Source organism: Neopsephotus bourkii, unplaced genomic scaffold (assembly GCF_033783945.1).
Source record: "Neopsephotus bourkii isolate Nb327-2 ecotype Australia unplaced genomic scaffold, CSIRO-AGI_Nbou_v1 NB_1825, whole genome shotgun sequence".
Lineage (NCBI taxonomy): Eukaryota > Metazoa > Chordata > Aves > Psittaciformes > Psittacidae > Neopsephotus > Neopsephotus bourkii.
Genome location: NW_026902298.1, coordinates 7,198,109 through 7,249,469, shown reverse-complemented (window position 1 = coordinate 7,249,469; position 51,361 = coordinate 7,198,109). Strand labels below are relative to the sequence as shown.

The window sequence follows — 51,361 nt, the reverse complement described above, 5'->3', positions numbered from 1 at the left end:
GAAGCTCTTGCAGCAGGTGGATTTTGCTTTCAGTTTTGGATGAGAATGACACTAAAAATGTCAAGCAGGGACCCAAAGGGCAAGCTCAGCTTGGCGATGAGTTCAGTAGGGAGTGATTCCAAGCTATAGCACAATGTAAATGGGAAGATCTGGTTGGCAGTAAATAGAAGGTCTTGCCATCTTCTCCTGGCAGTCCCATCATGCAAGAACTCATTAAGACAACGCAGAATTTAGGGGGCCTGAGCACTGGGTTTATCAAGTGCCAGCTCACCACTTAGCACCAAGTTCATGTACTTTTTCATCAGCACAATGAAGTGTGAAAGGCTGCTGGGATACATCTGGAGAAAGTAGATGATAGATGTACCAAATGGTAAGCATGGTAGGGACAAGACACATGAGGCACAAGACAAAGATAGATCCAGGCAAGAAGGGACTAATATCACTTCTCTTATTAGTGCAAACATTCATCTTCAAAGGTCTCTAACCTGTTTCTAGCTTGCCATTTTGGATTTATTTCTCATCTTTTTTACCTTCATATCTCTTTCCACATCTCTTCCCTTCATATTAACAAACATCTATATGGCCATTTGCTTTCACAAATGGCCCAGTGATGTAGGAAATTTGGACTTAGTTACCTTCTCCACAAGTCTTCTTACAAAAGTAGATGACCATTTAGAGGCGACCGACTATTGATGACCATCAATAGATGTTGCAACTTCTTTCTCTATAATGGACATGGCATTTTCCCAGCTCCCAAAAGGACTATGAAAATCAGTGCATGAGGAAGACACATAGGATGATGAGGCACTGCTGTTTTAGAGTTACAGAAGCTTCATCTGTAGAGCTCTTACATTAAACCCCCTCGTATTAACAAACCAAAGTCTATAGTCTAGATACAAAAAGAGTTGCAGTCTTCTGGATACCCCATCATCGGAATTGTTCAGGTTAGGTTGAATGAAGCTTTGAGCAACCTGATCTAGTGAAAAATGTCTCTGCCCATGGCAGAGGGGCTGTACTGGATGATTTCTAAAGATGATCCAACCAACCCAAACATTTCTATGACCAGAGACAACCCCTGATTGCCTTGCCATAGATTTTATTTAAAGCCCATGCAACCTTGCCCTGTCCCCAGGGTAGTTCTACCAGTGGGAAACATGTTAAGAGCTATTTTTTGTAGAGACGACTGTGATTATATTGCTGTCAACAGGTTGAGGCACTACAGCGAGAAGAATGCAGGACACGCCCTGGTTCATGCATCTAAACAGTGACAACACACTCATGGAAGGCAATAAAACAGTCTGTATAAATAAGGCAGAATGACTCAGCCTTGCTTTCAATAATGTCTCAGGTCTCATTTACAAACTTGCTCTCAAAAGAGGATTCCCTTCCCAGGAATCTCCTATTCCATAAGAATTACAGTCCTGAAGACACAGCAGCATGTAGAACCAAAGCTGGGTTTCTGTTTCTTGCTGCAACAAATAGGTGAGTGGAGAAGAGCCACTTGAGCTGAATGAAGGCAATATAAAAGGACTGCAATTGATGCTGATTGAAGCCTGAAAGGCATTGTAATACAAGAATAGGGAACATGGCTTTTGTGCTGCTCTTTCGAAGAGCCAATTACTTGGATTTGTTGCCATTATTTCAGTTACTCATGGTATACTTTCAATAAGTTCATAAGAAATCAGCTGTGATCTCTGCCGCACATAAGACATTGGGTGTACATGTAAGAAATAACAGTAGACTTTTATAGGGAAAGACAGCTCACACAGAAACAGCCCAATTGCACAAATCCAGGCATTATACTTGATATCCCACCAGTATTTATATCAAATGAACGTAGACTAGGAAGAAAGGCTGACAAAATACTAGGAGTAACAAAACTGGAGATAGTAGCCCAGAGGTAAACCTCTTCATAAGCTGTTATTAGCAGGACACGAAGGTGACAAGATAACCTACACCAATCCCATTTACAGCTACAATGAAATTGTGTAGGGATTTTCAGATTTTGTACTGTAGCAAGGGTTCAAAATGCCTTCAGTCACCAAATGCTTTTAAAGATAGGTAGTTAAAATGAGGAGCTCATGCTCAGGATAGAGAGAATTAAACAGATTAAAGGAACAAAAAGGAAGTGAGATTTTTCATGAAACCCAGTCCCTTGGTTCATTGGAGGGCGCATTTTAGAGGGATGGTCAAACTGTAAATCACAGTCCCAAGAACACAGCATTTGAGTCAGGGAAAAGCTTCCTCAGTACTTTTTCTATGTTATTATGCACTACTAAAGTTCATATCATGCCAGAGAGTGCAGAAGTCAGGATGTGGTACCAGCCTTCTGCTGCCTTAACATCCTCTGGATAAAATCATAAACTGCTTCTGCTTTGAAGCAGTCCACCTTCAAACTCCAACCACTCCTTTTACCTGTCCAAAAGGGAAAGCAGCACTAGGAGCTTGTTCACAAATAAGCAGTTTGTTGCAGAAGAAATCTAGCAAAGAAGGACATTTTGGTCAGGGAATACTGCAGAGTTTTAGTTACAACCAGGGAGAGGCAATGGGAGAGCCCTTTTCCAACACCAGTTATTTGGTATGTGCATTAGACAGTAACTATTTGCTAACTTGCGTGTAACCCTACCTACAAGTCTTCCTGCACAGTAAATGAAATTCGCGTACCTGGCTTAGGTTTGTAGCCTATAGATACTGCCCTAAAATGCAAGCTTCATGCAGCACCTTTGAGGCTCAGAGTTGGACTCCACATACCCATTGCTTCTCTTTCATCCTTCATGCAACATAGAGACCACTAACTGAAAGTGAAGGCTTTCTGAGCACTCCAAAGGATTAAAAAGCAAGGATATAAACCAAATAAAACTGGAACTTTTTAATATTTTATTTTATAAAACTAAAATAAATGTAGGGGACAACTCATCAGAATAAACATGAATTCTGCAGGTTTAAACCTGCCAGCATATAGCTGGGACAGCCCATGCTGTTGCAAAACCACTCAAGCAAGCTTGTGTTAAGACAGCTGTAAAAGAAGTTACACTTTGGAATGTGTTTGTCCACTATAATCCAGGCTGCTATTTTGAAGTCTTTTGTCTCACTTGTGTTGATAGTAGCTTTTTACTGTAAGTGATAAACCAAAAATACTAATTTGTAATGTATAAGGTTGGCAATTGAGGAAGGAATAAATCATGATGGAGTGACTACGCTAGTGGACAAGGAAGGAGTTAAGGATGTCTCTTATCTGGACTTCTGTGAGGCCTTTGCCATGGTCCTCTACAACAACCTTCTCTCTAGGTCATGTTGTACCTCTAGGTATATTTTACTTCTATTATCCCATATTATCTCTAGGTCTAAATTGGAGAGATGTGGATTTGAGGGATGGACTATTTGGTGGATGAAGAGTTGGCTGGATGGTTGCATGGTGGTCGAAGGCTGAGTTTTATCCCACTGGCTCTCAGCATGCGACAGCTTCTGATGGAGGTATGTTTGGGTTTCAAAGTTGGTAACAGCAATGAAAAGAAGTGGTGAGTTAATAAAAAAAAAGGATTAGAAAGTGCCCTGAGAACCTTTCTTTCATTTCCACACACCCACAGCTTGCAACTTTATTCGTAGTGTTATGAAGCTTACATCATCACCCCATACATTGAGCAAATAATGTGTGCTGCAATATCAAACTTTAAACTCATGTCCCACAGCTGATACTTAAAGCTATCATAATGAGTATTTTTATTACATGCCTGCTTTGCTTTGCTCATTGGTGCATGGCTGATGAATCAAAAGCGTTTCTGATTCAGCAGGTTGGAGCTTCATAAGGGGGTGTTGAAACAGGGCATCAGAAATCTCAGCAGGCCCTGAGAGAAAGTAAGATACAACATTCCAAAACCAGTTGGCTCTGCTCACCCATAACCGGAATAATACAGGGAATCTTAGCTGGAAATAGCTTATTTTTATGGCATACCTCTCTGGTTTTAGATAAGCTCCTACTGTGGTGTGATAGCTAAGAGTGTGCATTCCCCAAATGGGAAGGAAAAAACACACAAAACAAAGTGGCGCTGATATATTCATATGTATTATTATTGTGGTTTTATCTGATGTTGTGTATAGCTCTAATTCCCACTTCAACAAATGTTAAAAAATGAAGGCAAATACTTTTTCAGCTCTGTGAGGAGCCACAGCCTGGTAAATCCACTTCTATTGCAACAAGTCATTGTCTTAGGCTATTTAATAATTCAAGAGGAATAGAAGAAGGTTAGATTAATACTTATAATAACCAGAGCTGCCATTATTTTCCTGTCCACATTGGTTAAGTCACTGCATATTCAGTCCACGTATGATAATAAAATAGATGTTGTAGTTAATCCCTATTGAATCTGGTTTTATATCCTCCTTCGGGCATTCACTTTTGAACACTGGGTTGCCTGGACTACTGCTCTGACCTGACACAGGCTCTCTTCTGCTACCTCATGTCTATCTGTTGTTTTAGATAGCCCATAGACACTGATAATTGCAGCCTTAATCTGTTTGTGTAACACTGATACAAGAGTTTGTAAATGGGTAGAAATGCCCATGTAAGCAGTCCCCAGTTACATACCAAATGGTATGTGACACAGTTCTGTGTGCTAAAATGGAATTATGAGTCAGAGTGAAAATTAAGGTCATGTAGATTGTGTATGCAGCAATCCTTGCAGTGTATATAGGCTTTGCATAAGTAGCTTGCTCTTACTCAATGTTCCCCATTCTGTGCTGGTACAAAACTGCATGGATCAGCACACCATTTTTTTGGCATAAGAAGTGGGCAGAGATAAATAAGTAACTCTGAAATACATAACATGTTTTACACTGGGTACTTAAACCAAAGCAGAGTGAAGCTGCTGCCACAAATTAGCACTTAGAAAAATCAATATGAGCAACCCTCTGATAACCACACGGCATAAGAAACAAAGTTCCTGTAGCTGCTTTTCCTTACACGCAGATTTACATGTCTCTTGTGCTCAGCTGACACTTCCCACATGTCTTTTAATACAGTAATTGCTGATGCTGCTGTTCTCCTGTCAAGTCTGATAGAGACCAGCAAGCATGACCCTATATGTGAAAGAGCGCAGCATACAGGGATGGTTTCCATAGCAAGCTAGGCTTATAAAACGCATTTAAGATTAATCCATACTGGAGTTTGAACTGGTGATTTTGGATATTCATGTTAGATTTCTTGGGTATTGTATGTAATAAAACCAAACCAAATAAAAAAAACCAAAAAGCTTCTTCAGAGCATATGTTACTCGATTCAGTTTAGTAGCCAATTGAATCACAGAATCCCAGGATAGTTTGGTTTGGAAGGGACCTTAAAGCTAATCCATTTCCAACCCTCTGGCATGGGCATGGACACCTTCCACTAGACCAGGTCCACTAGACCAAGTCCTGTCCAACCTGGCCTTGAACACTGCCAAGGATGGGGCAGCCACAGCTTCTTTGTGCCAGGGCCTCACCACCCTCACAGGGAAGAATTTCTTCCTAATAGCCAACCTTAATCTCCCCTCTGTCAAGATTATTTCACTTGATTCTCGTTTTTCCTCAGGTATTCTCAACCCTTAAAGGCATGCCATCTCTCTGACGAGATCTAAATACCCTTAAGTGACCAAGGATCTAAATGAAGAAATCCTTCACAACTCATCAAAAAAGAGTATTGAAGCAAAGTGACATAATTCATATTCTGACACAAAGCTGCCACAGCAGAAATCTCCAATCCATGAGATGAGGAATATACAGGCACACATTCCTCTGTGTCTAACTGGAAGCAGCAGAAGTTCATAAGGCTGGTTACCAGCTGTAAATGTTCTGCTGATTAAGACTTCAGAAAGACCCAGGTACTGCTGTAAGTTAATAACCTTTTTGGTTCTGTCATGAGGAAAAGTCATCTCTGATTATTTCTCCCTCCCAAATGCGGTTTTGCAGGCTGAATATTTCTCCATATGAAAATCAGAGATTTCAAGCATACAGGAATCTTAAGTACTGGCTCTTTTTTCCCCTTTAGTTTAGCACTACTTGTTGGTTTCCTTGCCATGCAAAAACCCAGTGGTGAAAGTAAGTTTTAGTTTGCAAGAGCCAAACAAATTCATTTACTTTTTAGGACTGTTTAGATAGTTTTCCAAGTTCTCACTAAAGGGTTGAGGAAATAAAAGCTTCCCGCACTTGCAGCTCTTAAAAGAGAGCATATCGCTTTATCTTTAGTTCTGATTGTAGTTACATACATTAAACACAGACATTACACTGTTTTCATGGAAGTGCATTTAGCAATTCCCCTGTACACATTTTCAGTACAATAGCACTGCCATCCTAAAGGAGTGCCTGCATTGCATGGTGTAGCATGTTAACATAGAATCACCCCACTGGCCTCCTTCCCACTTTATCCCCTGGGTGCAGGCAACCAATTAAAGAGCCCATTCCTGGTTCTTGGAGACGCTGCAAGGCAAAGTTGGCGCATTCAGCACCAAACACATCATTGAGAAACAGGGGATTAGCTCGTTGGCTTCATTCACACTCTAACTTGTGCCTGCAGAGCCTAACTTGTACCTGCAGAGCCTAATTTGTACCTGCAGAGCCTAACTTGTAGCTGACTCTACCAGCACTGTGTAACAGAGGACATCGTACACCATAATAGATGCTTCCATTTAGCTTTTGCATTTTAAAAGTTGCCACTTCATATTGCACTGTTCATCCTCTCATGTATTCAAGGCCTGCTGTTACTTTATTCTCTGTGCAGTAATGAGTGGAGAAGTAGGGAAAGGAGAGGCACTAGCCTGATTTTAAACTGCTTCTTCCTTGTACCAGAGTCCCACCATGGTGCTTCCCAGACTGCAGTGTGTGCCTGGGGCATATCCTTTGATAGCAATCCATCAAAAAGGATAATGAAGGGCAGCATTTGAACAATCAACTCAGTCCTAGCACCCCATTTTTCAGTCCTTTGTAGAGTTGGAACAAGCACAGCTCAGAAGTACAAGTGAAGGACCCAGGCTGACTAAGATAACAACTTAGCTACCGTATCACTCTTATGAAACCAATTAACAGAGGTTGGAAATTGCTGTTGCAGTTGTTGGTAGCCATTGAATCCAAGATGTAGAAAGCATCTAAATGGGGACTGAATTCCTGCTTCAAATGGATTCTAAGAACCAGACAAGAAATGGCATGAGAGGCCAGTTCTGCCAGTCTTGAATTCCTTCTTAGCCTGTGGTACACCTCCAGTCCACGTGTGGGTGAGAGGTGGGAATTACGGCTTTGAATTGCTTTTGCTAGGGAGACAATAGAATCTTGGTGATTATACTACCATAACAACTGTATAACCACCATATTATGATAGTAAACTGGAGGATCACCTCTTCCAGCTTCATTTTAGAAAGAAAACAAACACGAGCGCTCTCTGAAAAGCACAGTCCTGCCAGGATGTCAAGCATGTTCCAAGTATGCCTATGGGACTAGGCCCCTCAGGGGATATGGCAGACAGGAAAACTGAACATGCCCCACCCTTAGGTGGGTGACAAGATGAACATTGCACAGACTCAGGCAGTTCTGTACATGCACAGGAGCACTGCTCAGCATTTAAAGAGCTTTAGAGTGATAGCAGAATGCACCGACTGAGCCAGCTGTAGGCAACGCCAGAAGAATAGGCATCCGAGTTGGTAAGCTGAAATATAGTCACCTGTATCATCAGACTTCATTGTAGACATTATCTCTATTTCTGGTTGGCTGTTCCTTAATGGATATACATTTTATACATAGATCTAGATATATATATAAATTTCCTTCAAGTCAGGTGACAGACACATTGGCCACCAGTCAAGTATTTAATAGCTTATGCAGTAACACTGAAAGACTTCCAACTGTTTTTGCAGAGATAGGTGGCAAGAGGAATCATAGAATCACAGAATCATAGGATCACAGAATGGGTTCAAAAAGACCTTAAGATCATCCAGTTCCACCCCCTGCCATGGGCAGGGATGCCTCACACTAGACCATGTTATGCTCTGCCCTTATGCATCAGTTCCATAGCCCCATCATAGAAGGCCACCAAATTGGTCAGGCAGGATTTGCCCTTAGTGAAGCCATGTTGGCTGTCATGAATCACCTCATTGTTTTTCATGTGCCTTAGCATGCTTTCCAGGAGAATCTGCTGCAAGATTTTGCCATGCATAGAGGTGAGACTGGCTGATCTGTAGTTTCCCATTATTACTCCTTAGATCAGATTATTGAACCTCAGTATTAGTGCAAATGCAGAAGTGCCTTACCATCTTCTCACCAGGACCTACCCTGACACCCTGAAGTTTGTGAACCACTTTAGAATTCGATAAAGGTAAAGCACCTCAATTGTAATAGCATTTATGAAATAGATAAAGAAATGAATATTCACACAGAGCCTGTTGAACCAGTTAAAGGGACAGAAACATTTTCATTCAAATGAGGTTGCAAAAAGACAGATCAATAAATTACTGTGTTCACATGAGTAGAATGACAAGTAAATGAAACAAATAGTCAGTTTGATTTGTGAGACTGACACCAGAAAGAACCATTTTGTACCAGTCTTGTGTTTAGAGGATTTCAGTGGGACTCAGGATCTAATAGCACTGCTTTCAAGTCTCACCAGTAAAAAAAGTAGGAATCCTTAATATTTATAGTACCTTTACCAAGACCTCTATTTAGAAATGTCTTCAGGTATTTCCAAATACAGCATGCAGTGAAATCCATGCATTAGTAAATATAGTATTATCACTCGAACACTCGTAAAATGTTACTGCTGGTGCTCATAGTTGTGGGTATCACCATTCCAACCACCCTTGGATGTGGGAACACAGAATTGTTCCAGGTACTGGTTAGAAGGGATTTCCAAATTGCATTTAAAGCAGTTTTTTAATAACTCTTTTTTAAAACAGGATCCTTTTCAAGGATGTCTATTATTAGGAAATAACCTCAACAGTGTTACAAGGATCTGCACGTACACACAAGCTAATATAAAAAGAAAGAATAAATGGAGGTGTTCTTAAAAAACAAAAGCAAAAATGAAAAGTCCAAATTCCTCCTGCTTCATGCTTTGCGCTTGATATTATTTGTTACGTAGAAGGCTGTTGTTGTCTGTAGTTCATAACACATGTAAGTTGCTCAACAGGTTGCAGATGGGTCATGTTGTTCATTGTGGTATCTCAATTTAAGATCTTCCATGTTTTCCTCCTTTGGGTGGCTTGTCCACAGAAAGCTGGGTCAGAGAGTTGGAGAAACCAAGTAGGACTATTAAGAGGGTAAGATGATGGAAAGATAAATTCTTTCAGCATTCTGTCAGTAATGCTGTAATAACAGCAGTAGAATAAATACAGTAATAACTAAAACAAATCTTGGCAACTTGATAAAAAATCACACAGCCATTACTATCAAGGAAGAGTTTGTTCTGTAGTTTAAGACTCAAGTTTAATCTTAATCAGCAGAGCTTCCCTGTTCTTAAATATATTTACCACTATACAAAATATAAAATATACACTACCTGTATAATTTGTCAACAGGGTGTTTATGCTTAGCATAAGCAAATATGCTGGTATTTGAAGTTTGGGTTTTTTGTGATAATGTTGAATGTCGGAAACATTCTATTGGACGAGTATACATTGGTCCATACTACCTTTTTGTGCTAATGAATCAAGTTTATTGATTCAAGGGTGTTGACACAGGGCTAGAGCCATTATTCTGATCTATGTTGGGTTAGAAGAGATTCAGTCTATGTGTATTAGGGAACCAAAAGTAAGGGCAATCTTTAAAAGCACTATTCCTTTCCTTTTGTTGTTTTGGTTTTTTTGTTCTTTTTCTTGCGTATGGCACAAAACAAATCTATCATGAACCTCTGGAATCTCTAGCATCAGACTCTGGTGGGAATTGATCTTAGATCTATTTTATAAGCCTAAACCATGTTGCTGATTGATGATTGTTGGGTTCTTTCACATACAGGATCATGCTTGCTGGTCTCTACCAAACTTGTTAGGAGAACAGCAGCGTCAACAGTTACTGTCTGAAAAGATGTATGGGAAGTGTCAACTGAGCACAAGAGACATGTAAATCCTTGTGTAAGGAAAACCAGCATCAGGAACTTTGATTTTATATCATGTGGTGTCACAGGGTTGCTCAGATCGATTAAGTGCTCATTTGTGGCAGCAGCTTCACTCTGCTTTGGTTTATGTGTCCAGTGTAAAGCATGTTATGTATTTCAGAGTTAACCTATCTATCTCTGCACTCTTCTTGTGCCAAAAAGAAATGTTTTGCTGATATAGAGTAACTTGGGGGGGGGGTGTGGGGTTGCCTGTATATAGAAACTCTCCAGATGAAGAAATCTGCAACAATTATTGCATATTTTATCACCACCTACTGAACGTGACTTGTGTAATACTCTACACATATTCCATGCTAGAACATTATTTGTTTGGGTGCTCCTGACTTTCATTTAGACCAAGATAAACAGTTACAAAATGCAATGTGACAGCACAGTAGAAATTATTCCTCCCATTCGTTTCGCGCTGCCTTCCAACAAATACCGATAGTTAGTTCTCTTTCTCAATGGTTCAACCATTGCCACATGTCAGAAACTTTTAAAGAGCTGGTTTAGGCTTGGCTGATTTATTTGCAAGATGCTACATGATTTAAAGAATTAGAATTGCATCATTTACAGTTCTGTGTCAACCAGAAAGACTGCCCATTCTATGCAGGGCTACGTGAGACTGCTATGTGAGATTTCATCTCTCTTTATCCAGCTGTTTTCAGGCTACTGTTACTTCACTGGGAAACAAGGAAGACAAAGCCCAAGTCTTCACACTTGCCATTGTGTTAACAGTCTGAGATTTGTAGTGTGCTAAGAAAAAGAACTGTAAGCTGCAAAGCTTCATCACCACTTTATAGCACTCATCTCCTGTAAACTCCATTCCAGAGTCCTTTAAGAACAAACTTTCCAAAATAAAGTTATTCTATATAAATTAAATGCTCCCTTTTTCCTGATGCAGAGGCCTATCAGATCATCTCTGCTTTGATCAGCTCTTGCCTAGGCTTCCTGCATGCCACCTGCTTGGGAAACAGGGAACACAGCTGTAATTGCACCTCACCCTGTGGAGGAACCTTGGTCAAGGATGGAGTTTGGCTTTCTTATCTTTCTGCCCTTCCTCAAGCTTGCAGCTTCAGCTGAGTTTTCTCAGTCCCTGTCAGAACTGGGAGCTCATCACAACATCCATTGATCTTTGACTCACAGTATGTGAATAGTCTGTGAAGCTCACTGCCACAAGATGGTTGAGACCTAGAATTTCTCAGGCTTCATGCAGGGACTAGTCTTTGCTGTAGACAATATCTGTGCTTATAAAAATGCTAAATTTATAAACATAAAGAAGTTTGGCATAAGGTGGAAAACTCGTGTTTTGGTATTTAGTGTCTGACATGGTTTACTGGTGGACTTGGCAGTCCTGGGGCAAAGGTTGGACTTGATGATCTTAAAGGTCTTTTCCAACATAGTTGATTCTATGATTCTATTGCATAAGAACGAGAGAACCCTAAATCTCAGGTTTATATCAATCAAGTTTATATCAAGATCAATATTCCGTATATGTGAGCTTAGTTTTTTCTGAGTCACCTGCAAAATTGATGTGACCTTATAGGAACATAGCATTCCCTTCTCTTTGCCATTTGTTACAGCTGAGATCTCTCATCTTTTTACTGCATAGCAGATCCTCTCTGAACATCAGATATATTTAGACTTTGGCTCTACAGGGCTAAGATGTAAGTTAGGCTAATTATGTACACAGTGCCATTAGATATAATTTAATTGACAGCAAAACTTGATGTTAATAGTTGCTGTTGTTGTTGTTGTTGTTATTGTTATTATTAACCCCAAAAACTTTTGATGTTTGTTGTTGACTTTAGAAGGAATTCTTTGAACAATGAGATGCCTGAATGACTGGAATATATGCAGGAAACTGAAAGGAACAGTATGTAAAGAGTTGTCAATATGCAAGCTAAATTAACTGGAGATAAATAATGTTTCCTTAATGTGCTGTTTGTGTACTCTGATCTGGTGGTATAACAGTAGATAACAACACTTTTAGTTAAAAATGAGACAGATTGAGCATTTCAAAGGCCAAGGACAACCTGAAGGTTTTGGGCAGTGACGAGACAGTTAAGAGAGACCTCATGGAGAGGTTGGAGCCTGCTGCTGCTTTCCCTATGCTAGTGCACAAGTTGGCCCTATGCCTCGAAGGCAGAAATTACAGTTGAATGAGAGAGGTTTGTTAGCAAATACATTTAATAGCAGCTTTCGGCTGTTCACAGAGGCTCCTTTACAGCATTACATTTTGGTGCTGTACTGACATGAAGCTCCACTTTATGTCATATGCAGGATGTCCTAATGTTAATGACTGATTAAAGAATTACAGGATGCTGACAGTGCTTCAGTTTTCTATGACAGTCACTGGATATTTGCAGCAGAAGAGCTGCCCACAGCCTTCCTGAACTTTCTCTTCTGTCTAATCCCCATTATTGACTCAGCAGTATGGATGTAAGTTAACAGCTTACCTTATCCAGTTCCTAATGCTCTATGAATGTGCTCACCTAATAGTCCTTTCTGGATTTTTGCCATCTCTAACAGATAATCCACTTAAGTTTTTCTATTTATGCATATTTTTATTCAGTTGAAGTAGTCTAGAGCTCTTGTGAGTAATTAGACCTTCTCAAGGCAGATCAGAAAGGACAAGAAGGAATAGGGCTTTTATTCAAGGGTGTGTCAAAGTGTCTGGTGTGAACATGGAAAGGGAGGAAACTATGGAAGGGTGTGTTTGGGTAAGGGGAGCCAACAAGCCAAAAATCACAGGGAGTGGCTTGGAGAGGGACTTTATAACGGGCAGGCTGAGATGGCTCATTCTCAGCCTGGAGACAGTGCTGCAAGACTTAGACCAGTGCGCCTCAGCACCAAGTGCACATCTACCAGTGCAGATGGCTCCACAGACTGGCTCCACCAGAAAGGAGACACGACCCGTTTCAGCCTTTCTGCAGCTTTTCACTTGGGAAGAGATCAGGATGCACAATGGCCATGGGCAAGGACAGGAGCAATGGCTGGTGATTGACAGGAAAGTGTATGATGTCAGCAAGTTTTCCAAGCGACATCCTGGAGGCAGCCGAGTTCTAAGGCACTATGCTGGGCAAGATGCTACGGTAAGGTCTAGGAGGGCAGAGGAAGAAGGTTGGACCATTGTCAGGTTAGGAGGACATGGTGTTTCCATGGCATCTGCCAGTGGAGAGTGATTGTGGTAGCTGGCATTGTGCTTGGGGCATGGATTTTGCCTAAAGCCAGGATCCAGGATTTTTTTCAAAGTTCTCTTGAGTGTTCCAAAGCTCATAATTATGTATATATGGTGAGAATTATACACATATATAGAATTGTGTATATATGGTGATAATTGTGTGTATATGATTAGAATTATCTTCCTCTGTGGATTACTTTATATAGATGATATGCATTGCAGAACATTATGCTGATATCAAATGCTGAAGGATAGGTGTGTTGCAGATGATATTCCTTAAAGTTAATATCTCATAAGATAGGAATCAGGGCCTAAGAGCAGGGGAGAGAAAGGACAGGTTGCAGGACTGAAAGGCTTATGTTTCTGTGGTACAAATCTGTGGTACTGATATTGTGGGTAGGAAATGCTGCTTGGAAGGGTTCTGGCTCCTGTTTCTAAGGTGCAGTATTGATCCTTACAGCTCGACTCAGTTCTAGAATTCCTGGCAAGAGGGGGCTGCATAAAAAATACATGAAACCTTGTAGGATAAGGGGCACAGAATCATAATGGAAATGTTTCACCATTTCTCTGGGTCTGAACTCATTTGCCACTGTGACAAAGGGCTGCTAGGTATGTATAAAAAGCTCATCTGCCCGAAACGTCACCTTGCTCTGATTCCCTCTAGACTAAGATACTCAAAGACAGATTGTCTCTAAACAAGAGACCCCAGAAGAATGTCAGACTGCAGAAATCCTCTGTCTTCCAGGGACTTAATCCTGACCACATGTGCAGAATTTCTTTGTTCATTGATTTTTAGAGGCAAAATCAGCCAGTACCTCATTAGACAATGAGGATTCTGTTAAATCTCCTTTCTGGAGTATGGTCAGTTTCTTTAACATACTTCTGGAAAAATTCCCTGAGAACATGAAGTAAAGAAGAGGTTGGATTTATCTGGAATTTCATCCTTTATTCGCTGGTTTGTGTTTGATTTTGAAACTGGTATTTCAAATGGTTCTTGGACAGGCCCATTTTTGTGTCACTGGTATCACCCCATTCCCCCAAATGTCAATCAGCCTGAAAACTTACAAGGAATTGTAAGAGATACCCAGTTAGTCCTTCTGTGTGGGGAATTTCAACGTATATCTCTCATGGTCCTAATGTAATGAGGATTTTAAAAACATCAACACAAGTATAGCAAAGACTCATTCATTGACACGCTTTCCTGCTCCTGGGTCCCATCCATAGGGCAGGGCTGCTGGCTAGAGGCTTCTAGGGAAGGACCGTGCTGAAACAAGCAGATCAAAGAGCATGCTTTCCTCTGCAAAGGGTTTTTTCATCAAACACTTTCATGTTCATTACTAGCCTCTCCCAGGTACTCTTATGAAATCTGGTTTCTTGAAACTTCTCCAGCTTCCTTGGGCCGAGCTCCAGTTGATGGCAAAGAACTACAGGAGCAACCAAAGGGACAAAAATGGAGATAGGAGACTGAATTACATATTATATTCCTTCTTAACCCTTTCCTTTGTGTCTTTCTCAGGATGCCTTTATTGCATTCCATAATGATAAGTCCTTGGTGGAAAGATACTTGAAATCACTGCTGATTGGGGAACTGGCACCAGATCAACCCAGCTTTGAGTCTAATAAAAAAGTGAGTGTCCTAGAATCCAGCAGTGGGAATGGCTTGGGGTTTGGTATGGGTGGAGAAGGAAAACAAGAGAGCTAGCAGCATGCCTGACACAGTGCCATAGGCATGGGAGCATGCACTGTCCCAGAATCACTAAATCCACACCTGGGTGTGAGGAAGGTGCCCCAGAGCCCCAGATTCCTCTCGGTTCTTCCCACTGCAATGTGTCAGTATCAAACTTGTCAGTAACTTGTTTTCCGGTGTCAAAGCAAAACCAAGATCTGTTGATCTGATGCTGATTTTTATACAGAGAACCCTCTGAGAGAATATCTCCTGCGACTTCCATGTCTACTTTGGGATTCTTGGGTCTGCCGTGTTTCATTTTCAATGTAGTCAGTGCATTAATACTCACTTTTCCCGCAGAAAGCACTTTTAGAGGATTTTCGTGAGCTGCGCTGCTCTGTTGAGAAGATGGGACTTCTGAGGCCAAATTACACCTTTTTCTTCCTGATTTTCCTTCACCTCCTGGTACTGGATGTCGCATCCTGGCTCGTGGTCTGGCACTTTGGAATATCCTTTGTGCCTTTCGTGGTTGGCATGGCGTTCTTCACCACTGCCCAGGTAAACTGCTGACAGCCTTTCAACACTGCAGACCTGTTTGGCTCTCCTGGGTAGATGATAATGAGATGCTGATATCCCAGTTGTTGTTTTACTTCCCCATCTTACATCCTGTTGTCTGGCTGAAGACAAGCATGATCTGCAGCACAGTTTTGGTTGCCTGCAGCAAATCCCATTTTGCTGAGAAGCTGCTTGCCAGGGTTGGTGGGGTGCTGTGAAGCTGGCATTTCATAAGATGGGATGAGCTGATCTCCTCACTTACCCAAGCAAAAGAGGGAATATTTCATGCTCAACTCCACTGTTGAATGTCTGATAGCTCTGGTGCTTGTTGGGTCCTTTAGTAGACAGTTACACTCACTAGTTCTGAATAATAGAAGTGTATGATATGTGTCAGGGTTGGTGGAGGGAAGGAGGAATTAAGGACTTTGTGACCCTTAGATGGGAAACAGTGGAGGCTGAAGGAAGGGAGAAAGCAAGATTTTCTTAGTGGCACTGAATCCTTAGGTTTGTTCAGACATCTATGGACAAAGTGTGAAGTAACTCATCTTTTTAAAACAATCTGTTCTATTTGCCCTGTATCTGCTAAGGCAGACACTCCTCAGAGAGCATTCTTGTATTTCCATAGGAAAAATTGAATGGAATCAAGTTGTGGATTTGTAAATGCTTACATTATGGAGATAGTTACTTGGAAATCATCAATTTGCAATGGGAGCAAAAGACTTCCATGCTGTAACAAAGTAATTACATTACAAATGAATTGTAATGCTATTTTGCTACTTTCCCCTCAGCTGCTACAATAAAATCAGTATCTGGTATCTGAAGAGTTGCACCAGATCATCCTTGAAGTCTCTTCTAACCTAGTATTCTATGATTCCCTGGTGTTCTATGATGCTGAGCAGCTTTAGGACAGTAGCCTGGAAGGACGTTCTCAGCACTGAGCATCTAAGAGAGCAGGTGGGGTTTCTTCCCCAAACCAGGAGGAAGATGCACTCAGACTCTGAAGTTACAGGACTCCCAACACAAATGATTGCAATGCCACCGTGACTATTCTTCCTCAGTGACCCTTTTGTCTTCCAGATCCAGATGGGCTGGTTCCAACATGATCTGGGGCACTGCTCTGTCTTCAGGAAGCCTAAATGGAATCGACTTCTGCAGATTGTGGTGATAAATGTTCTGAAGGTAGTTGCCTCATGTTGGGAATATTCTCTGTGGTTAACATGGACTAAGCAATGAATGGGAGTGTCCCTATATTCAGATAATATTGCTTGTGAGGGAAGTGTAGTGCAGCTGTGAATAAGAGGTGGATAAATAGCAATTGTTGATACTGTTCAAGTCTGAATCCCTGGTCTTCATGTTTTTGTGCAGGGGTTACCAGCCAGCTGGTGGAATCACCTACACAACCAGCACCATGCCAAACCCAACTGCTTCCGCAAAGACCCTGACCTCAACATGCACCCTCTCCTCTTCAGCTTGGGAAAGACACTCTCTGTGGAGGTGAGCATGGGCATGTTTGGAGAAGCAAAGATTTTAATGACAGGAAGCTATAAGTACAGTATAATAACAACGAGGTTGTGCCTTTCTGCATGAACTCATAATTCCCAAGGTGTTCCAAGTCTGAGAGTCTCATTTACTGACTGGTTATTATGATTCTTAGCCACTGTTCCAGTTTAAGCCCAGCTGGTAACTCAGAACCACGCAGCTGTTTGCTTACTCTCCCCTTCCTCTCCCCTTTGGGCAGGATAATGAGGAGAATAGAAAGAATGTAAACCCCAAGGGTTGAGTAAAGAACAGTCCAACACAAAAGTATAATATGAAACTTCTAATAATAATGATAAGGGAAATAACTAGGGGAGAGAATATAAAACTAAAAAGGGAAAGGAAAAAAACAACAAACACAAGTGATGCCCAATGCAATTGCTCACTACCTGCCGACGGATACCCAGCCTGACCCGAACAGTGATCTGCACTTCTGGGTGACTCTCCCCACTTTCTATGCTGGGCACGATGTGCTGTGGTAGGGAATACCCTTTCAGCTAGTTTGGGTCAGGTGTCCTGTCTCTGCTTCCTCCCAGCTTCCCATGCCTCTCCTCAGTGGCAAAGCATGAGACTGAAAACTTCTTGATCGGGGTAAGGATTACTGAGCAATGACTAAAACATTGGTGTGTTATCAGCATTGTTCTCAGACTAAAGTTGAAACACAGCAATATACCAGCAACTAGGATGGAGAAATATAACTGTTATAGCTGAACTCAGAACAGGCACCAGCTCCTGAGAAGCAACGTCTTAAAATCAGTGCTTAAGTTCTCTGTGTTGCTAGAAGAGCAAGGTAAGCACCTTGCAGATAGCAAAAAGAATGAGTCAGTCCACTCACATCAGTGTTAGATGTTGTTAGTGATGCTGTAGATAGTGAGTCAGATGTTCCCTTTGGGTCCTTTGGCTGTGGGAACTGTTTGGCAACTAAATCCTTCAGGACCAGTATAGGTGCTATGCACAAAACACAAGCAGAGGAAATGATGTCTTAATCATAAATTTTATGGCATTGATAAAAATAAAAACTGTGAACAGGCCCTCCCCAGATTCTTATGATTTCTGATTCCATCAGGATAGGCAAAGTCTCTTTTGCTTCTTCATTCCCTGGCAATTCTGTTTACTCTTGGGGTGATGAAACGATGTCTTTGCTAGATAACCAGCCTCTTAAACTAGCATCTCATTATTCTTTAGCTGGTAATAAGCAAAGAAGTTATATTATAGTATTTTTCCTCATGCCTCTCCAAGGCATTTGGAAAATTCCAGTTCTGCTATCTCAGAAAGACTCCTTTGCACAAAATATTTATCCAAAAAAGTTTGCACAAAATATTTATCCATAGAAAACTGTTAGCTGCAAGTAGGAAGGATTTTGTCCATGATCTTCTGAAAGCTCTCTCATGGCTATATATGAGAATGAGCATGAACATCTCTAGTGGCTACGCTAGACTGGGTTTGATGGAAGTGAAAATGTAGGAAACCAGTTCTCATGTCTTCCTGCTTTTTAAAAGAAAAGCACACTGTGGCATGGGGACATGTAGATGGGCAAAGTGGATTTCAGAGCTTTCATTTCATAGAATCATAAAATAGTTAGGTTTGGAAAAGACCTTAAGATAATCCTGTCCCAACCCCCCTGCCATGGGCAGGGACACCTCACACTAAACCATGCCATCCAAGGCTCTGTCCAACCTGGCCTTGAACACTGCCAGGGATGGAGCATTCACAACTTTCCTGGGCAACCCATTCCAGTGCCTCACCACCCTTACAGTAAAGGACTTCTTCCTTATATCCAATCTAAACTTCCCCTGTTTTAAGTTTTAACCCGTTACTCCCTGTCCTATCACTACAGTCCGTAATGAAGAGTCCCTTCCCAGTATCCTTATAGCCCCCCTTCAGATACTGGAAGGCTGCTCTAAGGTCTCCCCTGATCCTTCTCTTCTCCAGGCTGAACAGTTTTGACCGAGTGAAAACATCTTTGAGGTGTTCATGCTTTTATTTTCTCACTAATAGGGAAGATCTGGAAATAGTTTGTTTTGCTTTCTTATTATTTTGTCATTTGAACAATCATAAGCACAAGATGTGCAGATAACATTAAGAATCCTTTTGTATGAATAGTGAAAAGATACACTGGGAAGGAAGAAAGAAAAACATTGTGCTTTTTGTAAATATTTCATCTCTGCTGCTTCATGTACTTGAAGGTAAAGTATTCAAGAAACTAAAAAGGCTGATGTCTCTATAGAGTGCTTGCTGCTTTGACATTGCAGACATTATTGTACAGTCATTAAAGGATGGCATCCAAAAGTTTTCATCGTTTTTGACCACTATCTCCTCTATTACTCCAAAATTTGGAATGTCTGCATCCTATCTCATCTGATACAGTGATTCAGATGTAGCTTTCACAGCAAACACATCCTGCATTCATCACCCTCCAAGATTCCTGTCTTACACTTCATGTTAATAACCTGCTCCTCCCCAAGCACTGAGAGTCTCAGCTCTGCAGTAAATATGTGGCTAGATGGGACTTTCATTACCAGTGAGCATTGTGAGCATGACTTGTAAGCATTTTTTTGTGATTTTGAGCATTTCTGTATCCTGCCATGCGTTTTGGAGCCATCTTAAAAAATGGCTTTGTTCTCACATTGACATAAGATTAATACCTAGATACAGAGGCTGAAATGAAACCTGCTTCTCTCTCTCGATTTGGAGCTTCAGTACCTGCTTTTCAAGAGGGGTTGAAATAGGAATATTCAGAGTTAGTTCTTGATGCATTCATTAGACAGGAATAAGAAACACCTCATGAAGGCTCTCAGGTTTCCAACTGGCCCATTGCAATGTCTTTTCATCTTTCAGCTTGGAAAAAAGAAGAAGAAGTTCATGCCTTACAATTATCAGCATAAGTATTTCATCTGTGAGTATCCTCATTTCCTTGCAGCGCTGCAGAAACTTCACCTAAGTATCATGACTACATCTCCTTCCCAAAACAAAGGCTTTAAAGATATTCCTGTTGAAGTCACAGCTCCCAGAAGTTTTCTTCACACCAAAAAAGATTCAGATGAGGAGTTATTGCCCCTTATGTCTCTCTTAGGATTATGTGGCATTAGGCACCATATAGGGGTAAATCAAGTGTATGGATGAAAGGATTGGGAAAGAAATGAAGTGGTGGCATGAAAAGAGGAAAAGAATATGCTGACATGTGAAACTTAGTGTAAATGAAAGAGAGCACTTTTATTTCCACTGAAAAGAGAATCTTTCTTCTTAGAGAAGAATATTCCAGAAGATTTATGATGCAGTGAATTGATAAATCTCTCTGTATTTTCATTCTTTCCTTCAGTATTGGCCCCACTTGCACTCGTGCCCTTCTTCCAGCTGTCTATATTCTACTTTTCAATCAAGAGGAAAAAGTGGTTGGTAAGCAGTACTTGCAATGTCTAGAGGGAGCATTCAAAAACGGCCTCCACTCTGTGGCTACGTTAAACCTTAACCTCAGGCGATTTGGAGGGTTAAGAGAGAAAAGGCTGATTCTAGGCTTGCTGCAGCAGGAATGTGATCAATGGGACTGGGAAGAATTTTCTAGAAGCTATTTAGCCTTTTAGTAGCTGAATAAAAGTTAACAGAAAACTATCAGACCTAGACACAAAACAAGGCTGTTTGTCTGTGGGTCTTTAGTTACTGAAGGTAATGTGAGTGCTGTGGGATGTTTCAAGGATACAGTCAGCTAGAGACAGAATGATGGTGTGGAGCCTCCCCTTGATAAATGAGAGATCAATATCTAAGAACACTTTTAATACTGGAGTTCAAGTAAAGGGGAGAGGAGGGAGCAGAGAGGGTTCATCAACAAAGCCTTATTTTCATCTTGTTTTGTTGTACAGGACCTCTTCTTGATTGTGACTTTCAACATCCGAGTGTGCCTCATGTATATTCCTTTAATGGGATTTAACAACTTCATGATTTACTACTGGGTGTCCAGGTAACACACAACATACCCAGAGTCTCCATGACTAATACTTGGAAACAGTACTGAATTTCAGTGAAAAGAAATGAAAACTAGTTATATTCATTACAATATTCTCAGAAATAAGTAGTCAGCCAAGAAGAAACAGTGAAATTCAGGGGAGGGCTGGTGGCTGCTCAGGGACATCTGCAACATCTGAGTGGTTCTCAGAAGGAACTCCAAAATGTAGGAAGCAAAGGGGTGACAGAAAATCCTGAATTACGTAAAAGTGCTCTTTCACTAAAGAGGAGATTCAGGAAGGTGTTTTAATGGTAAATTTGAATGGGATTAGAGCTATGGTGTTTCTGTTTATCTGTGCAGGTTCCTGGAGAGTACCTGGTTTATTTGGGTATCACAGATGAATCACATTCCAATGCACATTGATTATGATACGAATAAAGACTGGATATCTACTCAGGTGAGAATCTCTTTTTTCTGGAAGGGGTCTGCAATTCTGAATTGTAGAACAAAAGTCTTATTCTCATATCTGTAACGCTGTGTTAATGAGGTTTGCTCTTGCTCTTTGTTAAATAGGCAGTAAAACACTTAAAACTGTAGTTGTAACAAAGGACATCTGAAGCAAAAAAAATCCTACTTTTTCACTGAAATATTTTCATGTATTTTTCACAATGCTTTTCCCTTCTTATTATGAAAAAGTACTAATGATATAACAATCTCCTTTTTAGGCCAAATAAAAAGAAGTAAAATGTGACTGGATACCTTTAAGTTTTACCCTACATGTTACAGGTTTACTGCAGATGAGATAAATCTGATAATACTTAGGTCTGGTTAAAACTAATATGTAAATGCAACCTAACTTTACTCACATGTCTGCTGCCTCCAGCAATATTATCCCATATAGTGGTTCTAAGTATTTTTTCTTACATTAAGGGGAAAAACCCAAAGGAAATTGGTATTCTTTTGACCAAATTTGGATTTCTGTATCTGAACAACTGCTACATTCATTGAAGTGAAAGACCCATTTCTAGAGCATGATTCACCTTATCCTAAAATACGCATCTAAAGCAGGTCGGATGAATGGCAACTGGTGTTCTCCACTGACTGTAAGGTGATGAGCTCAGATGCAGATTTCAGATTAAAGGTATCTAAATTAGGTGAGATGAAACATGCGTGCACAAGCCTTTGCCATCATCCTTTTGTGTCTGACTCCAATTGTACTAGTTGGAGGAGGCCAGAAGAATGGTTTTTGTTTCTCAGCTGGGCATCTTTTCTTTCTTTCCATCCAAGTGAAAGATGCGAGAACTTCTTTAAAGAATCACAGTTGGGGTTGTGTGCATGACACTCAAGTTGTTCTTTCTGAACAAAGAGCTATTTAAATTCACCTGTATGCTAACAACCCATTTAAATCTAGACTTTGATTAATTCTTCAGGGCAATCATGGCTATAATCCCTGAATCTGACTTGTCCTTTATGATGGACAGGGGTGGGTAATGATTGCTGATGTTCAGTTACCAGACTTGCAGAAAAATGAAATCTAAATCATCTGTTTCTTTGATGTCTTTTCCTCCCAGCTCCACGCAACGTGCAACGTGAAGCAATCTTTGTTCAATGACTGGTTCACTGGGCACCTCAACTTCCAAATTGAGCACCAGTGAGTATGATTCTGGGAAGAAGAGCGGGAATAATATGGGGAACTTAAAAGACAGCAAGGCCATGTAGTCTCACATTAAACCATCTCAGGAGACCCTTTGCTCTCCTTCTGGGAGAGGGCAGGGAATTACTTTGGACAGAGGGAACAGAGAGTGGTGCAAGCCAAGTCCTACACTAACTGCCTCTCCTTCAATTCTGCAGCCTTTTCCCCACAATGCCTCGACACAACTACTGCAAAGTAGCTCCTCTGGTGAAAGCCCTTTGTGATAAGCATGGCATTGAGTATAAAAGCAAGACTTTACTGACAGCATTTTCAGATATATTGCAGTAAGTATCGTTTATCAAGATGGTTTTGCATTGTAATTGCTTGCAAGGAAGAGACATAGGCAAGCATTTCAAATCTATTTCCATAGAGAGATCAAACCTAAAGTTTATTTTGGTCTTTCTAAAGTCACTTAAATTTTCAAATTTTTTTAATTAATTATTTTAATTAATTAATTAATTATTTTTAAAAAACTTACAAAGCTTTAAAAATTTGTTTTCTCTTATTTAACCCTGTCAACATTTTCCCTGTACACAGACTGCTATGAGATATCCATGCAGGCTTTAATCCATTTTTTCCATTTACTTAATTTTCTCTAAATTGCATCCGATGAATTCAATATTGTCTCCTCATAAGTGATTTTATACTTTCTTTTCCTGCAGTTCACTGAAGGATTCTGGGGAGCACTGGCTTGAAGCTTATCTGCATGGATAAAAACTGGCAACTCTCAAAGAGAACCTCTTCACCAGGGAACTGCTGCAGAGTCAGCACAGACCAGCAGTGTGTTTGTGTCTTCTGGCATAGAAACTTGGGAGCTGGGCAAAGCTAACTGCAGTAAGAATGAGTGGTAAAGTGGTTTCAAGAGACGTTTTTCCTTGTTCTCAACCATGGACCTCTGTTTTTCCTGTTCTCAAAATCAGAACATAGAGCCATGATGAACTGGGCCTTTAAACTGGGGAGAAGTGGCTCTGGAATCAGCTTGATCAGTTGACTTCATTGTGATGTCAGCTCATTGCTTATGGAAATGTTTGAGCAACAAAAAAGAGTTTGATAAGTGAACAACAAGACCCACCTGCAACCTGTTGAGTAACTTAAGTGTATTATGAACTGCAGACAACAACAGCCGTCTTTTATCAAGCCCAGCGCACAAAGGAGGAGGAATTTGGACTCTTCATTTTTGTCTTTGTTTTTTTAAGAGCACCTCCATTTATTCTTTCTTTTTATATTGGTTTGTGTGTAGGTGCAGGTACTCGTAACACTGTTCTGGTTATTTCCTAATAATAGATGTCCTTGAAAGGGATCCTGTTTATAAAAGTAGTTATTAAAGAACAGCTTTGAATGCAATTTGAAAATCCCTTCTAACCAGTACCTGGAACAATTCTGTATTCACACATCCAAGGGTGGTTACAAGGGTGTTATACACAATTATGAGCAACAGCACTAACATTTTATGAGAGTTTGAGTGATAGTACTATCTTAAATACTAATGCATGGATTTCACTGCATGCTGTGTTTGGGAATACCTGAAGACATTCCTGAAAAGAAGTCTTGGTGAAGATTAAGGATTAAGGATTCCTACTTTTATTCCTACTTTTTTTACTGGTGAGACTTGAAAGCTGTGCTATTACATCCTGAGTCCCACTGAAATCCTCTAAATACAAGACTGACAAAAAATGTTTATTTGTGGTGTCAGTCTCACAAACCAGACCGATTATTTGTTACATTTACTTGCCATTCAACTCATGTGAACGTAGTAACTGCAACCTCATTTGAATGAAAATGTTTCTGTCCCTTTAACTGGTTCAACAGGCTCTGTGTGAATACTCATTTCTTCATCTGTTTCATAGATGCTATTACAATTGAGGTTGTTTACCTTTATCAAATTCTAAAGTGGTTCACAAACTTCAGGGTGTCAGGGTAGGTCCTGGTGAGAAGCTGGTAAGCCACTTTTGCACTTGCACTGATACCAAAGCCTCAATAGTCTGATCTAAAAGAGTAATACTAGGAAACTACAGACCAGGAGGCGGCTGGTGGCAGCCAGCATGGCTTCACTAAGTGCAAATCCTGCTTGACCAATGTGGTGGCCTTCAATGACGGGGCTATGGAACTGACGGAGAGGGGCAAAGCAGTTGATGTCATCTACTTGGACTTGTGCAAAGTGTGACAGGCCTCTGCATCAGGAAGAAGGGACCATTTAGTTTATCTAGAATAACTTTATTTATGCTGGTTTTCCGTCTCCTTGATGGATTGCTGTCAAAGGATGTGCCCCAGGCACACACTGCAGTCTGGGAAGCACCATGGTGGGTCTCTGGTACAAGGAAGAAGCAGTTTAAAATCAGGCTAGTGCCTCTCCTTTCCCTACTTCTCCACTCATTACTGCACAGAGAATAAAGTAACAGCATGCCTTGAATACATGAGAGGATGAACAGTTGTGTGCAATATGAAGTGGCAACTTTTAAAATGCAAAAGCTAAGTGGAAGCATCTATTATGGTGTACAATGTCCTCTGTTACACAGTGCTGGTAGAGTCAGCTACAAGTTAGGCTCTGCAGGTACAAATTAGACTCTGCAGGTACAAGTTAGGCTCTGCAGGCACAAGTTAGAGTGTGAATGAAGCCAACGAGCTAGTTCCCTGCTTCTCAATGATGTGTTTGGTGCTGAATGTGCCAACTTTGCCTTGCAGTGTCTCCAAGAACCAGGAATGGGCTCTTTAATTGGTTGCCTGCACCCAGGGGAAGGAGTGGGAAGGAGGCCAGTGGGGTGATTCTATGTTAACATGCTACACCATGCAATGCAGGCACTCCTTTAGGACTGGCAGTGCTATTGTACTGAAAATGTGTACAGGGGAATTGCTAAATGCACTTCCATGAAAACAGTGTAATGTCTGTGTTTAATGTATGTAACTACAATCAGAACTAAAGATAAAGCGATATGCTCTCTTTTAAGAGCTGCAAGTGCGGGAAGCTTTTATTTCCTCAACTCTTTAGTGAGAACACGGAAAACTATCTAAACAGTCCTAAAAAGTAAATGAATTTGTTTGGCTCTTGCAAACTAAAACTTACTTTCACCACTGGGATTTTGCATGGCAAGGAAACCAACAAGTAGTGCTAAACTAAAGGGGAAAAAAGAGTCAGTACTTAAGATTCCTGTATGCTTGAATTCTCCTGTTTCCATATGGAGAAATATTCAGCCAGCAGAACCTTGCTCAGGAGGACGAAATGAGAGATATCTTTCCTCAACTAAGCCAAAAAAGGTTCCTAACATACAGCAGTATGTGGGCCCCTGCAACATCAGGAAGATTCATCAGAGGTCATGCGCTTTTTCTGAAAAAAGTCAATATGATTTTTACTCTAAAAATCACAAAGAGGAGCTCTATTGATGTTCCTCTCATTTCTGTTTTTCCTGTATCTATGTTATCACTACTTTCTTTTTCTGCTGTTATTAATTGATACCCGTACATCTTCTTGGTCTTTCATACATCCTCCATTTCTTCTGTCTGTAATTCAATGTTCATCTCTCCTCATTTACAGTTTACCTTTCCCACTCCTACCTTCTTCATTTGATTGGCTCTCTCAAAACCAATAACATTATTGGAGAGCTACTGTGCCTCCACTGGGGTGATCATGATGCTTTCCACTAGCAGAAGCTGTCCTTGACCATAGGCATGGAGAGGCCAGGTCCTTCTTGGAGCCAAACAACTACATACCAGGTACAGAGCTGCTAGGTGTGAGTTCTGGTGTCTCTCCACCCTCACAGGTCAGAACTTATTCCTAATTTCCAATCTAATATCTAATCTGGTTCTTGGGGAGGAGAAAAGTTTGCAAGGCCCAAAGAGGCCCATATGGTATGACAGAATTAGGTAAATTTTATTCCTTCTCTGGATATAGAAACAGAGCACAGATGTACTTCATTGCCTAATAACCAGTGTAGATGCCCACAGGTCCTTAGACTCACCAGGAAGTAAACATTCAGATATAAATATATATACATATATATATATATATAAAACTTAATAAAAGCAAAAATAGTCTAAATGCCCTTGCAACCTGGACCTACTTTAAGTGCTTAGGCTTCTCAGTTTTATTCAAGCTGGTCTACATCAAAAAGTTAATCAGACAGCACAGTCACAACACGATTAAACTATATACATGTATTTATGCATACATATAAATAATATGTGCTATACAGACTCTTTGGACTGTATTCAAACCACCCGGTATTACATATGTAAAACTTAGCATCTAGTTATCTGCCTCAATATGACCAATAAAAGTTATAACACCTAAGCAGTAAAGCAAGCAGTGTACATGTGATCAGTAGCTACAGGGACATCCACCAAGTCATACTGCTCTTTGCACACTTATCTATTCAAGAATATCCCTTAAAGAACCTCCCCCTGTCCTTGTGTGTCCTGACTTCTGCATTTTGCTTTGTACTATCCCAATTTCACCCATCCACAAAGCCAAAACCCCTGAGGACAACTTATTGCGCCTTTCAAAACTGAAAGAGGGCTTGTAAGAAAGCTAGAGAGAGACTTTTACCAGGGCTTGTAGTAACAGGACAAGGGGCAATGGCTTTCACCTCCCAGAGGGGAGACGAGCTGAGCTCTTAGGCAGAAGCTCTTCCCTGTGAGGGTGCTGAGGTGCTGGCTCAGGGTGCCCAGAGAAGCTGTGGCTGCCCCACCCCTGGGGCAAGGCCAGGTTGGACACAGGGGCTTGGAGCAAGCTGCTCTAGTGCAAGGGGTCCCTGCCCGTGGCAGGGGGTTGGACAAGATGATACTTAAAGGTCTGTTCCAATCCAAACCATACTATGATTCTCTGAATAATTTCCTATCAAAAATTTCCATAAGCAATGAGCTCACACCTCAAGGAAGTCAACTGACCAAGCTGATTCAAGAGCCACTTCTCCCCAGTTTAAAGGCCCAGGTCATCATGGCTCTAAGTATGAGGCTGAGAACAGGAAGAATAGAGGTTGATAGAATCATAGAATCATAGAATAGTTATGGTTGGAAAGGACTTTAAGATCATGGTTGAGAACAAGATAAAAATGTCTCGTAAAGCTACTTTCCCACCCATTGTTGCTTAAATTAGCTTTGCCCAGCTCCCGAGTTTCTATACCAGAAGACACACACACACTGCGGGTCTGTGCTGAGTCTTTGCAGCAGTCGCCTGCTGAAGAGGCTCCAGTTGAGAGTTGCCGGTTTCTATCCATGCAGATAAGCTTCAAGCCAGTGCTCTCCAGAATCCTTCAGTGTACTGCAGGAAAAGAAAGTAAAAAGTCACTTATGAGGAGACAATATTCAACTTCATAGAATCAGAGAATCATAGAATGGTTTGGGTTGGAAAGGACCTTAAGGTCATCCAGTTCCAACCCCCCTGCCATGGGCAGCAACACCTCACACTAAACCATGTCACCCAAGGCTCTGTCCAACCTGGCCTTGAACACTGCCAGGGACGGAGCATTCACAACTTCCCTGGGCAACCCATTCCAGTGCCTCACCACCCTTACAGGAAAAACTTCTTCCTTATATCCAGTCTAAACTTCCACTGTTTAAGTTTGAATCCATTACCCCTTGTCCTGTCACTACAGTCCCTAACGAAGAGTCCTTCCCCAGCATCCCTATAGGCTCCCTTCAGATACTGGAAGGCTGCTATGAGGTCTCCCTTGATACTTCTCTTCTCCAAGCTCAACAGCCCCAACTTTCTCAGCCTATCCACATACGGGATGTGCTCCAGGCCCCTGATCATCCTCGTGGCCTCCTTTGGACTTGTTCAAAGTGTTCCATGTCCTTTTTATGTTGAGGACAGCAGAATGGACACAATGCTCCAAGTGAGGTCATAAGAAGCAATTTAGAATTAAAATGAAGTAAATGGAAAAAATGAATTAAAAAATGCATAGCAAAGTCTGTCTAAAGGGAAAGAGTAGAGAGGATTTAATAAGTGAAAACAACTTTGAAAATTTAAGTGCTTTTAGAAAAACCAAAATAAACTTTAGGTTTGATCTCTCTATGGAAATAGATTTGAAATGCTTGCCTATGTCTCTTCCTTGCAAGCAATTACAATGCAAAACCATCTTGATAAACGATACTTACTGCAATATATCTGAAAATGCTGTCAGTAAAGTCTTGCTTTTATACTCAATGCCATGCTTATCACAAAGGGTTTTCACCAGAGGAGCTACTTCGCAGTAGTTGTGTCGAGGCATTGTGGGGAAAAGGCTGCAGAATTGAAGGAGAGGCAGTTAGTGTAAGACTTGGCTTGCACCACTCTCTGTTCCCTCTGTCCAAAGTAATTCCCTGCCCTCTCCCAGAAGGAGAGCAAAGGGTCTCGAGATGGTTTAATGTGAGACTACATGGCCTTGCTGTCTTTTAAGTTCCCCATATTATTCCCGCTCTTCTTCCCAGAATCATACTCACTGGTGCTCAATTTGGAAGTTGAGGTGCCCAGTGAACCAGTCATTGAACAAAGATTGCTTCACGTTGCACGTTGCGTGGAGCTGGGAGGAAAAGACATCAAAGAAACAAATGATTTAGATTTCATTTTTCTGCAAGTCTGGTAACTGAACATCAGCAATCATTACCCACCCCTCTCCATCATAAAGGGCAAGTTAGAGTCAGGGATTATAGCCATGATTGCCCTGAAGAATTAATCAAAGTCTAGATTTAAATGGGTTGTGAGCATACAGGTGAATTTAAATAGCTCTTTGTTCAGAAAGAACAACTTGAGTGTCATGCACACAACCCCAACTGTGATTCTTTAAAGAGGTTCTCGCATCTTTCTCTTGGATGGAAAGAAAGAAAAGATGCCCAGTTGAGAAACAAAAACCATTCTTCTGGCCTCCTCCAACTAGTACAATTGGAGTCAGACACAAAAGGATGAGGGAAAGGTTTGTGTACACAGGCTTCATCTCACCAAATTTAGGCACTTTTAGTCTGAAATCTGCATCTGAGCTCATCACCTTACAGTCAGGGGAGAACACCAGTTGCCATTCACCAGATCTCCTTTCAGAGGAAGGTGAATCATGCTCTAGAAATGGCTCTTTCTCTCCAATGAATAGCTTAATGCTGCTGGAGGCAGCAAAGACTGGAATAAAGTTATATTAACATACTCAATTTATCAGACCTAAAAATTTATCTTATCTGCACTACAGCTGTAACAAGTAGGGTAAAAAATAATGGAATACAGTCCCGTTTTGCTTCTCTTTAGTTAGCCTAAAAAGGAGATTGTCTGTTGGAGCATCTTTTTTCATAATAAAGGGAAAAGCATTGTGAAAAATACATGAAAACGCTTCAGTGAAAAAGTAGGATTTTTTTACTTCTGATGTCCTTTGTTCCAACTAAAGTTTTAAGTGTCTTTACTACTTCGGAAATGCCTATTTAACAAAGAGCAAGAGCAAACCTCATTAACACAGCATTACAGCTATGACAATAAGAACATTGCCTTTGCCCTGCAATTCAGAAACACAGACCCTTTCTAGAAAAAAGAGATTCTCACCTGAGTAGATACCCAGTCTTTGTTCGAATCATAATCAATGTGCATTGGAATGTGATTCATCTGTGTCACCCAAGCAAACCAGATACTCTCCAGGCACCTACACAGGTAAACACAGAAACACTTACCATAGCTCTAATCCCATCCAAATTTACCATTAAAACACCTTCCTGAATCTCCTCTTTAGTGAAAGAGCACTTTTATGCAATTCAGGATTTCCTATGTCACCCCTTCTTTCCTACGTTTTGGAGTTTCTTTTGAGAACCACTCAGGTTGTGGCTGCAGATGTCCCTGAGCAGCCACCAGCCCTCCCCTGAATTTCACTGTTTCTTCTGGGCTGTCTGTTAGAAAATAAATATAAGTAGATTGAAATTATTATTGTTGTTTTGCATTTATTTCCACTGAAACTAAATGTTGTTTCCAAGTATTAGTCATGGGGACTCTGGATGTGCTGTGTGTTACCTGGACAGCCAGAAGAACATCACAAAATTGTTAAAACCCATTAAAGGAATATACATGAGACCGATTCGGATGTAGAAGGTGACAGTCAATAAGAGGTCCTATGAAATAAAACAAAACAAGATGAAAATAAGGCTTTGTTGATGAACCCCCTCCACTCCCTCCTCTCCCCTTTACTTGAACTCCAGTATTAAAAGTGTTCTTAGTTACTGGTCTCTCATTTATCAAGGGGAGGCTCCACACCATCATTCTGTCTCAGGCTGACTGTATCCCTGAAACATCCCACAGCACTCACATTACCTTCAATAACTAAAGACCCACAGACAAACAGCCCTGTTTTGGGACTAGGTCTGATAGTCTTCTGTTAACTTTTATTCGGCTACTAAAAGGCTAAATAGCTTCTAGAAAATTCTTCCCAGTCCCATTGATCACGTTCCTGCTGCAGCAAGCCTAGAATCAGCCTTTTCTCTCTTAACCACCCCAATCACTTGAGGTGAAGGTTAACATAGCCACAGAGCGGAGGCAGTTTTTGAATGCTCCGTCTAGACATTGCAAGTACTGCTTACCAACCAGTTTTTCTTCTTGATTGCGAAGGAGAATACAGATAACTGGAGGAAGGGTATAAATGTAAATGGGGTCAATACTGAAGGAAAGAATGAAAACAAAAGAGATTTATCAGTTCATTGCATCATAAATCTTAGAGAATCATATGATCATATCATAGTTAGGGTTGGAAAGGACCTTAAGGTCATCCAGTTGCAACCCCCCTGCCATGGGCAGCGACACCTCACACTAAACCATATCATAGAATCATAGAATAGTTAGGGTTGGAAAGGCCCTTAAGATCATCCAGTTCCAACCCCGCTGCCATGGGCAGGGATACCTCGCTCTAAGCCATTTCACCCAGGGCCTCGTCCAACCTGGCCTTGAACACTGTCAGGGATGGAGCATTCACAACCTGCTTGAGCAACCCCTATATGGTGCCTAACACCACATAATCTTAAGAGAGACATAAGGGGCAATAACTCCTCATCTGAACCTTCTTTGGTATGAAGAAATCTTCTGGGAGCTGTGACTTCAACAGGAATATCTTTTAAACCTTTGTTTTGGGAAGGAGATGGATATTTAGGTGAAATTCTACAGCACTGCAAAGAAGTAAGGATGAAATACTCACAGATGAAATACATATGCTGATAATTGTAAGGCATGAACTTCTTCTTCTTTTTGCCAAGCTGAAAGATGAAAAGACATTGCAATGGGCCAGTTGCAGACCAGGGAGTCTTCGTGAGGTATTTTTCATTCCTGCCTAATGAATACAGTGAGAACTACCTCTTAATTTCTCTAATTCAATCCCTCTTGAAAAGCAGGTACTGAAGCTCCAAATCAAGTGAGAGAAGCAGGTTTCATTTCAGCCTCTGTATCTAGGTATCAATCTTATGTCAATGTGAGAACAAAGCCTTTTTTAAAGAGTGCTCCAAAATTCATGTCAGGATACAAAAATGATCAGGAAACAATATTATTCCTCACTCTATAGCTTCCTGTCATTAAAACCTGTGTTTCTCCAAACATGCCCATGCTCACCTCCACAGAGAGTGTCTTTCCCAAGCTGAAGAGGAGAGGGTGTATGCTGACGTCAGGGTCTTTGCGGAAGCACTTGGGTTTGGCATGGTGCTGGTGGTGTAGGTGATTCCACCAGCTGGCTGGAAACCCCTGCACAAAAACGTGAAGACCAGGGATTCAGAGTTGAACAGTATCAACAATTGCTATTTATCCACCTCTTATTCACAGCTGCACTACACTTCCCTCACAAGCAATATTATCTGAATATAGGGACACTCCCATTCATTGCTTAGTCCATGTTAACCACAGAGAATATTCCCAACATGAGGTAACTACCTTCAGAACATTCATAACCACAATCTGCAGAAGTCGATTCCATTTAGGCTTCTTGAAGACAGAGTAGTGTCCCAGATCATGTTGGAAGAAGGCCGTCTGGATCTGGAAGACAAAAGGGTCACTGAGGAAGAATAGTCACGGTGGCATTGCAATTATTTGTGCTGGGAGTCCTGTAACTTCAGAGTCTGAGTGCATCTTCCTCCTGGTTTGGGGAAGAAACCCCACCTGCTCTCTTAAATGCTCAGTGCTGAGAACGTCCTTCCAGGCTACTGTCCTAAAGCTGCTCAGCATCATAGAACACCAGGGAATCATAGAATACTATGTTAGAAGAGACTTCAAGGATCATGTGGTGCAACTCTTCAGATACCAGATACTGATTTTATTGTAGCAGCTGAGGGGAAAGTAGCAAAATAGCATTACAATTCATTTGTAATGTAATGACTTTGTTACAGCATGGAAGTCTTTTTCTCCCATTGCAAATTGATGATTTCCAAGTAACTATCTCCATAATGTAAGTATTTACAAATCCACAAGTTGATTCCATTCAATTTTTCCTATGGAAATACAAGAATGCTCTCTGAGGAGTGTCTGCCTTAGCAGATAGAGGGCAAATGGAACAGATTGTTTTAAAAAGATGAGTTACTTCACACTGTGTCCATACATGTCTGAACAAACCTAAGGATTCAGTGCCACTAAGAAAATCTTGCTTTCTTCCTTGAGCATGAAATATTCCCTCTTTTGCTTGGGTAAGTGAGGAGATCAGCTCATCCCATCTTATGAAATGCCAGCTTCACAGCACCCCACCAACCCTGGCAAGCAGCTTCTCAGCAAAACGGGATTTGCTGCAGGCAACCAAAACTGTGCTGTAGATCATGCTTGTCTTCAGCCAGACAACAGGATGTAAGATGGGGAAGTAAAACAACAACTGGGATATCAGCATCTCATTATCATCTACCCAGGAGAGCCAAACAGGTCTGCAGTGTTGAAAGGCTGTCAGCAGTTTACCTGGGCAGTGGCGAACAACACTATGCCAACCACGAAAGGCACAAGGGATATTCCAAAGTGCCAGACCACGAGCCAGGATACAACTTCCAGTACCAGGAGGTGAAGGAAAATCAGGAAGAAAAAGGTGTAATTTGGCCTCAGAAGTCCCATCTTCTCAACAGAGCAGCGCAGCTCACGAAAATCCTCTAAAAGTGCTTTCTGCGGGAAAAGTGAGTATTAATGCACTGACTACATTGAAAATGAAACACGGCAGACCCAAGAATCCCAAAGTAGACATGGAAGTCACAGGAGATATTCTCTCAGAGGGTTCTCTGTATAAAAATCAGCATCAGATCAACAGATCTTGGTTTTGCTTTGACACTGGAAATCAAGCTACTGACAAGTTTGATACTGACACATTGCAGTGGGATGAACCGAGAGGAATTTGGGGCTCTGGGGCACCTTCCTCACACCCAGGTGTGGGATAGTGATTCTGGGACAGTACATGCTCCCATGCCTATGGTACTGTGTCAGGCATGCTGCTAGCTCTCTTGTTTTCCTTCTCCTCCCATACCAAACCCCAAGCCATTCCCACTGCTGGACTCAAGGACACTCACATCTTTATTAGACTCACAGCTGGGTTGATCTGGTGCCAGCTCCCCAATCAGCAGTGATTTCAAGTATCTTTCCACCAAGGACTTATCATTATGAAGTGCAATAAAGGCATCCTGAGAAAGACACAAATTAAAGGTTTAAGAAATGTCCCAAACTTCCTCCTCTGCCCTCCTAGACCTTACCGTAGCATCTTGCCCAGCATAATGGCTTAGAACTTGGCTGCCTCCAGGATGTCGCTTGGAAAACTTGCTGACATCATACACTTTCCTGTCAATCACCAGCCATTGCTCCTGCCCTTGCCCACAGCCATTGTGCATCCTGATCTCTTCCCAAGTGAAAAGCTGCAGAAAGGCTGAAACGGGTCGTGTCTCCTTTTCAGTGGAGCCAGTCTGTTGAGCCATCTGCACTGGTAGATGTGCACTTGGTGCTGAGGCACACTGGTCTCAGTTTTGCAGCACTGTCTCCAGGCTGAGAATGAACCATCTCAGCTTCCCCACTATAAAGTCCCTCTCCAAGCCACTCCCTGCGCTTCCAGGCTTGTTGACTACTCTTGCCCAAACGCACCCTTCCATAGCTCCCTCCTCTTTCGCGTTCACACTAGACACTTTGATAGACTTCTGTGTGTGTTTTCAAATAGTAGTTGGTACTTCCAAGAAGGCATGTGGGTGCTTTCAGGGAGAAAATTGTCTTCAGAGCATATGTTACTAGATTCAGTTTAGGAGTCAGTCAAATCATGGAATCCCAGACTGGTTTGGGTGGAAAGGGACCTTAAATCTCCTCCAGTTCCAGTCCCTGCCACAGGCAGGGACCCCTTCCACTGGAGCAGCTTGCTCCAAGCCCCTGTGTGCAACCTTGCCTTGAACACTGGCAGGGATGGGGCAGCCACAGCTTCTCTGGGCACCCTGTGCCAGCGCCTCAGCACCCTCACAGGGAAGAGCTTCTGCCTAAGAGCTCATCTCAGTCTCCCCTCTTTTAGCTTGAAGGCATTACCCCTTGCCCTGTCAAATATGAGATGTCCCTGCCTATACATACACAGTCAAATCATGACTTTCTCAGTTATCACACACTGGACGCCAGCATCCTCCAAACCATTATTGTTACTCAGATGAATTGAGTTTATAAACACAAAGATAGTTTTCCTCCATATTAACCTTGTGCATAATATTTCATGTCTGAATTTATTTACCACCTAGTCCCATCCAGATGGTCCTGTAATACCCATTACATTAGAACCAAATCACACAAGTCCTTTCCCAGTTTGAAAGCAGAAGCTGTCTCTGTCTGTATTACACAGGTCTCCAAACAAATGTCAAAGCCACCTTGAAAAGCCCAGGCAGGTATTGAAAGCCACAGTCCTGCTCATCCAGAGAAACTGTTGAGGAATCAGTTCAGTTGAATTTACAACATAGGCAAAGTTCTGCAACAACTACCCACACACCTGCCAAAACCTATGTCACTTGCATCTGGGAGCAAGTACATTTGCTCAGAGCTATTCTACATCACGGCTTTTGTGACCAAGAGTCTCCTTGCACAGACACTTGACATTGTTTCCCCATATTTCCAGTATGCCTGTGGTGTGACTGCTGAACTCACAGTTATTGCTACAACGCCTTTATCTCCTATCACGTAATTGTTTGCAGTTTACACTTAATCCACTGGAGATAAATTGTCCCAGCCCAGTATTCCAAGAAAATCTAGTATTAAGATACACTTTAGCTGCTTGTTGCTAGGATAAACTCGTATTTCAGACAAATCCTTGAAGTTCTGAGTAATTTTGTGAGTCGTACATGATGGCACCTGCAGTTCTTTTAGAATCATAGAACGGTTTTGGTTGGAAGGGACCTTTAAAGATCATCATCTTTTGACCACCTTTCTTACGGAACCTAAATTTAGCATGGAGCCTGTCACACATGCTATGAGAACACCTACCAAGTAAGGCTCCTGGGCAAGACTAGATGAAGCACATTTACTTTACAAGGTGTACAGTCTCACCTAGGAGAACTCAGATGTAGAAAGACAGACAGCTGTGGGTTGTATGTATCTCCAGAGTTAGATGTCAACAGTGCAGAGAGTTTGTCAAGCATGACCTTGGAGGTAAGCATCTACAGTTACAGCTGCAGTTATCTATGGAGGCATACCTGAGTCTCTCTGCCTGCCTCTGGTTGGTCTGTATACATGCTGGAAAAGCATCTTACCTTTATGGAGGGCATATGGATATTCTGCTCTGTCGTGAGGAGATGACTTGCATCTGTCCGCTCCTACTCCTGTAGGTAAAACCTGTGTTCCTGCATGGATTTCTTGACCCATCATTCAAGACTCTCTCTTCTGTAACTGTGACCTATCTCTTTCCAAACACAGCAAGGAAACTGAAATCATTGAGATTATTTTCTCTCTGGCAGAAAACTTTATTGGGAATCCATAATTCAGACCAAGGCAACATTCTGAAACATCTCCTCAATCATTGCAAGGGACAATCACTTTCGCAGACTGAAAAGCATCATTTTGAAGAAATGTTTTGGAAGAAAAGACAATACCCATCAACTACTTGCTTAATTAGAACATTGAAAGTCACCAGGTCAGTCAGGAGGAGAAAAGAACAGGTTTTCCTGGTTTATAGATATTGTGAATTAAGGAGACACTATCCTCTATCTCAGATGGGGCTGTTCTTCAGGAATCTCATGTACTTTCAGGAAAGAGAAGCAAAACCAAAGGTAAAATCAAGGACAGAGAGACAAATTTGCAATGGAGGCCCTCTTCTCTCACTGCCTTGAGGGCTTCAGCTTCCTCAGGTACTCAAAGTCTTGGTTAACTTTGTTTCATAACTTAATCCAGCTATCAGTAGTAAGGTAGCATATGGGCTTTTGGTTCCTCTGTGAAAGCAATATTTATATCCTTTGCAAAAGAGAAAAGAAACACTTGTGAAATGCTATCATTTGGGTGGTGGCAAACTTGGCTTCCACTTGTAGCTTTGGATTGTATCTTATGAGGAAACAATAAAAAAACAAGATGGATTTATTACATGTTAATTATAAAGAGGTGTAGAATTAGGTTCTTGAATAAACATTGTGAACTGTCTCACCTAAAACTCCCCAAGGAACAATAAGATGCATTAAACCACTGAACTACATGAATTTATATGTATATAAATTTTTTGTACTCTTGTGTACGTTACTAAAACCTCTACACAGAAGATGCTGCAACACTGCACAATGAAGCTTTAAAACTTGCTGTGATTTTCTATTGTGGTACTGCTGGGACCTTATCATATACACGCATCATCTGTAATTACACACCCCAGATTCTTTTTTAATAGGGTCGGTATTAACCTCTTTGGCAATCATCGTGTACTTTCCTGTTTTCTGTATCTCATTTAAGAGAATGCCTATGAAGATAAGCAATTCCTATCAAATACACCCTTCACATTCTCCAACTTCCCAGAAGTGACAACCCCAGGGGCTCTTCTGCAGCTTAAGATCTCTATTTAATGGATCTAAAATGATAATAAAAACTGTTAAAAGGTCCCTCTCTCAAGCACAAAGGTAGCATTATATATTGTTACAAAAAGGAACTAAGACACAGTGTGATTCAAGCTAAGCGCCAATTTGACAAGAAAAACAAACCCATTTTGATTGTGGTTGTTTTTTTTTTTTCCAGAGGAGTCAGCATTATAATAGAATTTTATACATTCAGTGCAGAGCACCCACTGATTCATAATATGGGTTTTTTTCCAATAGAGAATGCAAGATAATTGTTACCCTCCACAGTGCACAGTGCTGTGTTAAAGGGCAAACATGTGCCATCACACTGCAGCGAGCACTGCAGCATTTCCATTCTCCAAACCACATTTCCTCCTTCTAGACATTTATCTCCTGCTTATGGCAAACTAGAGGCACCAGGGGAGGGCTGCAGCCTTTGCCTTTGGTGCAGTAATGACGCATTTGGAAGCTGCTTTCTGGAAATGCAATATGGAACAGCCCTTAGGAGCTACAGCTGCGGCTACTCCTGCAAAAACACTGTCAGATCTCTGGCAGGAAGGCAATGGTTTGGAAGCACGGTCCTGGTCTGTTAATGGCATCTTGGGACATCACTGGTGCCTGTCATCTTCTGAGTCAAAACCTCTGCCAGCCCTGCATGCTCAATTGGTTTTGGTCCTAGCTTGTGCGTCACTGATAATGAAGATCTGCCATTTGGACTCAGTTACCAACAAGGCAGGAACAGAAGAAATTCTGGCTGTCTCCTTGTGTGCTGTGTCTCTTCTGCTGACTCCAGTTAAAAGAGAAAAATAAGATCTTTTTTTCCTCTGTGATGAGAAAACGTTTCAGGAGATATAATCAAGAACATATATATTATATATTACATATATGTATTATATGTAACCTGAGTTATCAGGAGATAACTCAGAGAACTCAACTCTAAAGTAAAAAGTTGGAGCATTTTGATTGCAGCATTATGGCTGACAAACCAAAAGGTATAAATGATAACAGGAAAAAAACCACCAAAGTTCCTCTCGAAGCTGAGGAGAGACAAGTTAGAGCATCGTTCTTCTTAAAGCTTTCTAGAAGGAACTGGAGCAGGCATTTGAGAACTATGGCAACCCCAAATACAATTGTTAATCCCAGTGCCAAAAGATGTATTTTAAAAAGGAGGAATCTGTAAGTTACAGAGGAATTTTCTACCCAAATGAGCAGATAGAGCCTGAACTGTCAAGACAAGGACTTCGGTAACAGTCCATCCCATCCTACCTAACATATCAATTTGTCCCTATATTCCAGTCCAGAGAGAACAAAACTTTTCCCAGTTCTAGTTTTATCTTTGCTTGAATTATAATTGTGCTCTTCTCAAATGTCTTTCCATTTGCACCAGCATCAGCATGCCATCCTCCATGTAGTCTCTTTGTTAAACTGGAGGAGAGCAGGCTACGCGCAACTGAGAAGGGCTACCCAAACTACACAGGCACAGCAAGCCCATGGCAGCCATGGCAAGAAAGCCTTTATACACCAGCAAGAAGCCAATACGGATGGGAAGGGTCTCCAGGGAGCTGTTGGAAGGGTGCTGGGGGATCTGCCCTGCCTCAGTGCTGCTGGAGAGAAGGGGATGCTCTCAGGTCTGGCCACCTCATGACCCTGCCAACCACAGATACTGGCTTTAGAGCCATATCCCAGTTGCACCCTGGCAGCAGGAGCAGCCCGTCTGCCTTGTGGCAGCACAAGCTCCGTGTAACAGCTGCTTTGGTCTCCACTAATGGCTCATAAATAAGGAAGGGTACTGTAGCAGGTGCATGCATTGACAGAGGTACAAGAGCATCACGTTTTGCTTATGTTGCTGTTTTTTCCCCAGTGGTTTGATACCCTTAGTACATCTGCTCGCTCTCTGGAGCCTATGCCCCTGTATTTGGCATTCACTGTGGCTGCAGCTTGGAACATCATCCTCCTTGCAAACTCCTTGTGCTTTTTTCTTTCCCCTTTTCACAGATGACTGGACTTTGGGACTTGGGGATGGAGGAGGAATAACAAAGGAGTAACTGTGCATAAAATACAAGCGTAATATTACCGCTCTAAGGGCACAGGGCTGCCAAAAAGGAAAAGAAGACATACACAGAAATGCAAATGAACACTTCTAGCCCATTCTGGGCTGTGCTAGTATTTAAATAATTTATTGTCTGAAGATGACACTGCTTGTCTCCACATCTCTCACGGGCAGAGGTTTCTGTGAACCAGCTTTGCCCAGAACAGACATGGTCCAAGCTCCTGCACCCCCCAACATCCTCTGCTGAAGATCAGGAGTTAGCATCATATTGCGGTTTGGGTTGGAAAGGATCTTTAAAGCCCATCTAGTTCTACCCCTCTGCCACAGGCAGACACGCCTTCCTCTGAACCAGGTTGCTCCAAGCCCCGTCCAACCTGGCCTTGAGCACTGCCAGGGATGGCGCAGCCACAACACAGCCAGAGGAAAGGAAGCCCATTGACCTGAACCCCAAAGCAAAGCGGCACCAGGCAGGGCTGCAAATGACTGTCCCTCTTTCAAAGCAATACCAAAGGCCCCATGCAGCCCAGCCTGTCCTCACCTGCTGCATCCGCAGCGAGTCCAGCTCCCGCTCCAGGCGCGTGCGCAGCCGCCGCTCCATCTGCTCCCTCTTCTCGCAGGCTGCCTGCAGCTGTGTCAGCGCCTGCTGCAGCTTCTCCACCTTCTCCACATAGGCCTGCTTCCTGCGCAGCTGAGGGGCAGGGGTCACAGAATCAATCACAGAATGGTTTGGGTTGGAAAGGACCTTGAGATCATCCAGTTCCAACCCCCTGCCATGGGCAGGGACACCTCACACTAAACCATATTACCCAAGGCTCTGTCCAACCTGGCCTTGAACACCACCAGGGATGGAGCATTCACAACCTCCCTGGGCAACCCATTCCAGTGCCTCACCACCTTTACAGTAAAGAGCTTCTTCCTTATATCCAATCTAAACTTCCCCTGTTTAAGTTTGAACCCATTACCCCTTGTCCTATCACTACAGTCCCTAATGAAGAGTCCCTCCCCAGCATCCTTGTAGGGTCGGTAGTGCTGGGGCTCTGGGAGCACCCTGGGCTGCTGGGCACACTTGCAGGGAAGCACTGGGCTTGAGCATGGCTGTGGCATTCTGAGAGCTTCTCTAGGGAAGGATGGTGCCCCTTTGGTTGGCAGGGAAGGGCACAGCAAGCATTGCTGGGGCAGCTCCACTGCTCTCAAAGGGAGCTGCCAAGATCTCCCACCACTGGGTATCATTGGCCATTAAACCCCCTGGCCATTTACCTACCATCATGTTGGTGGATACTCTTTGGGCAAGTATACAGGCTGGCCTCAGGTAGGAGTGGGTTTTATTGACTGGTGACACTGATTGCACTCAGTCTCTTTTCCACCCCTGCCTATCTGTTCAACACAGGTGTAACAAGAAGAGTGCCAGCAGCCAGAAGCATTCCACCTGCTCTATTCTGCTCCTGGGCTTGGCCATGCTGGTGTACAGATGTGCTGGAAGCTAAAGCCAGGCCCTCCTTAGGTATACAGTGCAATTACTGAAAGGCTAAACGTGACACAAGGATTTTGCAATACAGGGGTATTGCTCAAACATCACACCCCAAAAGGAATTTGCAAGTGGACTGCAGATATTCAAGGGACTTAGCAGCTATATCCCCTTCTTCTGGCCTCCTACCATGCCACCAAGCACGTCACCAAGTGACACCATAGGGTGTTGTGATTGGGGCTCATGGCAGGAGCTGGCAGGCTTGAGGGCTCCTGGGGAGAGGAGGGTGCGGATGATGGACATGCTGGGCACTGGGATGGGCAGCAAAGCCTGTGGTCAAACTGGACTCCCAGCCAAAATCTGGCACTGAGAAGGGGTGAGCTCACCTTGGTGTCCATGAGCCACCCTCATCCCTGGTGAGCATGGACACTGACCCCAAAACTTGCCCATGGGGCTGTGGCAGTGGGGTCTGCCTGCTCACCCCATGGGCCACAGTCCCAGCCTCAGGAAGCCCAGTTCCCCTCTTCTCTCCCAACCTTTTGTCATGAATTTTCTCTTCACAAGCAAATTTACCGTTCTAAAGATACCTGCCTTGTAGTGGAAAAAGCAACAGCACACACAAACTGAAGCTGCAACCCCAAAAGACCTCAATGAACCCCCAAAGACTCCAAAACATTCTGGACTTAATGCCCTGACTCAGAAAGGGAGGGTGAATGGGCTTGGATGCTGGATCACAAAGGCTTTGCAAGCCTCTGCTAGACCCCATCTGCAGCCTGAGGATTAATGAGGGATGCTCAAGGTCATTGCCATGATCACTAAGATCCTCTTTAGGACTTCTAGTCTCCCTCAGGAGGCAGAAAAACACATTAAACCCCAGTCAACACTGGGGAACTAGGTAAATAAGGGAGGCTGGAGATGCGCTGTGAGATGGCAAGGTGAGGGTGAACAGGCTATCCTTGTGCCTAACTCTTTTGTAAGTATTTAAATCACTATTAAAATTAACTCAGTGTGGGATATAGGAGCTATAAACCACAAAAGGTATGCCTTTAAATACCTTGGGATGTAGTGAGAAGTTTGTTGCCTTGTTCCTGGGCATGTGGAGCAAATAAACACCAGCACTGGGTACCCCTGGCTGTGAGGTTCTCCTTCAGCCAGGGTCCTCTGCTTTGTCCAGGACTCCCATGCTACAAAGTTGATTGGGTTTTAGCTCTCCCCTTCCATGATGTTGGGCTCACTGAATCCAATGATAATAAACCCACTGTTTCTTGAAATTCCTTTTCTGCCACCCTAAACCCATCCACATCACAGGTGAAGTGAAACACGGGTTTGCTCACAGCAAAAGCAAAGCCTGGTCTAAACAACCCTCCCCAGCCAGAGCCAACAACTGGCAGCGTGACCTCCTTGGCCCCACTGTAATCCAGTCTAACGCCTATGGCTCCCAGGGCTTTTCATGAAAATTAATGAGATTATAATCCCCACTAGTCTCTGGCAGCAGCACGAGGGTTGCATTCCTCGGGAGCTCACAGCTTGGCAGGACAGACACAGTGGTGGCTTCCTGCCCAATGTGCTATTTTGGCAGTAGGAAGGTGCCTGTGCCACCTCCCAGCTTCCCCAGTGCAGATCGGAGAGGGGAAAGGGGCTCCTCTGGGGTCCCTCCTCAGTAGCAGACCTCATCTGCTCCCCCACATCCTGCCAGATGCTGCAGGGTCCATCTGTACCGCAGCAGCCAGAATGTGGCCTTGCAGCAGCGCTCTAAGCCCCTTTGTTCACACATGCATGTGCAGGTGAGGCGATGCATACATGTCCACTGCCTTAGCAATGAGTTTAGTTGGAGATATGCAAGAAGACAGTTCCCATACTCATAAATGTATAGGGAACTTCCTGAGCCAATTCTGAATTTTCTATTCTGCCTATAGATTCTTAAGCAAAACATTCACCTACACGGTTAAAAAACGAAGTACAAACTGTTGTCATTTAATGGGCTTGTCAGTGCAGTGTGCATCCATAAGGGAGGTGGACTGCAATCAGAAATACATGATACCAAGCTCCACTGCCTCACAGACATACTGACTCAAATGCATAAAAGCCGGATGGCACCTGGAGAGGCACCAATCCATCCTCCTGCTGCAAGGTAGGATCAACTCTATCTAAAACCTGGCACATGTCTGTATAATCTGTTTACAAAACCCTCCAGGGGTAGGGACCCCACAACCCCCCTGCAAACTACTTGACGGCTTATTTTCCTTTATTGCCAGAAAACTTTTACCCTAATGCCTAATCTGGCTTTCTCTTACGCAATTTAAGTAAATTACTTCTTGTTCTGTTTCCAAACTGTGACCTACCAGAGCAAGAAGCGTTTAATGAAACAATTCGTATATTCACAAGATCAGCAAGCTTGCCTGAACACTGCCCTTGTCCCAGGGATTAGGAAATAAAGATGAAAGAAGAGCTCAGGCTAAAAGGGGAGGATCCAAGCAAATGAATCTGAGTAAAGAGTAGGTCTTAGAAAAATATCTGTGCTAGGAATGTAACTCCAGTTTGAGCAATGAATGTCTATGCTATTTGAGATCTGAGTTAAAGACTTCAGAGATGGAGAACCTATTATCTCTCTAAGTCGGTTGTTTCAGTGTTAATTACTAACTCTTTATTTCTGGCCTGATTTGCTCAGCTTCAACCCCCAAACACTGCATCTCATTATTTCTTCTTACATTAAAGAGCAACATCTAGTCTGGCTGAGAGCAATCCCTTCTTCATGCTCATGCGCACGGCCCGGAGCTCAGCCACCTCTTCACGTTCATCGTTCACAGCAGAGAACAGCTTCTGGGCCCCAAATAAATGCTACAACTGCTTTCTGAACCCTCTCCAATTATTGAGTCTTCCATCCAAAGTGTGGAGCAGACAGACAATTCCAGCAGCAGTCTCCCGGATGATGTGTGCTGCTAATACCACCTACATGGTTTTGAATTCAATTCTACTAGCAGGCACTCGGGATAATGCACATTTATGCTATCTTATGTCAATTCAACTTAGGAGCTGCTGCTTATTTCTCAAGTCTTGATTTTAAAAGCTTTAAAACTTAATTATATTCTGGTCGTAGAAGAAACCTGTGTGGATTTACAAAGCAGGGCATGATGTAGAGCTCTGGTAATGATAAAAATAATAACAGTCATTTTCGTTTGAGTGATTTTGTGTTTCCTTCAATATATTCCAAATTATAGTAAAAATTCCTGATTTAAGATGGAAGGCCAAAGCTTCAACATCATCTGCTGTACGTGTGTCGAACCGAGCTCCAGAAACACTGTAGACTATTAGCAAGGTGCTCTCATTTAGTGATGAAACAGGCCAAAAACAAAGGAAAGGGAGCACAGGAGCTTGGGCACATGCCAGCAGCCACCCGAGCGGCATGATACTGCCTTGAGGAATTAGAACGTGACAGCTGGCATAAAATTAACTTGAGCTCCCAGTACAATGAAAAACCAGTTAAACCCTACCAGGTCCACATGGGTTTGCAGGCTGAGGGCTCTGACAGACACACTCTGGCAAATACTGCATTACCTTCATATGTTGTCACCTCTGAGATCTATCATGCCGCAGGCAGGAGGTTACCACCTCCATAACATCCACGATGCCCAGGCAGGAGCTTCGTAGCTCTCAAAAGGGGAACCTTTGCCCTCTCCTCAGCTCCACCAGTCCACAATCCAAGGCGCTAGCTCTGATCCCCAGCACATTTCTGTTGGGTGAATAGACTAAAAACTGGCAGCTGCAAAGCTCTTAGAGCCCTAAAGCTGCAAATGTATTTAATACAGCCCAGCAGGAACAGGGAGGCTTCTTACACCACCTGCCTGGAAATCTGCTTCTATGCTTCTGCTGCCTTCACTGGTGTGTATTCAGTGGTACTGCCAGTACCACACTGACGGTCTGCGGAGCAGCCAGCAGCTAAATGTGTTTCTTCCCATCCCCTGTGTGATGCTGGGACTGTAGAAGCAGGTGTTGCCACCTAAAACATTCCTTCATTCAGCCACTTTGTAATGAAATGCAAATAGAAAACGTCGGGTTGCCTTTCAGGCTAACAGTGTTGAGTGAATTATGTACAGATTAAAGGTATGCTAGCTCCTGCAGCAACCCCAAGGGGACTGCCCCAAATACACTGAGATGGTGAGCAGGCTTTAGTCTAACTAACAAAGGAGCAGTTAAACTTAATGTGATCCTCTTCTTGCTGCTGAGTGTATCCACTGGAGGGAATGGAGTTCTTAAAATGTTTCTCAGTGGGAAGTCAGAATGGTCAGAAACAAAACAGCAATGCCTTCAGCACTTACACACGCACATATATATATATATACACACACACACACACACACAAAGTGAGTGAGAGAGAGTACCTTAAATCTTCCAGACTCTAAGTAACCACTAGTTATCCTAACAGGGGGTCTGGCATGCTGGATACCCTGATAGCACACATTCAAATACCACCGAGGTCAATTCACATTTCACCTTTCCAAGGAGATAAACTGCACTTAAGTTACTTCCAGGTATTTGGGGAAATACCTGCTCCTCACAGACCCCTTGTGCCCCTGCCCCCAGTGGGCTCCTGTGATTCACCCCCAGACCAGCCCTGGGAGGGTGCAGGTGGGAAATGTGGCACTGAAAGGGAACAGACCTGCTTAAGATCATGCCAGCAGCCTGTGCCAGAGCCTGAACCTCTACCCAGCCTGCTAGGATAGAGATTCATCAATGGCCCTCCCCTCCCCAGTGACCTGCCCACTCAGATAGTAAAGATCATGTTTCTTTTATCACCCATAAAACATATTCCCTCTTTGTTAGTCCCATGGACAGAGATTTTAGGTCCAAAAAGGCCTGTTTTAATAGTCAGAATGCATAGACTTTCAGCTAGGTATTAAACCCACACCTCCTGATCGAAGGTCCTTAAGGAACACAATAAATGGAGACTTGGAGACCTCCAGTAATAAAGAACTGACAGCATCACTGTTACAATTCAAACAGAGCATTATTTCTCCTTGGAATCTGTCTAGCTTCAGCTTTCAGCTACTAGACATTGTTCTGTACTTGTCAGTTTGAAGAGCTCTCTGTTCCTAGGATTTGTGTTTCTATCTGAATACCTGTTTTCACTATCAGGCTTGTAGGATCACTGCTTAAAGACCTCTTGAAAGTTCTGCACTTCTTGGGACTCATGGAATCATAGGGTTTTTTTCAGCTCCCAGATACAACCTGTAGCTCTTTGTACCTCTAAATCCTGAACAGTCTGATTTCAAACCACTGTTTAGACGAGAAGTTACTGAGCCCTGTGCTGCTGTGCACATCTCAAAAGCCCCCTGGCATTATCTGGGGATAAATGGGATGCACCAACACCACGTATTTGTGTTGCAGTCCCAAGTCAGTGAGTAGTCAGCTTTTTATTTGATACTTCTATTAAATCTGACCATTACCTCAGCCACCAGCTACTTGAGTCTGGTGCTGCTCCTGGCTCTGCTCTGAAAACATCTATGGTTGTGGTCCCCTTTGCTTGCTTGTTTGGCTCAGTGCTGTATAACTATGCATTTTCTCTGTAAAAAGGCCAGTACAAGGGGAGCAGGAAGGTCTACCACACCATGGCTGGGAGGGACTGACTTGGACAGAGGAAGCTCTAACCATGAGCTACCACTGTCCTCCGAGCACAGAGATGCTGCCCATGCCTCACCTCCTCTTCCAGTTTGATGACCTTGGCTTGCGCGTTGTTGAGGGCTTGGTCGAGGATCTCGATGTGCCTCCGCTGGTCCTCGTTGGCAGAGCGCAGAGCTGCCAGCTCCATCTCCAGCTTCTCCTTCTCCTTTTCTGGAAGGAAGACAAGAACAGGAGCCATTCCAGCAGGACAGCTCACAAGCTGGGCCATGCACCAGAGGTAAGCTGCCACCTCCATAGAAAAGAAGGTTTATGTAAAGCAGCAGCAACTGTGGACATTGTAACAGCGCTGAGACACCATGGGCAAGGAGTTTCTGCTATCAAGGCTCAGCCCCTCAATGCCAGCCTTACGTGAGCACCAGCAGCAGAGATGAATGGCAGCTTGGGCTGCATCTGCACTGACAGAGCTTGTGGATCTGAGCACGGCCTCATAAAGCAGTTCTGCTGAACTACCAGCATGTTCCCCAGCTAAACCTTGGCTTGCACCAGCCACTCCTTTCCCATACAACACCCTGCCTGCGAACAGCCTATATCAAGGACTGTCTATACCTGCCAGTTCAGATGTTGTTGCCCTTCTCTAGGAAAGAAACCTCAGCCCCATAGACATGAGCTGTGCTGTTCCTGGTCCGTTTTATTTGCAAAGATGGAGATTGCAAGAGATGTGAAGAAGCCAAAAACTAAGCACAGATCTGTCCTGGACATTTGAAAACGGCCAGAGGGGAAAGCAGTAAGGAAGAATAAGATAGGAGGCATCTGAACAAGCCATGCACAGGAAAGGAGGCTGTGGGAGGCATTTCAGGCCTGCAGGGGTCCTGGGTGACTCTCCAGTCCAGCATGACCTAAGGGTCCAGTGATCAGTGCTCCCCTCCTCTTAAGTGCCTTAATGCATCAGGAGTGAGACTAAAACACAGAGATAACCTCTGTGCTGGAAAATCATCCCTTTTTTGGGTAAGATTTCAGACGATGTTATAAAAAGACCTGGCTAAATTCAGTCAGCTTTGCTCACATCTCTTCCTTCGGCAATGAACTGCAGGCCCACCACTGACGCTGCTGGCAAGCTGCCTGGGGAAATGCTTGGCTCCATCTACCTCTGCCCTGACAGTGCTGAGAACCCATTTCAGGGGACAGGAGCACCGCACACCAGTCACTGGATCCCTGATGTTGGACCATGAACAGTTAATGATTGGAGCGAGCAGGGATGGAGGTGTCATTCACTGAAACCTCAGATTTCAAAATCTGGCCTTTATTGTGAATGACAACAGAAATCGAGCATTTGGATGGGAAATGTCCTCCAGAAATAATTTGGCATCAACTAAACCTTGTTTTGGTTTTTAACTTTTTAAACACAGCATCACAGAATTTATTATTTTTTAACTGAAGTGAAAAGTTGCTCCAAACCCACTGAAATGTGGAAAATCTGCTCCTATTATCCAGCCTGTCCAAACCAAGTGTGACCACTCAAGCTGGAAGCTCTACCATCCACCTCCCCAGGAGGAGGGTCTGGAAACCTCACGTGGCCAGAGCCAGCCCATTTCATTTCATGGCCAGCCTCATTCTTCCTTAATTACAGGCAGGATGAGAACAGGTTTAATTTACACACTATTGGTAGGTGCCTGCATCAAGGTGAGATACACAGGAGCTGAGCCATGGGGAGCAACACACAAGTGGACAAGGTGAGCCCAAACCCACCTGCCATCTTCCCATTTATCCTAAAAGGAGGAATTCAGCACCTCACAAAAAGAAAACGTGGCAGCAACACTGGCACATTTGCTTCTGCAAAGCCCTGTGACTGCTGCACACAGCATGCCACCGACTGCCACCATGAGCCATTTTGGGATGATGTAGCCTCGCATCTTCCCACGTTGGCAAGGGATTTTATACTGAACATGCAGACCTCTTCCTTCAACACAAGTGCATCTAATTCCATCAGACTGAACAGAAGGAACATAGAATCTACAGCACAGAAGTGAAAATCTGGGCAAATTATCAAGCAGCTATTTCAATAGAAGGCAAAGAAGCAGGAAGATGAATGCTATTTCAGCACTATGGCACTCCACCACCTCATGTTGAGACTGCACTATATTTTCTACCCTCCCCTCAAAGGAGGACAAGATGATGCTGTACACAGAATAACCACTGAACCCAGTAGAAAGCTGGCAAGAAAAATTCACTCTCAACACTTCCCCATGTCAGCTTCTCCCTGCAAAACGCTGGAGACATGGTTTTATAACCACTTTCCTATAGTGTGCTGATTTGCAGTAAAGAAGGACTTTGCTGGATATACCTTCAATTCTCTTCAAGTACATTCAAGGTACCCTTAAAGTCTAAAATTACTGTTTTACAGTGCTACCCTTGCATACACCTTCTGCTTTTTTACCCAAGAGACTCCAGATAATCGCTGTTTCCATTTTCTGGTGGGTCACTGAAGCATCCTATTACAGAACAGCTCCCAAAAGGCTTCTTTGCTGCAATTTACAATTGTAATCTCACGGCTTTCCAACCACTGTCTCTGTTGTATGTACCTCAACACACTGAGGACATTAAACCTATACTCTGGCTGAAGAAAAAGGAGAGAAAGGAAAGAGCCTTGCTTCAGTGCTTCACAAACAGCATTTTTGAGCTGTGAAGCTGGGTAGGTACATGAAGAGTTGACCAGTCTCAACCCTGCTTTGAAGAAGAAACATCAGACAGAAAGACAGAGTCGATCTGTGCCACCTCTTCCCCACATTTAGATAAAACCCCCAGCTTTTCACACATTATATCTAAGTATCAACTTATTTGACCAATTTAATGCCCACCTCAATACATCTGTAGCTGCTTTTCTCCTTGCTGTGATATTGCAGAGCAGTAACAGATGTGTTTAAATACACACCTTGTTTCTACAGAATCACCACTGCTGGAAGAGGAAAACACATCACATTATGGCAGTGGGAGCCTAATTTGGCTACTAGAGATTTGCTGGAAAAGAAGACTGACTCCTATACCATGTCCATCAGTTGGAATCCATACCATTTCCAACAATTTCTCTTATGTATGTTCTCTTATGGCCTTTCCCAGTGGTGGCTCTTTGCCCACAACTGCTAACGCCACAGACACTCACCTTCTTGAATGAAACTTGTGGGACTCATTTAGCCTCTCATCAGTCTTACAACTCCTGATATGGCAAGTGTGTGGAGGAGCTCTGCCATTCACTCCACGGGCAAGGGCATATGTCACAGCTGCTGCTGGTCACCCTTGGACCAGCTGATTCATGAGCATGGGCTCACCAGTCTCCTCTTCTGCTCATGCAGCTCAAGACAGAACTTGGCCAACTCCAGTGGCCTTACCTTCCCAAGAGGATGCTGGGGCAGTGAGACTGAAGAGTGGGACAGGCCCTTTGTGCCCTGCCACTCTGCCCAGAGAGACCAGAAACAAGGACAGGACCTTGTTGCCTGCTCCAAAGACCTTTCAGCGGCTAGTTCCCACCCATAAGAATAAGCTAAATAAATGCATAAATAAGAGCCCATTCACTCCATGCAGCCAGCCAAGAGGAGGTTTCCCACAGCTTTACTGAATTCTTTGCCCATTAAACAGGGCCAGGTTGACAGACACTGACATTTCCCTCCAGAGGAGCAGCAAAGCCACTGTCCATCCAACTGTCCCTCTGCCCTCAGCCCCTGCAGCTGTGATTTGATGCTGACTAAGCTGAGCCTGGAGCAGCAGCAATGCAGAACTGGGAAATGAAGCATTTCTTTCCATCCCCACTGGCAGGTCTCCATGAGAAGAAAAAAAGAAAGCAGATACCAATGCCAAAAGAGCTTATTGCAGTCTTCTCCTCCTGCAGTTTCGCTCATAAATGGCATGCTTCCCACAGCCCTCTGGAGTTCAGGCCACACCAGCACCAAGAAAAGGCTGAGAAGCTGCAAGAGGTCGTGCTTGAGTCCCTGAGTCCATTTTCTCACATGGTGGTTAATGGGGATTCCACACTGCAATTAATAATTATGATCAATTCTAATGGACTTAACAAATGGTCTGGGGTACAGGGTTACTCATGGTCACCGACCAAAGCAGGGATGCAGAAAGGTTTGGTGCTCTGTTGTCAGAGGAAGTCATTCAATCTCCATTGTAGCCGGTGATGGCTTTCCTTACCCTACGAAGTATCGTGGGCAGCTTGAACTTGGTCTGATTTACATCTTGGGCATTCCATTTGCATGTGATGAAGTGCAAGTTGGGAGAATATGACCTTCATGTGTTGAAAACTGAAATCAGAGTTCCCATGCCCTTTCCCTTCAGAGGGCAGGGGGAAGTCAAGTAAAACAGATCCATTTTATAATGTGACACTGCAGGATGCTGCTCCATACGCTGGTGCCCTTGGCTCTGGGTACATGGGAGCAGCAGCTTTGCCTTCCCCAAGTGCAGCTCATGGGCAAGGAGCTCTGTATCCCTTGCCCCTGCAACTTCTGCCTCTGCCCTGATTTTTTTCCTGTGTTAATACTGAATGGCTCTCAGTCTGCCCAAAATCCCACCCTCAAAATCATCTACTGTGGGTGTTTTCTTTGACTGGATTCATTCAATGAGAATATTTCTTTG

General features: G+C 42.9%; 3 protein-coding genes across 3 annotated transcripts; 1 reads left to right on the top strand and 2 right to left on the bottom strand.

Moving 5' to 3' along the window:
- Positions 1-12,867: 12,867 nt before the first annotated feature.
- LOC133207024 (acyl-CoA (8-3)-desaturase-like) lies at positions 12,868-23,621 on the top strand. Its single transcript, XM_061343521.1, has 12 exons — positions 12,868-13,203; positions 14,809-14,919; positions 15,319-15,516; positions 16,591-16,692; positions 16,879-17,007; positions 19,888-19,945; positions 20,369-20,445; positions 20,907-21,004; positions 21,350-21,446; positions 22,561-22,640; positions 22,841-22,966; positions 23,345-23,621. The coding sequence occupies exons 1-12, from the start codon at positions 12,985-12,987 to the stop codon at positions 23,394-23,396; spliced, it is 1,347 nt and encodes a 448-aa protein (XP_061199505.1). The 5' UTR covers positions 12,868-12,984; the 3' UTR covers positions 23,397-23,621.
- Positions 23,622-27,884: 4,263 nt separating this feature from the next.
- LOC133207020 (acyl-CoA (8-3)-desaturase-like) lies at positions 27,885-34,526 on the bottom strand. Its single transcript, XM_061343515.1, has 12 exons — positions 34,308-34,526; positions 34,128-34,238; positions 33,532-33,729; positions 32,527-32,628; positions 32,212-32,340; positions 31,805-31,862; positions 31,197-31,273; positions 30,634-30,731; positions 30,175-30,271; positions 29,097-29,176; positions 28,773-28,898; positions 27,885-27,936 (listed from the first exon to the last, which is right to left on the bottom strand). The coding sequence occupies exons 1-12, from the start codon at positions 34,524-34,526 to the stop codon at positions 27,885-27,887; spliced, it is 1,347 nt and encodes a 448-aa protein (XP_061199499.1).
- A 5,145-nt stretch (positions 34,527-39,671) lies between these two features.
- Positions 39,672-47,017, bottom strand: LOC133207045 (angiomotin-like protein 1). The gene is made up of 3 exons (XM_061343573.1): positions 46,812-47,017; positions 40,116-40,339; positions 39,672-39,693 (listed from the first exon to the last, which is right to left on the bottom strand). Exons 1-3 carry the CDS (start codon positions 47,001-47,003, stop codon positions 39,672-39,674), a joined length of 438 nt encoding a protein of 145 aa, XP_061199557.1. The 5' UTR covers positions 47,004-47,017.
- Positions 47,018-51,361: the final 4,344 nt, after the last annotated feature.

Bases quoted from the DNA above. Each gene is read 5' to 3' on its own strand.
- LOC133207024 (XM_061343521.1), top strand. From the start codon at position 12,985: ATGGCTCCACAGACTGGCTCCACCAGAAAGGAGACACGACCCGTTTCA. The intron at 15,517-16,590 runs GTAAACTGCTGA...TTTGTCTTCCAG, and splicing joins CGTTCTTCACCACTGCCCAG to ATCCAGATGGGCTGGTTCCA. The intron at 21,447-22,560 runs GTGAGAATCTCT...TTTTCCTCCCAG, and splicing joins AAGACTGGATATCTACTCAG to CTCCACGCAACGTGCAACGT.
- LOC133207020 (XM_061343515.1), bottom strand. From the start codon at position 34,526: ATGGCTCAACAGACTGGCTCCACTGAAAAGGAGACACGACCCGTTTCA. The intron at 32,341-32,526 runs GTAGTTACCTCA...GTTTTTGTGCAG, and splicing joins TGGTTATGAATGTTCTGAAG to GGGTTTCCAGCCAGCTGGTG. The intron at 31,274-31,804 runs GTGAGTATTTCA...TCTTTCCTTCAG, and splicing joins TCAGCATATGTATTTCATCT to TATTGACCCCATTTACATTT.
- LOC133207045 (XM_061343573.1), bottom strand. From the start codon at position 47,003: ATGGCCCAGCTTGTGAGCTGTCCTGCTGGAATGGCTCCTGTTCTTGTC. The intron at 40,340-46,811 runs GTGAGGCATGGG...CCTGCCCCTCAG, and splicing joins TCATCAAACTGGAAGAGGAG to CTGCGCAGGAAGCAGGCCTA. The intron at 39,694-40,115 runs GTGCCGCTTTGC...CCTTTTTGGCAG, and splicing joins GTCATTTGCAGCCCTGCCTG to CCCTGTGCCCTTAGAGCGGT.